The following is a 71,215-nucleotide window of genomic DNA, read 5'->3' on the forward strand; positions in this document are numbered from 1 at the left end:
CTCTCCTGTCACTTCTGTCTCCTCACCTTCTTGCTGGCTGGGGGATTACTTGGTGCAACAAGGAAAGTAATTAGTACATCTAACACCTGAGAATGTAAGGCACAACAGGGAAGATAATTAGTATGTCTAAGTCAGGCAGAGAAAGACAAATATTGTATGATCACGCTTACATATGGAATCTAAAACAAACAAACAAGCAAACAAAATTTACAGAAAAAGGGACTTGTAACAAGAGACTTGTTACCAGAGGTGGAGGGTAGGGGGGAGAAGGAATTAGAGGAAAGTGGTCAAAAGGTACAAACTTCCAGTCATGATGTACAACATGATGAATGGCTAGTACTATTGTGGAAAGTTAAGAGAGTAAATAAATCCTAAGAATTCTCATCACAAGGAGAACTTTTTTCCTTTTTTCATTTTTTTTATTGTATCGTTTTGAGAAGTTGGATGTTAGCTAAACCTATTGTGGCAAGGTAATCATTTCACAATATATTTATATGTAAATCAAGCCATGTTGTATGCCTTACACTTATACAGTACTGGATGTCAATTATTTCTCAATAAATCTGGAAAAACAATCCAGGTGAGTCCAGAGTGATACATGAAGAACTGTTTGTTAAGACTAAATCACTGGGGGGGGGGCCTGGGTGGCTTGGTCGGTTAAGCGTCCGACTTCGGCTCAGGTCATGATCTCACGGTCCGTGGGTTCGAGCCCCGCATCGGGCTCTGTGCTGACAGCTCAGAGCCTGGAGCCTGTTTCAGATTCTGTGTCTCCCTCTCTCTGTGACCCTCCCCCGTTCACGCTCTGTCTCTCTCTGTCTCAAAAATAAACGTTAAAAAAAAAAAAATTAAAAAAAAAAAAAAAGACTAAATCACTGGGGTCTTTTGCCTCATGGTTGACTGAGTTTAGATCCCTGCCATAATTAGAAGAGAGTCACTTGAGAAGTAAAAATGCTTAAGGAAATTTCAAGCAAGAGGGGGTGTAATAGTGTTGTATTATGGTTATAATTCACATTTTCTGGATGACTATCGAAGTCAAGCACCTTTTCATAAAAGACTTCTGGTTTTGGCAATATTATAACCTATAATATTTGGCAATATTATAATCGGAAAAATGCTCCAGCTCAAAAACCTTTTCAAAGATGGATAATATAATATAGTAACTTTCTGCTAAGAGAGTAGATCTTAAAAGTTCTTATCACAGGGCACCTGGATGGTTCAGTCGGTTAAGTGGCTGACTTCGGCTTAGGTCGTGATCTCACAGTTTTTGAGTTTGAGCCCCATGTTGGACTCTGTGCTGACAGCTCAGAGCCTGGAGCCTCTTTCAGATTCTGTGTCTCCCTCTCTCTGCCTCTTCCCTTACTCACTCTGTCTCTCTCTCTCTTTCAAAAATAAATAAACTAAACAAAATTTTTTTTAAAGTTCTTAACACAAGGAAAACATTTTAACTATGTGTGGTGATGAATGTTAATTAAACTTATTGTGGAAATCATTTGCAAGACAGTTGACCCTTGAACAACGTGGGTTTGGACCGTGTGGTCACTTATATGAAGATTTTTTTATAGTACAGTAATGTATTTTCTCTTCCTTATGATTTTCTCAATAACATTTTCTTTTCTCTAGCTTACTTTATTTTTTTTATTTTAAGTTCAGTATAGTTAACATATAGTGTTATATTAGTTTCAGGTATACAATATAGTGATTCAACAATTCTGTACTTTACTCTCATGTACAATGAGAGTACATTGTACTCTCTGTACAATGCTCATCATAAGTGTACTCTTAATTCCCTTCACCTATTTCACTCATCCCCCTACCCACCTTTCCTCTGGTAGCCATCCATTTGTTCTTTATAGTTATAGCTGTTTACTTTAAGAATACGGTATATAATGCATGTAATATACAAAATATTTATCAATCAACTGTTTATGTTATTGGTAAGGCTTCTGTCAACAGTAGGCTATAAGTAGTTAAGTTTTGGGGGAACCAAAAGTCATATGTGGATTTTCGACTGTGTGGAGGTCAGCATCCCTAACCACCACATTGTTCAAGGGTCAACTGTGCATACATATATCAAATCACTATGTTGTACAACTAAAACTAGTATAATGTTTTATGACCCGTATATCTCAATTTAAAAAAACAGAGCAACTTTCTCTTAAATATATGGCTAAATTTTAAGAAAGTAAGAAAAATCCTCAAAGATGAAAAATGTAGGAAGAACTAAAGACAAAGTTGTAAATTTAAGTTGATGCTAGGACTACCTGGGTGTAAAGAATCTATCTTATTAAGCCAGGGGCTTGAATTTTGTTTTTTTCTTTTTGATTGTTTATGGAGTGTCTTTTTTAAATAACCTTTTTTTTTAAGTAGACTTTTTAGAAGTATGACATGCACAAATTATAATTGTATGCTTTAATTAATTTTAACAGCGTGAACACATTCAAGCAGTACTCACACCAAGAAACAGACTTTTTTGCCAGCAGTCCAGTAGCCTCAGTTGAGTCCCATTTAGTCACTACTCACCTCTCCAAGGGAAATCCTAACTTCTAACAGCATCAAATTAGTTTTGCCTGGTTGGTCTTTATATAATGAAAACACACAGTAGGTACTCATCTAAGTCTGGCTTTTTTCCCTTAACATTATGTTCGTAAGGTTTATTTATGCTTTTGCATTAAGTTGTAGTTCACTCATTCTCATTGGTGTGTAATAGTCCAGTGTATGAATATACTCTAATTTGTTATCCTTTCTACTGCAGATGGACATTTGGGTTGTTTTCACTTTTGAGTTATAATGAATAGTGCTACTGTTAACATACCATACCTGCCTTTTTGTTAGCATATGCACATATTTTTCTGTATATACCTAAGAGGGGAATTGTTTGTCCATACAGTACATTCCTACATTCCTAGTAAACATAATTGTAGGATGCTGACAGTTCAGTAGATACCACCAAATCATTTTCCAAAGTGGATGTACCAATCTATATTTCAACCAGCTGTGTATGGAAGTTCCACCAACGCTCAGTATTTTTTGTCTTTTTCATTTTGGCCATTCTGATTGGAGTACAGTAGTATTGCATTATGGTCATAATTTGCATTTTCCTGATCACTATTGAAATTGAATGCTTTTTCATGTTTCTTGGAAATTAGGATATCCTCTTTTGCAAAGAGCCTGTACAAGTTCTTTGCCCATTTATCTTTTGAGTTATTTGTCTTTTTCTTGTTGATTCATAGGAGTTCTTAAAATGTGCTGAACTTAAGTCCACATATATACAAAAAATGTCTTTTTTTTTTCTATTTTGTACTTGGCTTTTCATTGTCTTAGCGATGTCTTTTGATAAACATAAGTTTTTAATTCAATACGGACCAGTCTATCAGTTTCTTTCATTATGGTTAGTGTTTTTTGTGTCTTTAAGAAATCTTTGCTTAGCCCAAGGTCATAGAGACATTCTTCTATGTTTTCTTTTAAATATTTTATTGTATTTCACATTTAGATCACAATACATCTGGAATTTATTGTTTCTGTATGGTGAGTCAGGGGTCAAACTTCATTTTGTTTCAAATTGGTATCCAATTGACACAGAACCATCCTTTTCTACTATAGTATAATGTTTTTCATAATTCAGGTACCATATATGTGTGGGTGTGTTTCTGGACTCTATGTGCTGTTCCACTGGTCTGTTGTCTATCTTTGCACCAGGACCATGCTGGTACAACTGGTAAGATAAAGAATGGTGTAGAATGAATTCTTACAAAATTACAAAACGATAGAAAAAAATCCTGTTGTGAAACATCAGTAGACCCAGTAAATGGCATATCAGATGCTTCCTTCCAAGAACCTCAGAGAACAGAATTACCATCTAGAGATTATTTTAAAACATGGCTAAGATAGATAAAAAAACAGATCACACAGAGTAAAAAGCAATATTTTTTTTAAAAGACTAAATTGACTGAAAAAGGAATCAAATAGAATTTCAAGGAATGTAACGTACTTCTTAAAATTGAGAGTATTCATTGATTCCATGCAAGTGTGTCAAACCTTGACAAATAAGTGATAGGTTTTAACTGTAGTAGCATAAACATGACTCCTGACTGGGGTGCCTGGGTGGCTCAGTTGGTTGAGCATCCAACTTTGGCTCAGGTCATAATCTCACGGTTCATGGATTCAAGCCCTGCGTCAGGCTCTGTGCTAACAGCTTGGAACCTGGAGCCTGCCTCTGGTTCTGTGACTCTCTCCCTCTCTCTCTCTCTCTTCCCCTTCCCCACTCACTCTCTCTCTTTCTCTCAAAAATAAACATTAAAAAAAATTTTTTTTAAGCCATGACCCCCTGATTATTGTCCTTTCCAACTGCAGACATCAAGCAACCTTCTCTCTAAAAAAAAAAAAAAAAACCTTTATTTTTGAGAAAGCACAAGCAGGGGAAGGGCAGAGAGAGGGGGACAGAGGATCTGAAGCTGCCTCTCCACCGACAGCAGTGAGCCCAATGTGGGGCTCGAACTCACGAACTTCGAGATCATGATTGGAGCCAAAGTCGCATGTTCAACTGGCTGAGCCACCCAGATACCTTCCATTTTTTGTTGTGACATGCTTAATGCAACAGCAGACATGAAATAAGCGGGAAATATTCTGAACGGACTGGGCATCCCTACCAATTCATCTCCAGGGTATTTGTCTGTCTTAAATGTTAAATGTCTTAAATGTTAGTGAAACACCACCAAGAAGGTAATGTTAAAAAAAAAAAAAAAAAAAAAAGACCCAGCAAAATAGAAATCCAAAGGGAGTTTTCCAGGTGGTTAAGCAGTGAGCATTGGAGGGGTTTTTAGTGCCACCTAAGCAAAATAAGCCCCATCTGGCTGATTCAGCCTTAGGTTGTGCTACAGGAGAATTATGGAGATATAATTCTCCATATTTACTTTACCTAACCTGGACAGTGGAACCAGCTTTTGGAGTCAGATCTGGATTTAAATTCTGGTTACACCAGTTATTGCTATATCTGGCTCAGAGTGGACATTCAGTCCCTGAGGCCTCCCTTCTCCCACTCCAGAAGCCTTAACAAAGCCCGAGTACACACAATGAGTGTGCTTTTGCCCATCTGAGTCCTAAGGATCCTCATGAAATAGTAATGGTAGCTATTTACAATCACCGGGTCGGTCACTGCACTAGATGTTTTACACACATTACTTCTTTCCAAGCCTCCTAATAACCCTGAGATAGATACAGATACAGATAAAGATAATTTTTCCCATTTTATTTGCCCCAAATCACATGCTAACTTGCACCAGAAATGAGATTTGAACCTATGTCTGTTCTAGGTTCTTTCCATAACACTACGTTGCCTGACTTGTGGCTTATTTCGATGTTTTTTACATTCAGCTTCCTTCTGAAAAACATATTTTCATAAAATTTTACACACTGACAAGTAAAGGACTCTGCTGATTTTCTTCTAGGCGATTTTGTGGAGCTTCACGACAGTCATGTTTCTGTTGCAGGCCTGGCTGCTCCCCTCAGCTGTACATGCTGCACACTCTTATGCAAACCCCTCATCCAGGATCAGGCTTTATTGATCTTTATTGATGCTGCCTTCAAAGCCAGGGCAGCCATCTGAGAGGATGGAAGAAACCAGTAAAAGATTGGATTCTGGGGAGCCATCCCAGGTAGAGTTGTGCTTTTACGCACCAGCACATTTGTGGAGCAAATTTGGTGTGTACTCAGAACGGCAGCTAATGAGCACAAGTGAAGTTCAGTTCTTTGTGTAAACAAGGGAGAAAGCATGTGTCTGAATGTAATTCCGACTGCATCAAGGTCATTTTAGAGCTGGTGGAGCTCTATTTGTCTTAGGAAATCTCGAAAACTTTTATAGGGAATTCGGAAAATATTTTCAGCCAGCAGGAAAGATAAAATCCCTGCACACAAAGTACAGGCATGGGCCCAGAGACTGAACAGACAGACTGCTGTAAAACCCCCGTTTAATAAGGCATTAAAATGCCATCGACCTGGACACATTAAAAAAAAAAAAAAAAAAAAAAAGAGCAATGAAAACAAATACCATTCAAATAATTAGGATCTTATGCCTGGGGCCAGCCTTGATGCCAAGCAGGGACTCCCCTGCAGGAATCAGCATTGAGCCCGATCCCCGGAAGGAGGGGAAGGAGGGGAAGGAGGGATCGGCTAAGACAAAGGCAGCTCTGGACCGGAATTTTTGCCAGCACCCCCCGCCCCTCCCGCCGCTACCGCCGGCCCCTTGATGCTGAAGGCAGCGCGTTTGAAGTAGTCTTCCTCGCCGACATCTTGGGCGACTTTACAGCCCAGTAGCTCGTGTGGGGCTTCGGTGCTCGGAGGATTACCGAGCTGCCCCAGGGAAGGGTCGAGAGCGCGCTCCCTACCGTGGCGGCGAAGCCAGCGGCGCCGCGCTCTTCAGTTCCATGAAGGACAAGGAGGCATTTGAAGGCCTACTTTATTGGGTAAATAGGCTCCAAATTGGGGTGAGGGTTGGAGAGTGAACATTTGTTTACGAACGTAGCTGTGAGGGGAAAAAAGATGTCTTTTCACTAGCTCCTGCAAATACGGAAGCTGCCCCTGAGGTATTTCCTGCCGCCCAAGCTCCTGAATAGCTGAAGGCCAGGTGCACAGCGGCACATTTCATTCCCACCCTCCCCCAAGGTAGTTCCCGAGGGCTCAGACCCAGAAATTTAAAAAATAAAGGACTTGTCTTCTCCTTATTGCTGGAGTGATCATTTGTTTGCTTGTGGCACCAGTATTTTGCAAAGTTGCTGTTACAAAAGGATGCCTCCCAGGTCTAACTGGAGGAGCTTTGATACAGTTGAATTTTAAATCCCATTATATCTCTGGTACAAATGGAGAGGGTCTGGTATTTTTCTCCTCTTCATTCACTTTTAAAAGTTTCTCATGTGAATCTGTGTCTCTGATCAGGAACTCTTGTTAAAGACTCCTGTAGACAAACTTGTGACTACCTGAATATGTTTCTAAGATTTTCATTTCTTCCTCCTCTTGTACATTTCCTTTTCTTCCAACAGATTGTAATCTCCAGCAAAATTTGTAGATGAGAGACTGGAGAAAAGGAGAGAAGAAGAAAGAGAGAATGGAAAAAGAATGAAAGAAATTATAATTAAAGTCTAAGCATTTTCTGGGGTTAATTTGAATTGGACCAGTTGGTTTTGTTTTGCAATACAAAAGAAAAATTCAGGCCTTGGGGCCTAAAACTTTCATTAAATTCAGCTTTGGTGAGTTCTAATAATACAGCGGTTTATTACAAGCGTGAAAAATGTCATTGTGGAGGCCTTCCTAAGCAGCAGCCTCACCTCTTGGGTATGACTCATACTTCCTCCATGGCCGCCTGAGCTGTAAAGTTGTGGGCAGGATATTTAAGGTCCAGTGAACCAGCTCCTTGAATCCTTCTTGCCATTTTACTGGGATCATGTCCCAATTAGCAATCTTGCCATCCAGAGCAGTAGCTGGACAGCAAAAGTGAGAGAGGGGCAGGGTGCTCAGGGCTGTTGCAAATGATTAGTCCAAAAGAGTAGCGTAAAACTTAGAACTCAGTCCCCGGCAGGAGTCTGCTGGAGGAAATGAAGGGATCAACAACATGAGAGGAGTACTGTGGCCGATTGTTCCGACCACAGCCACAGGCTTTTCTGTGTGTGCCGGAAATTGACCTCGTCAAAAGCTGAGGATGCAGGCTGGGCAAGGATAATGATAAGGTAGGTGATGATACTAAATCATCCACCTCTCAGAGCTGATGAGATTGTTCAATACCTTGCCAACCGTTCCCCCTCCTTAGTCTATGAAAAGCAGTGATTTTTTTTTTTTTCATGAATAGGCAGAAATTAGTGTGGGCTGGTGCTAATTGGACCAACGGGAAGCTTAATAATTGCAATCCCTTTCATTTCTTACTGAGTATTTTCATGCAGAGCGTCTCATTTGGCCCATGAGCCATGCCAAGCCTAGGCCGTTGGCAGCACAGATAGTGCTCATCCTTCCTTGCAAAGAGAAAATTGAAGCCGAAAAAGACTGAGGGATTGTCTAAGGCCTCCAACAAAATAGTGGCAGAGTTGGGACTTTCTTTTAAGAATAGATTCATTTCCAGTGTCACTGAATATGGCAATGAGCTTTGAATGAAGGAGCAAAAAACTCAAGCTGTCTCTTCCTAGGTGAAGACAGCTGGCTTCTCCGCTGGAGGGATACCCTTTCCTAAATGTCCTTGAATGGTGTCCTGAATCCTGGATGAGCCCCAAACCCCTAGGAGTGTGAGGTGCTCAGAGCGCTGGAAAGACCAAGCAGGATTCTTCCCAGCATGGCCCTCCAGCTCCCTTTGGCACTCCATACCTAACTGCGCATAGGCTTTGGCGGCTGTTAAAGAAGGCTTAACTGTGAGACAGGAGAAGCAATAAAGTACCGAAAGGCAATAAAAGGAATTTCCCAGAAAAGAAAATGTCTACATTTTTTCAGCATCTAAAATGAAACCTATGCAGACGGGCATCCCATGGTAGGGAAGAGGGACAACATTAATTGGGCACAGTTTTATCTGTGTTATCTCATTTAATCTGTTATTTAAGCTTGGAAGGTAGGTAGCGCTTTATTACCCCTAATTAAATGTAGGGAGATATTGAGGCTCACAGAGATGAGGCATACAGCTAATAAGTGGTAGGGCTCCAGGCCCATTCTCTCTTCACTACCTCACTGTGCCTCTCCATCCAAAGCTCTGGTAAACCATCTCTGGGAGGTTGTGCAGAGCGCAGAGCCTCACAGTGACTGCTCTAGCACCCTTTAGTCTCCATCCATCCTTTTTTTTTTTTTTAATGTTCATTTTTGAGTGGGGGGGCGTCACGCATGCGGGTGTGCACAAGGGGGAGGAGCGAAGAGAGAGGGAGACAGAGGATCTGATCTGGGCTCTGCGCTGACAGCTGACAGCCCACAAAGCCACAAACCCAAGATCATGGCCAGAGCTGAAGTTGATGTTAAACTGACTGAGCCACCCAGGTGCCCCTCATCCTTTTTTAAAAATCTCACCTTGGGGTGCCTGGGTGGCTCAGTCGGTTGAGCGTCCAACTCCGGTTCAGGTCAAGATTTCTCAGTTTGTGAGTTTGAGCCCCGCATCGGGCTCTGTGCTGACAGCTCAGAGCTGGAGCCTGCTTTGGATTCTGTGTCTCCCTCTCTCTCTGGCCCTTCCCCGCTCATGCTCTGTCTCTCTCTGTCTCTCAAAAATGAATAAACGTTAAAAAAAAAAAATCTTACCTCCCTTCAGCAAAAAGCTTTAAAGCACATATCCCAATATATTATTTATTATTTATAAAGTTATTTATCAATTATACATATTTACTACTATGCTACACTAGATATCTGAAAAGGATGAGATAAATATAATTAGAAAAAGAAGTTTCTGTATTTCCTTCCATTACTCTTTTTTGGAGCAAGTCCTGCTATAGATTCAAACAGAGTCCTGGTTATAACTAAGAAATTCATGAGTGCAGACGTTATTATTCACGGACTTACAGACCTTCAGTGCTGCAAGGGAAATGAGGAGCTACGCAGAAGAAGGAAAAGGAGGCTCAAAAAGAGGGCAAGCCACACAGCCAGCATTTGACGGAACTGGGACTGGAACCCACATCTCTCACACCCCATCCCAAGCTCTTTTCACTGCTATAAGAAAAAACCAAAAGCTCATTTTGTTGGGCTAGAAAATGCAGGTTTGCAGTGTGACAGGCCAGAGCTTAATGCCTGAACCTTCGGTGCCTTGTGTGGAGTAAATTCAGGTCCATCGACTGCCCTGAAGAGACAGCCGTTGGCTTTCAGTCTGGGCCAGAGAACATGTGGGCCGGGCCATCAGCACGTGGGGTTTAAGGGAAGGAGGACTGTGCTGTGCTGTGCTGTATTTGGTGTTATTAAAAGCAGCTCACATAGTTTCCATCATTCCTAATGGAACTACGTCATTTTACAGACCCAACCCTTGCTTCGGGCACCCTAGCTAGGAATTCTTGGTGTAAAGAATCGTGACTCCAGAACAAGTCTCTTCCAGGTCATCCCAAGGAAGAACTCTGTGGCCAGGAGTTGCAAAGGCAAGGGAAAGATACCCTGGCTCTGCCACCCAACCCGAGGGGGTCTTGAGGCCATTCCCCCAGACACTTTAAACAGTCGTTTTAGAGGTACTTGGATTATTTACTAACTCTGCTAGTTTGGACCAACCTGACCCAGCCTCATGGAGAGGATGGGACCTAATGCAGTGACAACCTACCTCCCTGTGAGGCGGAGGGCAGCAAGTTCATGGCCAGCATGTGGTGAGTGGAGGCAATTACAAATTGAGGTGCCACCAATTGTTCACTAAATTATATTTGGAGGAATCTCCCAATTCCTTAGACCTAAGGAACACCATCATTTCCTAAGCATGCACCCTGTTCTAGGTGCTTTATGTAGGGAGTCATGTTTGGGGACTTACTGTCTTTGTTTTTCTCTTCTTTTTTTTTTTAATTTTTATTTATTTATTCTGAGAGAGAGAGAAAATGTGCACAAGCGAGGGGCGGAGAGAGAGGGAGAAAGAGAATCCCAGGCTCTTCACTGTCAGTGCAGAGCCGGAAATGGGGCTCGCTCTCACAAACCTTGAGATCGTGACCTGAGCTGAAATCAAGGGTCAGACACTCAACTGACCAAGCCACCCAAGCGCCCCTGGTTTTTCTCTTCTTAAGGGAGAGACAAAGCTAGTCCTAAATTGGCATAGGTCTCCCAAGGAAGTACTTGGGAGAGGGGACAATTTGGAATCCCTGAAAGAGAAAGAGATATAGGTACGTGGAGGGCAGATGCTGGAAACAGCACCGATCTAGTACTCCTGGGGCTCATTTACCCCCTAGCAAGCAATTGGATACGTTCACAGAGAGTTGTCATTGGGAGCATACACTCTCAATGCCGGCCTACAGGGCAGGAGGGTGCTCAGATAGCTTGTGAGTCTGGGGGCTAGCCTGTGACCCTACAAAATGAGCTGCAGGAGGGCCCTGCTTTCTCACTACCTCCACAGTGGCAGCCAGAGCAGAAGAAGCAGACCACACCAAGCCTAAAGCAGAGTCACCAATGAAAGCAGCACTCCTACCTTTGAACAGCCTCTTGTCTTCTGCCTGGGCAATTCCCTGGTTCAACATGTCTGAACAGCCATCACCCCACGAGCAATGTTTTAGTGCCTTGGAGTGCTGCTCCTGCCAGCCCAAAGCCCTGCAGCCTCACACAGCTAACACTAGAGGGTAGGCAGCCCAGACCCAAGGATTTGCCACTCTGGGGGACACAGACTTAATGAAGGAGAGAAAAAAGTATACAGATGTAAGCAGTCTTTAGAACATAGAACCTGCATAAATTAGCAAGTGTTTGAGGGCTGGGCGGGTAGGGAACTGAAGCCCAGGTTTCTGATTTGAGCAATGAGACTTTGGCTGGCAGGGCCATTTACCAAAACATATAAGGCAAGGAGATGTTTGGAGGGCTCAGGTTTGAACAGGAGGAGTTGGAGATTCTGAATCTCTTAAACAGAAACATCCAGAAGACAATCTCAGGAGACGGAAAGATTAGACTGGAGATTTGTCAGTGTATGTTGGTGAAAGAGCCGTGGGAACAAATGGCCTCACCCAGGGAGAGTACCTTGTGAGAAGACAAGGCTAAAGCCCCAGTCCTTGAGCAACAGCAGCATTGAAGGACTGGGCAGACGAAAAGGTGTCTAAGAAGGACAGCCCAAGGATCAGGAGGAAAACAAGGGATGTGAGGGGGCCCAGAGGTCAATCTCTGTCCACCTGACTGGGAGCATTGGCCACTTCCCAGGGTGACTGCCATAGCATTGGACACAGTTTCTTCTCTTTTATTCCAGGCACTTCTATAATCACAAGTTATTTTTCTTTGTTCTTTAATTGAATCTTTTGGTTACAGAAGAAATACATGCTCATTGTAACAAGGAAAATAAAACAGAGATGTATGGGGGAACTATCAGAAAAAATTCCTCCTAAGTCTTCTCTTAGCCCCTACCACACACACCCACACCCACCCAACCACCTACCCTCCCCCACACACACCATGCACACACATATATGCACACTCACAGGTTTGTTTTTTGCTTTGTATTTCACACAAATGGGAAACCATATCTATTACTTAGAAAATTGTTTTCACATAATATATCATGGACCTATATATTTATATATTTCATTCTCTTGTCGATTGCTATTTAATGATCTGTAGTTTGGCTGCACTGATGTATTTTTTTCATTCCCAAATATTCTTGAGATCATACTCGGTGTTATGATCCTCTTTTTTCACTTAGTATTAAATCAATTCTCCGTGTCACTAAACACACTTTGTAAATATATTTTCAATGACTACATCATAGTACAGAGTATGAGTATATCATAATTTATTTAACCATTATTTACTTTCTTCCAATTTGGGCTATTAAAAATAATACCATAATGAACATTATAGAGCATTAAGCTATGTCCACATTTCTGGTTATTTTCTTTAGGATATGAACACTTTTAGACTCTTTGTCCAAGTTACCAAGTTGCTTTTTCCAGAGAGACTATAACAATCTGCGTTCCCACCAGCAATGATTGAGAGCTACTCCCCACATCTTTTCTTAAATGTTTATTAATTTATTAGATAGAAGTGATGTTTTCTCACTTTAATTTGCATTTCAGATTATTAGTGAGGTTAGCTTTGCTCAAGTTAATTATCATTTTGTGATTCTCTTACGGAGGGGTTGATCAGGGCCACCCGTGGCTCTTCATTTCTAAATCTGCCCTTCCTCTTTCATTGCCAGCCCTGCCTCAGATGCTTATTTCCCACCCGGGGCTCCAAGAGAGCCCTCTCCTTCCTGGTTCTGCATCTTCCTGGCCATCTGCTCACAAACCTCTCTCATTCCCACCTCAGTCCCATAGCTGGTCTCTCTCATGGCTTCTGTGCCTGTGGGGTGCTCTTTTTCTGCCTCCTCTGCACTGGAGAACCGAACACAAGCCTAGAATTTTCATGCAGGCTGACAGGATCCACCATCAGACTGGGGTCAGTGCTGAACTTGGGCAGACACAGCCAGGGCCCTTCCTGCCCTGCACTGGGCCCAGGTAAATGGGGGGCCACAGTGGGGGCCTAACCAGCTGGGACTCTGTACAACTCTGTCTCATCTTTTCCTTTCCCATTTGCCTCCTCTCCCCATTATTCCAACTCGGGCTTTCATTTTCGCAAATGATACAATTTGGTGGTTTGGGGTTTCTGCAGGAGAATTTCTGTGATCCTCAGAGCGCTGGGACCTGTTTGCACTCGTTAGGGAAGAGAGATTCTGGACGCTCTGCAGACCCCGTCAGGCTGTGGTAATAAGCAGGGGCTGTTTGAGCTGCAAAGTGTAAACCTGGTCCTTCTTAGTGAGACTCTGCAGAAATCCCACTGGAGATTTTTCTGCCCCTGCCCTGTCTACTTTCCTTCATAATGATAAATGGCTGAAAAGAAAACTATCTAATCTCCAAACTGCTTGCTTTTTTTCTACTCTTTCTTCAAGGAGAGAAGGAAGAACACAGTCACATAAAACAGAGTCCTTCATCGCCTGCTTCTCAGGAGACAGTTCTTTCCCTTTTCATCCCAGGCCTGTTTCTGATCTCTGATGGGCTCGCACTGAAAGCTCCAGCAGGCCCCTCTAATCAGCTGCGACAGACGCTGCAGTTGCTTGGGTCGCCCATCGAAATTGAATTGATTACCCGGCCCCTTTGCCATTTTGTTCTGCACACAATTGCTTAATAGCTGTCACCTTGGCTTTCAGTCCCAACCGGCTGCAGGCTGACTGGTTCCCATTACTCAGGATGGCCAGTGCAAGTTCATCACCTTTACAGGATGTCCCTGATTGATTCCGTATGCCTGGGAGACCTGTAATATATTTGCATAGGAGCAGGGCGTCGCTGGGGGACGTAATAGAAATCTCTGGGCTGCAGGGACTGCCAGATTTAGCTGCGGGCTCGCCATATTTGAATCATTACAGGGCTTCTTGTCGGGAGTCTGGCCTCTGCTGACATAGCTGCTAATGAATTTGTAAAATTTTCTAAAAATACAAAACAACCCAGCCTGTCCTAACCTTTGCTGTCGCCACCTGCTGCCTGGGTGGGGAAGGCAAACAGAACCAGGCTTTTCCTGCCTGAGTTTGTGCTGGTCTTTTGAAATGACAGTCTCCTCCTCCCCACTCCCGTGCCCTGCCTGCCAACTGGGGCTTGGAGGGGGACATCTTTCAAGTGAAATCCTTTGCACTGGGAACTACTTCAATTAGACAGCAGGGGGAATGTTAACATGCCCTCCGGCCTTTTAAGTGGGTTTTAATTTTATGTTGTAAGATAAGACCCTGCAAGGCTGGGGCTGCTACTTCTCCAGCAGAGGCTCCATTAGTGGGGCAAGCTGAGGCCTCTTGACCCCCTGAGGCCCAGCCAAGACTGGAAGTTGGTTTGGTTTTTTAACAATTTGTCAGTCTGCTCCAGCTTCTCTTTCATTCTCCATTTTGTTATTCCAGGCTCTTCTGTTGTTGGAGGGCAGTTGGGTAGCTGAGCTGCAGCTAAGAGCCTAGCCCAGCTTCACCAAGTGGCTGGCTCTGGGCTGGTGATCAGAGCCTTGGGGGCTGCCTGCCTATGGCCTCACAGCTGAATATTCATCTCCCCCCCCCCCCCTTCCCAGGCAGGGCACTGTAGAAGCAGACACTTTTCATGTGGCAGGTTTCTGGCCCGATGATGTATGACCTGTTGGCGCTACTGAATGGTGCCCTTTGTTCCAGGGTATCCCATGTGCCCCCTTTTTATTGACTTGTTGATTCAGAAGGGCAGGAAAGTTCCACAAATCCCACTTCAGGCCTTGCTCTCTAGCCATGCCCAGGTGGGAAAGCCCCAGGACCTCATGCTTCCCAGAAAGCTGGTAGGAAGATATGGGCCGCTTAGACTCAGAATATCCCATAAGAGACAGACAGCTTTCTTTACCTTGGATTCAGGCAACTGTGTATCTGGAGAGAGGCTGGGAACCCATGTCTAGCTCCCAGCCCTCTGCCTGGGGTTCTAGAAGGTGTGGAGTGTTCCAGAATGCAATCCACCCAGAAAGAAAAGAACAGAGCAGGTGTGAGTTAGGATGAACCCACCACTTCTCTGTGTCCTAAGCCAGGTTCAGTTAAGTTTTTCTCTGTGACCAAAAAGCCCAAGGTGGGAGCCAACAGCCAAGGAAAGAAGGAGCTTGGCTTCCTTCTGCAGGAGGAAGTCCACCCAGAGAGCAGCCCTAAAGCCACAGGAAAGGACTCTGGGGAAATAGGAGACAAGGTGGACTTTTTATCCAGCAGGAAATCTCATCTTCATCCTGATGAAGGTATGGATTTAAAGAACACCCTTACCCTTGTCTTCTTTTCTCCTGGCTTCCTAGACCAACCTGCAGTGGAGATGGTGGGTGACAATGAGGGGAGGGGGCAAGAGGCAAGGCGTTGTAAGGAGGGAGCCCCAACACACCTCCTGACACCAGCTTCTCTTCTAATCTAATAGGGTGGACTGGATGCATCTCCTTTCTTGCCACTCCATCTTGTGACCAAGCTTTAGGGATCTGGTTGAGGAGGAGGATGCAGAGGTCTCTTCCAGGCCTTGAATCCTTTCTCTAGGGTGCAGGTGGCTGATGAGCTCATACATCTGACTGCTCTGGAAAGCCTCATGTTCTCACTCCAACCTGCTCTTCAGTTCCTCACCTGAAGAAGCTGCACAGATCCCACCGAGAATTCCCTACGTGTAAGACCACCTCCTCCAAACCACCAGGTTGTGTGCTGACTACTGAAATGTGACAGATTCTTGTGTACTGCCTGCCTTGCCCTTCTGGGGTCTTTGGGGACCCTGAAATCCAGACCCATCATCTGCAGAGTAGCACGAGATCAAAGATACAGCTGTTCCGTTGGTCCTAAATTCCTTCACTCTAGGCTCAGAGGCTCCATAGTGTAAATGCTCAGAGGCACAGAAGAAATACCAGCAAAAGGGAGGGTGAGACCATTGCTGAGCCAAGAAATGACAAGTCAGTAGTAAAGAGCATCCACACACTTCACAGTTGTAAAATGGCTTTATGTTCTGATATGTAAAATAAAATGTCCATGCTATATAACAAAACACTTGAAGTTCCATACCCCCTGTTGGCTAATGTGTCTTTCTAATAAAGTTTAATCTGTGGTGTGTATGTTTATATATATATATATATATTTATTTATTTATATATTTATATATTTATATATTTATTATTTATTTATTTATATGTTTTATCTAAACCATTCTTAGTTTTTAACATCAAATGTGTAATAAAATTTTAAATAGATGTCTTTCCAAATACCCCCTCCAGCGTTCATTTTATTAGGTTTATTCATTTGTAAAAAGCAAAGCTGAATTTGACATGTGGCCTGCATTTGTGAGATATATATATATATATATATATATATTTATTTATTTATATATATAATATATAAATAGCTATTCAGCATGCAAAGAGTTTAGTGATTTCCCAAATTTGATTACAGAGTTCATACCAGCCCCGTGGATGGTCTGGTGACGTTCGATGCTAAAGAGCTGGGCTGGGGACTACACGATTCACCTCACTGGAGAATTATCCTTGCTCTCTGAGCTCACTGGCTGAATTTACTGGAAGAAATGAATGTTTTCTCAATTCTTGTTTTTATTCTGTTGGGCTTTCTTGCTCCAGAGGCGAGGATTTTCTGGGAGAACAGGCTCTGCCTGGCGGCAGCTCCGATGTAACCTCCTGGGGACGTTGCCAGGTGAAGTGTGTTTCATAATTGCCAGTCACAGGATGCAGATGGTGCCTGAGAGGCCGAGTCTTACGCACCGGAGAGTGAGAAACTATATGTCAGGGACGGAGGGGAAGGGCTTTGTACTGTATAAGAAAACCTGAATGATGACAGAGATGCTATTGGTTGCATTTTCCCTCCTCTTGAAGGAAAAAACCCTTTTTTAATACTCATCAGGTAGCACTTAGCACATGACCTTCTCTGAAAATCATCCCTCAGACCTCAGAACTCCAGGGATCAATTTCCAGGCCAGTAACTGGGCAGTCAGCTCTACTCTCAGAGCAGGCTTTTGTGGCTTAGCTGAGTGCACGTCTCAGGTAGTCTCACAGAATCTCCAGAAGCCAAAAGAGTGGGCCTCCTGTCCCCCAAACAAGATTTTCAGCTTCTTTGCTAACAGAAGGCCAGGAGCTCTAAGATGTGCACAGAGCCCTCCCACCCCAGCAATGAGAATCTTCCCCCAACTTTCCCTATGAGAGAGACTGCACCACCTGGCCCCTGAGTAAATCAAAGACTATATTATCCAAATCTCTAAATAACTCGCATGAACTCTCTACTCCCATCCCATCCATGCACATGTCAAGACATGTGAGATAACAGTGGACCCAGGTCCCGCAGCCAAAATCGCTTCTTAGATAATTGTTTTTTTTTCTTGTCATGGCCTCAATTGTATATCAGAAGATAGATGCTCTCCAAATGTACGCATGTACAAACACACACACACACACACACGCATACATCATACCCTCTGAAATACCTTCCTGTGTTTCTTGGTAGTGCAGGCCACCCACAGAGGTTAACACTGGATGAACATGGTCCTGGGGCTGTCGAGAGACATGGGAGTCATCCGTCAGTCCAGTTCTCTACAGTTCCCATTCCTGAATGGTATTGTAAGGAAGCCTCCCGGGACAAGGAGAAGCTTTGAGAGTAGAGAAACTCATTGGCAGCATTCAAGTGTGGAGAGGGTGGCTTCCTCTCGCACACTGCAGGGAGGCCTCGATCCCTGGGGAAGGAGGCGGCGGGCCCCCGCTCCCGGACCTGAGACTGTGAGAGCTGATTGTAGACGCTGAAGTGGGTGTTTCCTGGTGGCTGGGAGCTCTGAGCAGAGATAGTAGGCAGCCGAGGCATCATAGTGGTGGCGGTGAAGTGTGTGGGGAAGGATTGGTAAGGCACAGTCTCCATCGTCTGAACGCTGTAGCTTGTGTACGGTGAGACCGATGTCCACATGTTACAGCTCAGTGGGGGTGGGGGCAAGTCGTCCACACCAGACACCCCAGCAATCTCGGGCCCTGAACCTGAGTACATACAGGCTTCTCTTGGGGTCACCTCACTGCAGTAGGAGGGGCTCAGCATCTGTTGGTCATAGGGAGGGGGAGAGCGGAAGTAATGATCCTCCCCCACTGCAGGGGGAGCCTCCAGATAGGATCGCTTGCAGGGCAGGTCCAGGTGTCGGGCACTGTCTGCTGGAAGACAAAGAAACCTTCAGGAAGGGCCATTTCTACCAACCCAGGGCCCAGAACACCCCTTGTGGATGCCAAGACAGCCTACCCTTGCCATTCAGGGCTTGCCCTGCCCCATGTTGCCATGGTACTCCCAGAACCATTTTAATCAGCAACAGCTTTTATGAGGTGGTGGCAGCCAAGAAATGGTCAGATTATGGACACTGCTCAAAGGCCACAGGGGATACCACATCAGTGGACATTGAGTGATGTGGTTAGCCAGGCGGCATATAGCTTTCATCCTTTGCCACCCTGACTCTCGGGGATGGTAAGAGGCCTTAATGTGCATTAGCATTCTTAGGCTAGGCCCACCCTGGCCAAGGAAAGTGGAGGCAATTGCCAGGCCAAACCAGGCCCAGAGGCCACATCTGTCTGAATTAGCCAGAAAATTAAAGCCACAATGTTTCTGCCTTAATCCTCAGCTCCCAGGAAGGCCTTAGCAAGCCAAAGCTACTCGCAGGCACGTTCCTATTACTTTTAGAAGAAGAAGTAAACACTACATATGTTCAAAGAAATCCCGGCAGATTGTTTTTATACAGATTCCAACACAACAGTATTTACAAAATTAAGAAATGGAGTTGATAATAAGTAAAAGGTGACTTCTACTTTTAAGGCTAAACATACTCTCTTTGGGGAAAGATGACATCAGCTGCCCCAAACCATGTATGCATGTCTTTCAACCTCCTCAACCATGACAGCTTGACTCTCTGGAGTGTCACATCCTCCCGTGGGACCCAGGGATGACCCAGGCCTGAAGACTTGGGCAAAAGACCACTAAACAAATTTAAGAACACTTGTCCAAAGGATTAACTTGGCCTCCCTCCTTCTGTTTTCTCTAGGGATTCATTCTGGGAGCTGTGTGTATGCACAGGGCAGGGTGGCCTGGGGGATGAGTGGACTGAGTTTGAAGGCCTGAACTCATCTCTCCACTCTTCCCCTCTGGAAGCATCTTCCCTGAAAAGGAGAAACTTGCCTCTTTTTTCACCCAGCTCTCTCACCCTTACTCATCCTTCCTTTCTCTCGTCTCTCCAAATTCTTCCTTCCTCTCAAGAGTACTAAGCTCTTGGACCTGCGAAGTGGCCCAGTGACTCTAGGTCAGGAGTGAGCAAACTTTCTCTGTAAAGGGCCAGATAGTAGACATTTTAGGCTCTGTGGGCCGTAACAGAATCTTTTGCAGCTATTTGACCCTGCTGTTATCACACGAAGGTGGCCATGGACAGTAGTTGAGCAAATGCATATGTCTGTGTTCCCATAAAACTTTATTTATGGATATTAAAGTTTGAATTTCATATAATGTTCACATATCATGAAATAGTCATCCTTTGACTTCTTTCAACTACTAAAAAAATGTAAAACCATTTTTTATGGCTCACAGGTTGAACAAAAACAGACAATAGTCCGGATTTGGATCAAGGGCCACAGTTTGCTAACCCCTGCTCTAGGCCATTCATTCTAACAGGACTAGAGCAGCAGATACTCAGAACTCTACCAGCTGCTCCCTAGGAGCTAGAGAGAACATTCTGGATTTTAAGCAAAAGTCCCTAAAACCCATTCCCAAGAGAATCTCAGGGTCCCTGAGGGTTCTTCTGGTGTAAACACCAATCATCTGTATTTTATATATGGAGAAACTGAGAACTGCTACCAGAGCTCAGATGTGCCAGTTCCCAGCTCAGGGCTCTTCTTCTCCAAAAGAAGAAGAAAACATTTCTTTTGCTTGTCTTCCTGGCTCCCAATCTACATCCACAGTAGTTTATTTCCATTCTCAAGAAGCCTTTCCATTCTCATGACTCTGGGTCATCCGTGTTTTAGGATTGAAGTTGCTTTGATAAATGACAGCCTCAATCTCAAAATCTCTGGACTAGGATGCTTCAGCCTCCTCCCATGCTTAGAGATGGAGTCCAGCTGACTTTGTGTGATCTGCCCATCCCGTGGAGGCTCTGAAAGCAGTGGCTATAAAGCAACATCTGAAATGGGGGAGGGGTACCAGTGTCTGGGGACACCAAGACCACAAGCTGTCTCTGAGGATTCTGAAGTGTACATTAAGATCAAGAATTGGGACACGTGGGTGGCTCAGTCGGTTAAACGCCTGACTTCGGCTCAGGTCATGATTTCGCGGCTTGTTTGCTTTGGACTCTGTGCTGACAGCTCGGGACAGCTCGGAGCTTGGAGCCTGCTTCAGATTCTGTGTCTCCCTCTCTCTCTCTGCCCCACCCCAGCTCATGCTCTGTTTCTCTCTGCCTCAAAAATAAACATAAAAAAGATTTTAAATCAAGAATCAATATTCCTGCATGGGGCCTGACCATGGTCCCTAACCTTTCAGGCTTATTCTCCCAGGCCACACAATAACCAGGTGCGTGTGTGTGTACCCATGCATTCGTGGAAAGTGTTTGTAGGAAGAGCTTTATCCCTCCTCTGACCCTCTAGGGCTTCCAGACTTGGGGAGAACTACCTCGTCTTTTCAGGCAGTGATAGAAGAGACTGGAGTCCCTCTGGGCTGGGAAGGTGTTGAGGGGAAGGTCCTGTGGCTCGGCCGCAGCAAACTGCATGTGAGCACCATTCTCATACTGGTAGTGCTGGAGCGCCTGGTGGGCACCATGCAGGGGGCTGACGTCAGGCTTGGCTGAGAGCTGGGTGGAGACAAGCCTCTGTCTCATGATGCTTTTTGAGATCACAGGATATTCTTTGCTGGAGGTGTGGGAGGACAGTCAGAGGGAGACAGGAAGAGAGTAAAGATACTTTGAGGGTTACCAGGTCTGTGTGCCTGAACCCAGCCGGCCTGCCCTCCCTACCCCCCGGCCTGGCAGCCCCACCTCTGTAGTCGGGCCACACGCAGGTCGCTGTCGTCACTGCCCCGGAATCCCTTGGCAAAAGGGTTGTTCTCAATTTTCAGCTGTGTGATCTGTCAGGAGAGGACACACAGAGTCGCTGGGGTAGAGGGCTGGGCAGGCTTTGGGCCCTCCCCCACTGCCCCAGGCACATTCAGAGCCTGGGTAAGTTGCACACCCAAGCCCAAGACCAGCTGCAGTCTTGCTGGGTCCTCCTTGGCCTCACTGTTCACATATGGCTCCTTGCTAGCTTTCATCCATTCTACTAACTTCAGACCTTCTGATTCTGTCTCCTGTCCTCCTGTCCCACTGTGCCTGGAACAGCTTCCCATCTGTGTCACCCTTGTCCAGTGCAACTGCCACCTCAGCTTCCAAGTGACCGTACAAATCTGACTGTCAATGTTCTGCCTAAAATTTGCCACAGCCTATGGCCCTTCCCCAGTATCCCCAGCCCACCTCGCCAGTCCCAATATGCATGATGTGAAAAGAGCTCCAAGAAGGGTAGCACGGGCAAAGGCAGAGAGACAGGGGACAGCAGCCCATGCAGGGGTCTGGAGGCAGTTTGGGACGGTCAGGCTATGGAAGGGGGTGTAGGGTGGGAGGCGGACCTCTCTGACTGCAGCCTGGGAATGGCCTCCAGAAGGCTCAGTCCTGGCTCTTCTACAGCTGACAGTACCCTGGGCTCCTTTCCCCATTCTCTCCCCTTCCTTGACAGGCCAGAATCAACTTTTAAATCCCACCAGGGAGAAGAAGTTTGTAGAACAAAATGGCTAACTAACACTCAAGCCACAGGGCAAGATCCATGCTCTTGGCTTCTACAGTTGCCAACTTGGTCCATTCTCCATAATTACTTTGCACTGAAGATTTAGGGGTCTGGTCTACTTTCCTGTTCATCATCCAATTTTTCACTGCTCTGAGGGACAATATAGGTGTCTGGGACGTCTCAGCCGCACTGCGTGGGGACGTCACTTCCTGCCTTTCTGTAGTAGCACAGAAATGCCAGGCAGCATCAGCAGTGGGGGCTATGGGGGTGGCCGTACCTTGTGATTCTGGTAGGAGGTCACAGAGATGAAGGAAGTCTCTGGGAACACATGGGTGCAGAAGGCTGTGTTTTTGGAGCCAAAAGCATTGTTCTCATCAGCCTTCACGATGTGTAGCCGTGGCTGGTACTTGTGCATGGAATTCAGGATGATCTGGAAGAGAAGTGTCTCTTTCTGAGCTCCAGGTCTCCACCCTGGTCTCAGTCAGCTGGCCTTGGGCTGGCTTTCATTCTCCTAAAAGCCCAGGCTCCAGGGCCTGACTACAGCCAGAAAGGTGCTAATGCTCCCAAGTGAAGAACCAGGTCCCCGAGCACCAGTTCAGCCCCCATGGTCCCCACTCAGCCTCTCTGCTCTGGAACCAAAACCTGGCTTTCCTAATGGCACAGATTGTTTTACTGCAGTAATGGAGAACCAAACATTTAAAAGCTCAAGTGACCTCAGTATATTGTAGCAGGTGGAATTCCAAGCCATAGGCAAAGTCCCAGGGTGCCACTGACTTGCTGTGTGACCTCAGGCAAATCACTGGACTTCTCTGAGCCCCAGCTTTCATATTTGTAAAATGGAATCCTAATATATAACTTACCCCTCAGGTTTCCTGCTTCAATTGACTCTTTACCCAGATCCTCTCATTCTTCTCCCACCTCTCCTGCTCCTCCCCACTCCCCATCATGTGACTGGCCTTTCTTATAGATACCTGACTGGGTGTGCAGAATGGCCGAGGAGCGGAAGAAAGAGTTCCACTCTGACTCTTTTCCATCTGTCTCAACATTTGCAGAGGCCTGTGGAAGGGATGCCGGGGAAACCCAGCTGCATCCTGCCCTCAGACCTGCCCAAGACACCTCACAGCCTGGGGAGAAGCTCCATCGTGGGCTAGAATTCCAGGTGCCGAGGTAGGAGACAGCAAAGTTCCAGAAATAATGCCAGAGAAAGCCGGAGGCCCCAGGAACCTACTGGCCCTTGGGGATGCCTGGGACTGGGGAGGAGGGCCACCCCACCAGACACGAAGAGCCCAGGAGGCTTGGCCCCAGAGCCCCGGGAGTAACACACAGTAGTTGCTGCTCCAAACCTGCTTCGTTCAGCTGTGCCCCACGGTAGCGGCTGAATCATGTGCCATTAAAATGTATTTTTTATCGTTGACATTTGCCAGACGCCCTCCCCATTGGAGGCAGGACCAGGAATTTGGGGCATTTTATCAGCACGGCTGCTTTTGTTAACCCTTTGGCTCCTATCCTAGCTGGGCAAGGCCGGCTCTCTGGCCCCATTACTCTCTCACCTCCTTTCTTTCCTTCCTTTCCTTCCAAGAGTGCCCTTTCTTGGGTTAGCCCTGCTGGCTCCCACCTTTCCCCATTCCCAGTGACAGGCCTGATGCTGAAGCTTGTTGCAAGATTAAACCCCTGAGTGACCAGACTGCCAAAAGAAAGGCCAGAGCCAGGCTCTTCCATGGAAAACCAAGGCAGAAGTCTTAGTCTGGGAAGCACACGCTGGGGACAGAGAAAGCCCAGAGGGCAGGCTCAGCTGAGGAAGTAGGTGGGTCAGGAGCTGGGCTGTGGCCTCTGGATTTCCCTGGGCTCCTCAGTTTGGCCTGGTAGCTTCATCCAGTAGGAGCTTGCTTTTCTGCCTTCTGCACTGGTTGTGCCCCACTAAACCCCAGTGACAAACTTCTGGACTTTCTCAGGGCAGGTACAGAGCACTCCAAACCTCAAGCCAGGTCCTGCAGCTGGGGACCCACTGCTCAACTGGGAGCCAGCCAGATTAAAAAAAAAAAAAACAAACAAAAACAACTCAGGGTGGACACAAGTTCTCCCTTGGGAAACCTCAATGGACATCCATTTCTAGGAGGCTGGGGAGAGGGGCTGGAACTTGGGAAACACCTCCCAGTCCTTTTGGGTTACTCCGTCAACCTGCACTGCTCCCAGCTGCAGGAGTCCACAAAGGACCTAAGTTCCCAGAACTAAATACCTGGGAGGTGGCCTGGATGCATCCAGAAGTCCCCAGATTCCCACCTCTGGGCCTTTTCACATGAAGTTCCTTCTGCTCAATTTTCCTTTCCCATTCTCTCTCACCTTCTAGGGCAATCATCTCAAGGCCTAACTCTTCTGGGAAGCCTTCCCAGATTACTAGGTCCTGTTCTGAACTCCTGATGCTGACTGAAACTTCCTCCCTGTGCACTGTCTGCCTGGCTGTTGTGTTGCTTCCTAGTGGCTTCCTATTTCTTCTTGTCCCTTCAATTAAACTATAAACCCCTCAAGAGAAAGGGCCAGATCTTTTACTCCTTTTGTACCTCTAGGCTCCTTTACCCCAAAACAGGAACTAGTAAGTACAAGGCAGGGTTACAGGACTGGGGAGACTTGGGCCATGATCACAAGCTCCCTGTCCCTTCCTCTCCTGTCTTTCTTTGCTCACTAGAGACAAGGTAACCTCTGAGGCATTTTTTCAGGTGAAACACAGTGATTAAACATGTGTGCAGACAACCTCCCCATGAGCACTTGCACACTGCAGTTCCCTGGCCACGCTGGCTCTCCTAGGGCGGGGAGAGCACAGACACTGGACTAACAGACCCAAGGCAGATGCAGGCATCTGCATGGTGAGGCTGGGCTCTCCCTTCGGGACACCTTCAGACCAATGACAGCATCCACCCTGCTCCTCTGCCAACTGGGCAGTCACAGGCTGTGTTAGTCCAGCCAGAGTCCTAGGTATTATCGACTCCCCTGCTCCTCACTGTCACTCACCTCCAGGTCCAGTCAATGACCAAGTCCTGTGACTCCATCTGCAGGATAAAAACCTCTCCATTACCCCACACACCCTTGATCCAGGCCCACCATCTCTCTCCAGGTTTGGGACCACCTCTTCCCTGTCTATATCTATTTCCTCTCCATCTTCACGTGCCATGCATCAGATCAGGTCACTCCCCTGATTAGAACCTTCCAGTTCACCCAGGAACACTGCACACTGCTTGAGAGGCACCTTTTGTAGTTTCTCCTCTTGCCTCCCCTGTTCCCCTCCCCCACTTCCTGCCAGCATTTAGAGCTCAATAAATGTCATATCTATAATGGGGTTCCCTCTTGCCCCTTGGGGTTCCCTCTTTGATGGTTCCCTCTTGCCCCTTGGGTTAAAAGCCAAACTCCTTAGCCTATCAGACAAGGTCCTCTATTGACTGACGTGGAGAGATTGCCAAACACACCTTTTAGGGGAGGGAACCAGACTGGCTGGCAGGGAAAACTGGGAAGAGAGAAACTGCCTGCAGGGGCAGGAAGGAGCCACTAGGGGAGTGCAATCCCAGACACAGAGAAGTCAAGAAGGGTCCAGAAGCTTCTATGGATTTCTGTTCACCAGTGATAAGTCTTGAGCAAGCTCTTCCCCTCCAGTCCCTATCTATAAAGTGAGGCCTTCAACTAAGAAGTGGTCCCAAACACCCCTTCTAACTTGGACAGTCTGGAACCTGGACAGGTGTCTGGAAGAAAGTCCCCTCATTGAACCAGTGCAAATATAAAGTGGAGCCTCAGCCCCAACAGCCCAGGAGAATGTGAAACCAACTCCGTGACTCACACCTGGCTTTACTCGGAAGTTCCCCAGGCGCCACATTAATCTCTTTTGCCAGAGTCTCACATTTATATTTGTGGCAGAGGATGCTGGGCCAAATGGACCAGCCACATCAACAAACCCCACTACATGACTGGTCCCGTTATTGTTTTACAGAAATGGGATTCATTATGTTCTGGCTACAATTCAGAAGCCTGTTCTATTTTAACAACTGTGATAGTGCCAAACATCCATCTCCTCGAGAGATCTCCATAGCGTGCTTGGCCAATGAGGTCCAGATTTATCTGCATTAGAATCACAGAACATTAGGGCATGGAGAGGCAGACCTTAGAAATCATTCTAGTCCAACCTCCTAATTTACAGATGAGGAACAGGAGGCTTATAGTGGGAACGTGACTCGCCCAAGAACACATAGCTGGTTGGAGACAGAATCCTGAGAAGATTCCAGACAACCTTCGAGAGAGCACACACTGCTCTCAACAACATATTCAGTAACGAATAACAAAGTGTCAACCAAACACCGCATGAGATGAGGACTCACCAGGCCCTATTGTCCATCACAGAAAGCAGTGTATCTGAATGCTAGCCATACAAGTGTGGCTAATGTCCATTTTGTCATCTATTAAAACCAGATTTTCCCCTGCATCATAGTTTTACTTTCTAAGACTACCTTCTCCATCCTCCTTCTTACCCTCTCCAGTCCTGCAAACAGGGAAGGACAGAGACAGGATCTACAGCTTACATAAAAAGAAGAGGAGCACCTGGGTGGCTCAGTAAGTTAAGCGTCCAACTTCGGCTCAGGTCGTGATCTCACAGTTTGTAGGTTTGAGCTCCACATCGGTCTCTATGTTGACAGCTCAGAGCCTGGAGCCTGCTTCGGATTGTGTCTCCCTCTCTCTCTGAGAGAGTTCTGTCTCTCAAAACTGAATACATGTTAAAAAACATCTTTTTTAAAGAAGAAAAAAAGCGGAGACCCAGAAAGGTAAGTGATTGGCTGAAAGAATATCTAAACTAGAACTGAGTTAGCCAACTGATATGCCTTAGGTCTCACTCCCAGGGCAGCAACCCAGGATTCCAGAAACCCTCTGCCTTCTCCCACAGTCTCTGCACTAGCAGCCAGTGTTTATGGAGCATAGCCTAGGTGCCAGGCCCTGTGCCGAGGAACCTACACACATCATGTAATTACTCTTTACATCTCTGTAAAGTAGACATTATTATTAGACCCACTGACTGTGGCTCAGGGAGGTGAAGGAATTTTCCCAACCTCAGACAGCCAGTGGGAGGCAGAGCTAGAATTGATACTAATTTCTGAGCCTGAGCTCATATGTGTACCTGGCCAGGGGCACCAGGCCTGATCTGGAGTGTATGGGGCATCCGTATCTCCCAACACATCCAGCAAGGGCTCGGCACATTGTCAGGGCTCAGCAAATGTGGGAGAAAAAGAGGAAAAGAGGGAGATCAGTAGCTCTGAGTCCCTACTGACAAGTTGACAGCATAAGCTTTGGAGGGATGTCAGCCCCTGGTGGAGGACATGCCTTCTCTCTCTAAACACCAAATACCACCCCCTTCAGCCGGTTCACTCATTCGCTTACTGCTTACCAGCATCCACTGTTCCAGACACAGTAACAAGGCAGTAGGATACAATGGTGATTTAACCTTATGGTTTCTGGGGTGCCTAGGTGGCTCAGTCAGTTAAGCATCTGACTTCGGCTCCAATCATGATCTCATGGTTTGTGGGTTCCAGGCCCCTGTTGGGCTCTGTGCTGACAGCTCAGAGCCTGGAGCCTGCTTCGGATTCTGTCTCCCTCTCTCTCTGCCTCTCCCCTGCTCTGTCTCACTCTTTCAAAAATAAACAAACACTAAAAAAAAATTTTTTTTAATAAATAAATAAATAAACCAAAAGCAAGCAAGCAAGCAAACAAAAACCTTATGGTTTCCTATCTGGTGGGGAAGTCACACAGTAATCCAAAAACCAAGCAAAAGTAAGTAGTGAGAAAATGTACTGGAAGGAAGACTGCATTTATAATAGTAATGAACAAGATGAAATACCTAACAGAAAACGTGTGGGACCTTATGAAGAAAACTTGAATATACTTTGGAAAGACAAAAAAGAAGACTTCAACCAAGAGAAGGGTATTCCTATTAACCCTCCCTAAGTAAAATTATAATATCAAGCAATTCTAATAAAAATACAAATAAGTTTCTCAACAATATAAGCTGATTCTAAAGTTCATATGAAAAAAATAGATAAGACTAGCCAAGAAAACGCTGAAAAAAAAACAAAAAACAAAACAAAACAGCAACGGGGGACCAGCTCTGCCAGACACTAAAACCTATCATGAAGTCTCAACAGTTAAGGCACTGGCACATGAACAGACACAAATTCATATGGGGATTTAGTGCACAGAAATAAGGCATCCTAAGCCAAGTAGGAAAGAGAAACAGTCAATTGCTGGTGTCGGGACAACTGGATGGCTCTTTAGAAAAAAAGAAAAGTTGGATTCACACCTCATATCGAATGCCAGAAAAAATTCCAAAAGGATCAATGGTTTAAATGTAAAAATAAATCCATAAAATACTAGAAGAAAACACAAGAAATTTTCCTTACAAGTACGGAGTGGATAAGGGCTTTAAACTAGTCAAAATGCAGAATCCATAAGGATAGAGCAATACATTCAGTCAAAAACTTCCGTGTGGGAACACCACTATAGGTAAAATCGAAAGGCAAATGACAAACTAGGGAAACATCCGAGCAACTCCTAACACGTATAAAAGCTAAATTCTCCTAATTTATAAAACCTTCTAGAATTAATAAATGTTCAAAAATCTGAGAGAAAAAATGAGCAAAGGATAGAGACAGACGTTCACAGAAAGGGAAAAAAGATGCCTGACCTTAGTCATAATAAAGGAAATACAAATTGAAACTACAACCAGTATCTATATTTTACCCATCAGACTGGCAAAACTCTAAAACTTTGCTCTCCCACCCTGTTGGTGAGGCTACAGCAATGGTGGGAATTATACATCAGTTAAAACCCTGATGGAGGGTGAAACTATAAATTACAAATCCAAATACCTTCTGACCAAGCAGCTTATCACACAGATATACTTGACACACGTATAAAATGATATATGTAGAAATTTAATTAAAAGTGCAAAAATAGGGGCACCTGGGTGGTTCAGTTAGTTGAGCATCTCACTTCGGCTCAGGTCATGATCTCGACATTTGTGGGTTCGAGCCCTGTGTAGGGCTCTATGCTGACAGCTCAGAGCCTGGAATCTGCTTCAGATTCTGTGTCTCCCTCTCTCTCTCTCTGCCACTTCCCCGTTTGCACTCTGTCTCTCTACCTCTCTAAAATAAATAATAAACATAAGAAAATTTAAAGATACGTAGATAAAAGAGCAAAAATAGGCATCTTAATTTCTTCAGTAAGGACTGGCTACATAATTTATGAAAGAAATGTGAAAAAGAAATGCAGCTGTAAAAAAAGGAAAAAGGAAGCTCTATACGAACGGAATGATCTCCATTTTATACTGTTTACAACGCAAGGTGCAAAAAGTGTTTATAGTATGCTACCTTTTGTGTACAAAAGAAAGGATTTGAGATTCTGTATTTTGCTTGTATATGCAAAAAGAAATGCCAAAAAGAAATTAGGAACAACGGTTATGGGTGGCAGGGATTGAAAGAAACTGGGCGGATAGGGAACCAAGAGGAGAAAAATGGTTCATTACAGACATTTTTATTCATTCATTGATTGATTTTTAAGCCATGTGACTGTATTTCCTATGCAGAAATAAACTTGATAAATAAGTATAAAACTCTTAGTGTGGTAAGTACTAGGACAGAAAGGTGCGTGGCACTCTGAGAGCCAGAGTGGGGACCCTGAACCATCTCTCTGAAGAGGTGGCATTTGAGCTTGGATCCCAAGGCTCAGGAGTAACTAACTAGGTGAAGAGCCATGTGGCCAGAGGAGAAAGTAGCATACAGAGGGGACAAGTGCGTGCGCCACTTTGTGACCAAGAAGCTGCAGCCCACACCCCAGCCTGGAGCTAACTCGGCCTCTGGAACCATTAGACTTTCTGCGTCAGAAATCATTTGCTGGTCTTCCTCCTCAGCAATCTGGGAGTCCTGGGACATAAGAGGTGGTGAAGGCCATTCCTTCTCTCTCTCTCTCTCTCTCTCTCTCTCTCTCTCTCTCTCTGTCACACACACACACACACACACACACACACACACACCACTGCAGCCATCGGCTCCCGGCTTCCAGATCAGGAGAAAAGTAAGTCCCAGCCATCTCCATGTGCTGCTGCAGGATGCAGGCCCTGTCTCAGTGAAGCCCGCCTCAACTTTCTGAAGCAGCTCCTCTTTCCATTTCATGGTTACCTGGCCCAGGACCCTGCTGTGGATGGAAGGGGATGGCAGGTAGGCAGCAAGGGACAGGCAGTCTCTACAGCCAGCAGAACAGAAGTGGAACTGAATCGAGCCTTAAGGCAGCAGCTCAGTCCTAGCCCCCAGCCCCCAGGATCCTTTCTGTCCCTGCTTGCGCTTACTCCCAGAAACCGGTCATCATCCCTGAACCTGCCCCAGGAAGGAACAGAGGCCTTCCTTGACTACAGCAAAAGCCCACAAAGAGTTTTCTAGTCAGAACCCTGTGCCAAAACATGTGGCCATGTGGTCTGAGGGGTCCCTGTTCCCTGTATGTAGGACAGGCTGCCAAGCCCAAGCTCTCCCCGGGACCCTAGGCTGCAAAATCTCAGTTAAAATCCCTGAGATACTATGAGACCTGAGGGAAAAGTCCAAAGCTCATTTGGCTGAGAAAGGTCCTCAACGCCTAGGAGATTTTAGGGAAAACTGAAACTGGAGGAGAGCAGCACAGAATGAAGGGCTTGTTTGGGGCAAATTCATAGCATATGAGATGGCTCCTTCCCAGGCGCCTGCACTGAGAAACCAAACAGGGTGATGAAGGGCTCAGCACTCCCACTGGTGCAGACCAATGAGCAGAAAGCCATGGTCCACGTGGCTTATCTAGGAATATTTAGCTCATCTCCACAGCCCTTGCCTGCACGATCAGAAGCTGTTCCCTCTCCAGTGATGCTCCAAATAACTGAAGATATGCCAGCTCAAGCCTTGGGTGCAGAAAGACAGGTGGACAAGCCAAAAGAATGCTGGACTGGGAAGAGAAGTGTGGGTTCAAGCACAGCTCCTTTACTCCCAGCCCCTGAAACAATCACATCATCCCTGAGTCCTGCCACTGCACGCAGGGTGCTGTGACCAATAAGCTGCCTCTGCTGGGTAGGTGCGGGAATGGGGAGAAGGAAGATGCTCTGCATCCCAACCCTCTGGAGAAAGCTGCATTTGTGTCAGGAGTATCCCTATTGCCAAGGAGACATGAGTTCTTGGCAGGCATGGCAAGTATAGCCAGGGGCAACCCCCATGTCACCAGCCCATCAAGCAGCCCAACTTGCTCAGACTCAAGACCATATGCAGGATTATTGCAAACCCTTCATGGACTCCAGTAGAGCCACCAAGGAGGCAAGCCAGGCTGGGAAAATCTACTGCTGGGCTATGAAAGCCTCTCTCCCACTTTAAAAAGCCCAGATTTTCAACCACTTGAGTCCCACCCCTACCACTTTCTGCTGGGGTGGCAGGGGTGGGGTAAAGGTAGAAGAGTCATCTGAGGCACCCCTGCAGTTGGGAACCATGATAGCAAGCTGTGCATCTGAAATTCTCACCAGAACTTTGATGCCTGGGGTACTTTTGGCCACTCACCGAAACATCTAGCTCTTGCCAAGCTCTGTGCTCCCCACAGTGGTCTGTCCCATGGGGTCCACATGCACATTTGGGGGCAGAGACCTGCCCGCCAGCTAAGCTCCCCAACTCCGGGCACAGAGGCTTTCACTAACCTTTCCAGGTTAGTGTCATGGCCTGGGCAAGCAGAGGAGGCCAGGTAGGGGTCAACTGGGAGCAAAGTCTTGGTCAGGATAGTGCCCAGTAAGACCCAGAAGGCCCTTCTGCCCCTCGATTAAAAGGCCTTGTGCTCTAGGCAGTGGGTGCTTGGCCAACCCTTCCCATTAGATCAGTGGCTTATCTCTGCCCCCATGAGAGGTTGGGGCTGCAGATTTCTGCCACCCCTCGCCCACAGCATCAGCCTGCCTTGCATGGGAAAGCCTGTGCTGCTCGCAAGATGGAAAACTCAGGGGCTAATTACATTAATTAAGTATTCTCCTACTTGCTTGTTTATAGATCACCAACTGAGAAAAAAACTAAACAGACTCTGAGAAAATTAGAACTAAGAGCTGCCTGTCAGTTATATACCAATCAATCAGAAATGACCCATTGCTGGCATTTTCCATGAGGAACTATGATTCACAGAATTCTGATTTGCATACAACTCCCCAGAAATAGAATTTAGATATAAAAAAGGCACATACCTGCACACCCCTCACCCCTGCTTCCCCTACCACCATCCACACTCTGAATGTTACATGTATGGCCTGGGCAACTGCATCTAGCAGCCTCTACCGCACCCATGCTCCACCCCACCCCATCCTGTACTTCCAGGGTACCGATGGGAAATGGAGAAGGCCAGGGCCTGTGCCCTGGCAGATAATACCAGCTCCCCAGGCTTCAGTTTACCACACACTTGAGCTAAAAATTTCCACATAAAACGCTTTTTGTGGGCCTGCCAGAATCAGATGGGGAAAGAATGAGCCTCAGCAGCCTGGATGGGGCGTCAGCAGCAGCATCCCTGGGGCTTCAGAGTCTCTCTGGCAAGAACCAGGTCCGAGGCAAGGCCAGGAAGGAGCTGCCATCCGAGCCAGAGTGAGGCCTTCCCTTCCAGAGGGCAGGGGCTGCCAGGCCAGGCAGACGGCATACTCCAGAGAGAGGCTTTGGAACTCATAGTGACTCTTTCCCAAGAAAGTTAACTTGCCTTATGCTCCAGCAAGGCCAAATTTGGGGAACCTGACGCTGAAAGATTTGATCCAGCATCACTGTCCTTGTCATAGCTGCCATATTTAGAGCCTCCCATGTGCAAGGTGCCTCATGCATATTCTCTCAGTTGATTCTCGCAACCACGAAAGGTTTCTAGATAAGGAAACTAAGGCTCAAAAACTTGCCCAAAGTTACCCAGTTAGCAAGTGGGAGGGGAAGGATGTACATCAGAGGGACTCAGACTCTGGGCTCCTTCCTCCAACTGGCCCGGCAAGTGCCAAAGCCTGGAGCTGGATCCCCAGAGGGGATTCTCTAGAACTCCATCCCTACCTACCAGCCCACCCCCAGCACTGCTCAAGGACTGGCTCTCAAGGCCAGGCAGTCTCTTTCTTACATGACCGAAGGGGTCCAGGTGGTTGTTTGTGAGTTTCAGCTTCTGGAAAGAGACTAGCTGCCGCATCCAGTGGGCCCCAGTGGCAGGAGAATCGGGGTGGACATAGAGCCTTCCTGGCATGGCGGGCTCAGCCTTCCCGGCCACCATCCTGCCAACAGAACAGATGATTACAGCAGTTGATTACTCTGGGGTCTGGAAAAGCCCAGATTCCCTGTCCCCTGTTAGAGCAAATCCCCATAGACTTGAGGGGGAAAGAAATCACTGCTAGTCCTATACTCTCAATTTCGGACTTTGTGAGTAGGAGTGAGGGTCAAAGGAGAGAGTGCTGAGGAGGAGGAGCAATTATGAACCTCTTTTATTTTACTGCAGTAGAAAGAGAAAGGGAGGGTACAGACAAATGTGATTATTTACTTCAAAGAATGGGGCTAATCACAAATATATTGTGGGGCGATTTAGGCACCTCTGTGTATGTATTACAGTTACAACTTTAAAACGTTATAAATTATATTATTTGGAGGGAGCTTCTCAGAAGACCTAGACAACTTTCAAACTGCTTGTCCCCAAAAGAGTGCTCACCCCCAAGGAAATTAATTGGTAAACCTCCCCTCAGCCAGAGCCTGCTCTGAATGGTAATCCAACCCAAAGAGAGAAGAAATAGAAACATGGCCCTTGGCAAGACCTGGTCACCAAATCCAGCCTCCTCAGCCAGGTCTCTGCTGGCCCCACTACCAGCCTACTGTGAAGCCCACATCCTGGCTAGCTACTGATTCAGTCAATTCCTCTTTCTCCTTGAGCGCTGTCTTGGGCTCTGGGGGCAGACAGGGTACTAAGAAGGTGACCTTAGGAAAAGTAGCCTAGTGTTTACTTACCCAGCCCCTGTTTTGCCTTACAGCCCACTTGTTCCCCCCAGCCTCTTGCCAGAGGGTCCCATCATCCAACCATCAGGCAGCTGCCACTCACTCTGGATCGACAGCTTAAAGGGAGGGCTCATAGCCAGACAATGAGGAACTAAGCGGAAGAGCAGCAGAGAGATGTCATTGGATGTCTAACCATCCAATATCAAAGTCCCTCAAGCAAACAGCTCCCATCCTCCTCCCCAGTGCAGCACTACCAGAGCCTAAATTCATCCAGTGTTCGTGTTCATCTGTCATCCCACAGCGTAGTCACCAATCTTGTTTGCCCATGGCTGTAGGGAGAGAACAGACTCGAAATCCACTGAACACTCAAACCCTGCAGCTCACTTTAGCGGGTGTGCAGACATTGGCCGACCCTGAGGCCTCTGCAGGCTCAGCTCCCAAGACTGCGGATCTGGGCAATCATATGAACTAACTGGTGAGTCCCTGGACCAAACATCAGGTGCAGATGGGTGTGGTGAGTGGACAGAGCAGTTCAGAGAAGGCAGGTGATGTGAGGGTCCCAGGTTCTTACCATTTGTTGTCACAGAACTTGTAGCGGTGGTCATCCGCAGGGACGATGTCAATCAGCAGGATGTACTTGGTCTTAGGGTTCATGCCTGTGACTTTTACCTTGTAGCTGGGAAACATCCTCCTAGGGGAAGCCAAGGTGTGAGGTAGAGGCATAGACAGAGCATCAAGAGAGATGACACCCAGGGGTGAGGGAACAGAAGGCCTTAAGAGACACCGGCCCTGATCAGAACTGTGTGACCTTGCCTCAGCCTCCCCCTACACAAGGGAAAGGTTGCACTAGCCGTTCTCTCTGGGTCCAGGTAGCTTCATCTGGTCTGCATGCCTAGAAAGAGGGTTTACATGGCTTCCCCAATGCAATTCCCTCTCCCCAACAATCCCCTAATATTTAGGGCAACTGGTTGTAAGCAGCTAAAGCATAGAAAGTTTCAGGATCATGAGAGAGGATGTCAACACCAACCTGGCTGCTTAATTTCCCTCCTGCCCTTTGCCAGTCCCTACACAGCTGAAGTTCTGGGCTGCCATTACAGGGGGTCAGAGCAAAAGACTTCAAAGCCCTGTCAGTTGCTTCTGTAATCAGTGGGGTATCTCCTCTGGGCCTTGTCTCTGTGGAAACCCTCAGGCCTGGAACCAACTCACAGAAAAACAAGAGAGTGTTGCTAGGTCTTTGGATTCTTTTGGTGTGTTTAGCAGAGGTGTTTAGCCATGTGAAGACCTTGCCTGGGCTTGTGTATACTAACTGGGTACCAGGTGAAGTCAGTTCAGGAGCCTCATGGAGAAAAGCATGGATTCTAGAACTACTCTGCCATGGTCCACCAGCCTGGCCCACCCCTGACAAGTTTTGAGGCATTGGGCAACTTGCTTGGATCTCATTCTCTGTGCCTTGGTTTCCTTATCTCTAAAATGGGGATATTACTACCTATCTCATAGGTTGGTCTGTGGATTAACTGAGTCCATTTGTGACTATTACCACTGACTCCCACTGCATTCCTCCCTCCTCAAACCAGTGGATGACTTACCTCTGTGAAAAAGGACTCACCAAAAAACCAGGAAGTTTTCCAGTTTCTACAGCTCATGCTAAGACTATCCAGGACCCTGAGGCTCAGTGAATATTCTAGAGACGGGCTTCCCCAGACCCCTCAACACACACACAGGTACAATAGCATATACACATACCTGCAGGGGCAGAGTTCTGCCCCTTAGTCATCGAGTCCCTGACACTGGACTTCTCCAGAGGGAGCAGACGGAACTTTACCACAATCCTCCTCAGACACCCCCACCCCCTCCTAGCTGATCTCCCACAAAGGTGTTTCCCCAAGAGAGAAGCAGGATCCAAACCTAACTGAAGACACTAAGGACATCAGGAACCAAATCCCCTGAGTTGGGAAAGTGCCCAACCAGTCCACTGAAGGAAAGCCTCACTAAGAGACCATAAAGGGAACCTCAAGAGAAGCTGTCCTAGACACCTCAGACCCCCGTTTTGTCAACATGGGTACCAGTTTACCAGGGTTTCCAGAAGGGATCAAGGCCTTTACAAGCAGGCGGACCCTACAGCAAGCCCAGGCCAGGACCCTGAGGTGGAAGGTTCAGTTCAACCCCTGGCCCAGCCCCAGCCTGTTCACCCTCTCTCTTGCAGGAGGCAAGGCCCGGGAGAGCACTGCAATGGGCCAGGGATGTGGGAGGTATGTGGCCATGTGTACGCTCAAGGGCACGTACTTGAGTACACGGTGGAGTGCGCATGTGTGCATGTGTGCATGTGTGCGTGCCTGGAGGGAGGAGGGAAGTTCTAGCTGTAAGTCTAGGGACTTATAAACCGTGTGGAAGAATTTGTCTCAGATGTCAATTGAAAGCATTTTCAAATGTCCACCCCACCCCCTCTCCAGGAATGGGGGAAGTGAGAGGGCTCAGGACCCAATCCTGCCTGCTGCTTACCAGCGCCTGCCCAGCCTGGGGGCCCAGCTGGAGCCTGCACCACCTTCTTTCCTGGCCCAGCCTCTCCCCTGATAGGCCTAAAGCTGAAGCAGGGAAGGCATCAGCTGCCTCACTTCCCCTGCTCCCCGGGGAAAGGCCAAGAATCCTGTCCCCTCCAGGTCACCATTTTGTAACTGCTACAGGAACTGCCACAAAATGGGGCAGCCCTGGTTGCCCTTGGGGCTGACCTGGCACCAGTGCCCTGCGCTTAGTCTGTTTCTCCTGTAATCACTCCAGGTGGCAACAGCAGAAGGCAGACATGGCTTCCCCCCCAGGCCAGTATCCACAAAGGGGTCCAGGAAAAAATGTCCCGCTGCCACTTTGACAGTCTTCATAACCTAGGCTGAGAGGGGGATGAAGACCCTGTCCTTCCCCTTCTCCTACTCCTTACTACACTTCATCTCAGCAGCTCAGGAAGCCAGGCTAAGATCCACTAAATGGTTTTTAGAAGGCCTGTAAGTAGCCTGTGCTCAGCTCCCCAAGGCACGGAGCTGGTGTCCTAGGATTTGGCTTCACCCAGAAGCTGACTAAAGACTGGATTCCTGACCGAAAACACCCTCAGGGAGGTTTTGCCAAGAGTTGGGGCAGGGAAGGAAGGTATCTCCTAGCTTCTGCCTCCCCTGCCTACCAATCCCCCCCTTCCTAGGGCAGCTGCCCTTAGAAGCAGGGGCGGGGGATGGGATATCTGGTCTGAAAGGGGACGCTGCTCCAGGCTGAACTACTCAGGCTCAGTGAACTCCACTGCTTTCATGAGAACCTGTATCGGCTTTTCTGTCAGGGTCCAGTTTGGTGACTGCTTCTGAGAACATGGGCCCTGGGGACCCTAGGCACTATCACTGCCCCACCTAGGGGGCTCCAGTGGGATGAAGGGCACACCCTGTGGGGAAAAGGCTGAGTGCCAAGGGGAAGTGTATGTTCCACCCACCCCGGAAGCCTCCTGCCACAGCTGAAGGCATCTGCCCTTGCCCTAAAGTTGAAGCCCCAGGCGCAGCATGGGACCATTCACCAGGTGGGCATGACTCCTGCCACAGAGGCCAGGCTGGGTCTGGGAGCTGTGCCATCCTCTCTGGTGACTCCACACTATAAAGACCCTCTCTACTGAAACAGATGAAAAGGATGGGGTGAGATCAAGTTGTTTCTGTGGCTTAGGACGTAAAATGTACCTGAAAACCAACATCAATGCGGGAAATGAACACCTGGGGGAGCGGGCAGGAAAGGAGGGAAGGACTCTGAGCCGCCAGTGTCCCACTCTGCCCCGCCGCCAGCGCTGGCCTGGCCGGAATCCCTGGCTCGCCCGCCCCGGACACCTCGCGGCCTCCAAGCCCCGCGCGGTCGAGCCTTCGCCCCACCCTCTCCCTGCGCCCCGCGAGCCTCCGGTCCGCGCGCCTGACGCCCCCTCGGGGCTCCTGGACCCCCAGACAGAGGGGCGCTCCCGGCACACGCGGAAACGGCTCCGCCGGGGAATAAACAAGCCGCCCGCCCCGCCGGCCCGGGAGGAGATGAAAGCCGGGGGTTTCTCCTCTGATCACGAAACAGGCTCTGAAAGGATGCGGGCTGGAGCCTTTATCTACTTCATACTCGGAAATGGTTTTAGAATGAACTGCTAAGATAAGCTTCCTTGGACGTTTCTTCGTGTGGGAGGCCTGCGGGGCACGGGGCAAGGATTCGGGACCTTGTGATTTTGGCAACAACCCCTCAAATGCTCGCTGGTTGCTGAGTGGAGACTCGCAAGTTCAGCTGGTCTCAGAGAGCGGCGGGGGCTCCCGGCTCTCCGGCCAAAGCGATCGCCAAATTCCTGGCCCGACCTACTAGTCTCCCACGAATCCAGAATGGGGGTGCAGGGAGTCAGCAGGACGTAGGAAACCAGCCAGATTCTCTCCACTTGGCCGGACCCCCAAGTCCCCAACCCGGTTGCAGCCTGACTTTCTGTGAGGGCCTGGAAACCCTAGGAGCAGCTAGATGTGCCTTCCCTTAAACTAGACACAAAACCAAATAGAAGGGGTGAGAAGTCTGGAGAGGGGCTTCGAGGGGGGAGAGGAGTGGTGGGGAGTGGGAGGGCACACAAGAGAATTCTGCTGTGTTTCTTTATCTGGGTGGTGATTTGTACCAGTGTATTATTCATTTTGTGAAAGTGTATAGAGCTGTACAATTAAGATTTGATCACTTATGCAGGCAAGTTCCACTTCAATAAAACTGACATTGAAAATTATACACGTATATATCATATGTGTGTGTCTATACACACATGTAAATACATACACCAGCCGTGGATCCCAGAGTCGGAAAGAAACCGGCTGCAGGCAAAGGACAGGGGTCCCCAGAAAACCCCACCATTCTTTCTATCTCTAGTGTCTGGGACTTTTGAGAGGGATTTCTGGGTATGTTGGGAAGAGGCTAAGGCCCGTCCACCAAGGCTGAGTTTGCTGGAGGAGGTGGGGGCTGCGTTGCTGGTGCTGCCTGTACGGAGACTAAACCTTCTAGAGCCAAATGATTTCTGAGAGCAATGGCAAAGCTTTGTAATTTAGTCCCAATTTTCTCTCTCTCTCTAACACGCACACAATTTTCTAATTCACTCAAAGCATTTTTAAGAAATATTTTCCCTGAGGTCGGGGGAGGGGGGGTGGCAAGAGTGAGGGTATATGGAATGGATGCTGTTTTGGAAGATCAGTTGCTTCTCAGATTTTTTTAAAGACACTTCCTTCTGATAGACTTTTGCTTTCAGAAAATACTTTAGAAAGAGATCAAAGGACTCTCTCCCCAACCCACTTTCCCAGTGTCTTCAACCCTTACTTGTCTTATCACCCACGCCACTGGGCTCTGACGCTCTGTATACAGAGCAAGGGCAATTGGCTTTGAAGCCCCGGATTAAGCCGGGCCAAATCCTTGCCTCAGAATAACAAACAATACAGGTTCAACAGGAGTTCTCATCGGTAGCTCATTTTTCAAACGCAAATTCACTGTCACTAACACAAGCAACATTGAACTCAACAGGCTATGAAGGCTGATAGTGGAGATTTATCTGGTGGCAAAACCATGACCTAGGAGTAGAGCAGTCAAACGGTTAGGAAATTTTCATTTTTGGGAGGTTTATATTTAAATTTTTGTGGAGCTCACTTTTATCTATGTTTGGGAGAAAATGCACTTTCTCACATCTTTCAAGCTTGGCAGGGATGTGAAGGAGGTAGACAGAGGAGGGGTCTGGTCTCTGCAGTAAACAGCCTTCTGGGTGCAGAGGCCCCTGAAAGGGACAGAAACTGGCTGGGAGGATTCTGGCCTCGTTTTACACCTGACATCAGGGGTTACTGAGCATTCAGAAATTGATGTCTCCCAATGTGATTGGCATTTTAATTCCCAGATCAAATGGTTTGAGAATCTGAAGTCACTATCCAATGAGGGGGACTATCCTCTACTTTGGCCTTCAGACCTTCATACCTTCAAGAGCTTATAGGCAAGAGGCTTGTGACTCAAAGACTCAAACTAGCTTGAGAAACATTGTTCCCCTTGTTTGGGACCTGCCTCTCCCTCAGCCAGATAGCAAGTATCATGCCTCTAACCAGCCAGGGGGGTCTCTAGGGCAGAGCAACAACCCCATATTGGAGGGCCCTATATCTAAGGGGAATTTCTCAAAGTTGGGTTTTTTTTCTGGGGGTAGAGTATCATCTGCTTGGCTTGTGTGGACCTGGCAGCTGCTTAATTTTGCTTCTATCTATAAGAGCCAAGTGCCTTCCCTTCTCTGGGGTCAGGCTTATGTTCCCTCAGTTTACCAGCAGTCTAGGAATCTGCGATTCCAGGTTCAGGACAAGGTTTCAGGCCGTCTGCTGAGAAATGGAGGTGTTCCAGGAAGGGTGCCGGTAGAGACACAAAGAAGAGAACTGGGACTCCACAGGATGTTGAAGAACCACAAACCCAAGCAAAGCAAGCTGCCTCCTGTGGAAGGGAGGCAGTGAAGGGGGAGGGGGCCACAGGGATCAGAACTGAGAATGTGGTCTCCAAAGTCAGTGAGCAGCAACGCAGGAGGAAAGAGGGTCTGTGAGAACCATGGGGAGGGGCGACGAGGCTAGTGACTTTCTTAAGGACTAGGCCTGGTGCAAGAATAACTTTCTGCCAGAGAAATGAAAGGCCAAGACCGTGATGAAACCATAAGTGGTCAACCTCATCACAGCCATTTAAAAATTATTGTCATCATTCCCTGAGGCGCATCTCTAAGTCTCCACTAGGATCAGGCACAGACATCCCCCTGAAGCTGGTCACCTCTGAAGGTGTGTGTGTGTGTGTGTGTGTGTGTGTGTGTGTGTTGGGGGAGGGAGGGAGGGAGGAGGACCCATACTGATGCAGGAAACCCCACTGAGGAGAATCACAAATGTCTTTTGTTTAAAACGGCAGAGGCCAGGCAAACCCGAAGAACATGCAGACCATTTATTTTTGAAAGACAAGAATATTTCTGCTGCCTAAAAAGGGAAATTCTGGATCTTTCTCTTTCTTCTTTCCATCCCTCCACCCCAGTAGTTCCAATAAATAAATTCCCTCTCTTCATACTTATAATCCAGTCAACAATTTACCATACGCAGCTCACGTGACCCCCATTTGAGTCTCACAGTAACTAAGAAAAGAAGAATGGCAGGTAAGTCTACAGTCACCAGCTCTGTTTACCCCAGCACCATTGAGCCACGGGAAGTGTAGAAACCTGCCCAAGGGCACTCAGCTAGGAAGAGGCAAGGCTTGAGAGCCACTGTCTTCAGGACTATTCCAAGTGGCACCCTCTACCAGGTTTCCCTAATGCATCCTCCTTCCCCAGCCCCCAAATGCAGCAAATTCAGGCCCTGACATCCCCGTGCTCCTTCCCCTGATAGAGGCTCCAGGTGGCCTTGCCACCTACCAGGGAGCCTGACCAAGTGCCCAGAACTTACCCCCAGCAAAACAAAGGAAACCTCGCAAGGTCTGCCAGTGAGCAGACAAGAAGGACCACAGCACCCTTTCACTACACACTGCAAAAACTACTAGCTTTTTGCTTCTTTTCAACAGCTCACCGTTCTCTCTAAGCAGTTCAGCAGAGTTCTCTAAGAAGAAAAAAACTGCTGACTGGGTGTCAGACATTTCTCTAATTACAATTAATTTTGGCTCACATGTATGGCATGCTCATATGTGCCAGGAGCTAGGCTAAGTGTTTTACATACTGTATTATTTTGCAGAGGGGGATGTGGAGAGGGCAGATACCCTGAAGCACCCTGCCTGAGGGTTGCACAGATGGAAGCAGCTGAGTGGAACTGGAAGCCACTGTGGTCTGACTCCCCATCCCTGGCTCTTGAGGCTTCGCCACCTTATTTCTTCGAAAACCCAATTATGGGCCCACAGACATTTTTACACCTACCCTGTCCCCCAGGGACTAGAATCAAATGTGAGTAAGTGGGGAGAGGGCAGTTCCTACACCTGAACTTTCCAGCTTCTCTGTCTGCAGCAATTCCCCTACACTGATAACCGCTGGCCTTGCCATTGGCGCCCCACCTGAGACTCCTGGCCCCGCTGGCCCCAACGAATCTCTCATCTTGCCTGGTCTGCATCTCCCTCCTCTCCCCTTCTCCCCGAGACTCTCTCCCACAGACACCAGCACATTTTAAAGATGTTTCCACTTTATAAATCATCATCTCTGGCAACCACCCGAGAGTTGCTCCCCAAACAACACACACGCAGGGCCCAACGGTGCCTTCCCCTTGGCTGAGGTGGGGGGGCCGGCAATAGACGAGCAGCACCCCGAGGGATGAGAGGTTTCCTGGTTGCCACTGCCAGGAAAAGTTATGGAAGTAGGAAAACATGGTCCAGTCCCCTTCCTCCATCTGTTGAGGGTCATCTCCGGGTCCCCAATCAATGCAATCCTGAGAAACCAGGCAGGTCCCCAAAAGGAAGAGGACAAAGCAGCCCCCCTGGGGGCCAATAGTGCAGGACTGGGACCTCCGGAGTCGCGATCCTTATTTGCATTTTATTTGCATAGCGCTACCCCTCCCATCCGTCCAAGCCTGGAGGCTCCCTGGAGGAGATGGATCCTCCGGTGAAGTTCTGCGGCCCAGTCAAAAGCCGTGGTGGGACAAGGGGCTAAGACCCAAGTGGCGAAAGGAACTCCTGGCGCTCCTTTGGCAGGAGCCCGAGAGGACTGTCAAGGGAGCTCCTGGGGGATTCCCATCCCTCCCACCAGTCATCCCCATCCCCCAGATAAATGTCCCAGCGCTGACCTGCCCGCCTTGGTGATGATCATTTCGGTGCCCGCCTCGTGGAACTTCTTCCAGAGCTCCTTCTCATGCAGGCCCACCTTGATGTTCTCGATGGTCTAGGGATGAGACGGAAGGGGTCGGCCTGAGCCACGGCTCCATGCAGAGCCCACAGAACGGAGAACACAGGCCCAAGGAACTGTGCAGAGTCCTGCCAGCCCCTGAAGCCCATGACTCAAGATTTCGTTTCATAAAATTATCCTGTACCACTGGTGAATTTTTCAAAATTTAATCAGTAGCTGAAACCCACTCCTTCGGAGCCGTGCCTATAGATGGTCCGCAAAGGACACATGCTGACCATGCCAGGGTAGATGACACACTACACAAACATAAACACTCCACGTGGCGGGACACAGCCACAGGCTTGCGGACACACACAGACACAGGAGGGACAAACGCCCCTGCGGCCAGACTCGCGCACCCCCAGACTCTACGCAGACCCACGCAGGCTGAGGGTGCACACAGACGGATTCCTTTCATTGTGATCATCAGATTGTCAGTGTGACCCTCTCAGCGACGTCCCCGCGGTGGCTCCCGCTCGCACACGACCGGGATCTGTTCCTCCCTCCCGATGCCAGGCTTTCTTTCGCCCACGCCCTCTCATCCTCGTCGGAGCCGGACACTTGGCCCGGGCTCGCCCTGCTGCCACAAGGGTCCCCTCCCCAGCCTGTCCCCTAGTAGCCCCAAGGGAGCGAAGCAGAAGAGGGACGAAAGGCAAAGAGCGGGAGCCCTGCCCAGCGGAGCAGAACGCGCAGTCCAGGACGCAGCCAGGTCCCCCGGGAAGCGAGTCTTGTCCTCAGTGGGGCGGATTGGCAGACGCAGGCTGCCCTGCAGACAGACCGACGCCCGACCTCTGCCCGACGGCCAGCGCGGCCCTACCTGCTCGGCGGCGGCAGCGGCGGCGGCGGCGTCGGCGCCTGGGCCCGAGGGGCTGCCGAGCGCGGCTCCGCTGAGGCCCGGCGCGGCCAGCGCGGGCTCGGGGTTGTTGGCGGCGTTGGAAGCGCTGGCCTCGCCGAGCGCCGAGCCCGGGGCCCGGAAGGCCTCCTCGCTCTCCGACAGGCCCTTATCCTGCAGCATCTCCTGCGGGCACAGCACACACCGAGTCACATGCCCAGGTCCACACTCGCCAGAGGCCCAGCAGCTCGCTCCAGCCCAGCCGGGGGACTTCGGGGCCGGGAGGGAAGGTCGCCCTGGCGCACGTGGACACCGCCCCCTTCTGAGCTGGGGGAGGGAGAAAATGCGGAGGGCAGGACCGTCGCCTCCACCGTCTGGGGTCTGGACTTGGGAGGGTCTGTGTGAGGTTCAAGGTCTGCCTGCCTCTGGGTGTGGGGCTGTGTGATGAGCAGGTCTGGGGGAAGGACCGCCCTCTCGGCATTGCCCCAGCTGCACCCCCAGTCCCTCCCTCCTGCTGGGCGCCAGGGGAGCCTGAGGCCTGGGTCTCTCTTCGAAGTTTCCTAATAATTGGGGTCCAGGCTCACTCTTGGCCCAGGGCAGCCAGGACAGTGAAACCAGGAGGCAGGGCCCAGGCTCCTGGGGCTCCACACCTGCAGAAAGGGCCTAGGGTTGGGCAGTTCCTCAGGCCCCTGCTCACCCATCTGCCCTCACCCACTCCCTTAGACAGCAGTCAGGTAGAGCCTCTCTGAGCCAAAGGCTTTCACTCCTGCACATTCCCACTCCCACAGACACCCTGTGTGTCATTCACACAGGTACACACTTCACACCCAGACACAAGCACCCACACAGAGTCTTCTAGTCACTCAAGCAGCCACACTGTCCCAGGGCAGCTCTGATTTAGGCCCTGAATTCAGCCAGGGGCCCCCCAGCCTTGCCCATATATTCACATTCGTTGGCTCCCTCAGTCCAAAGGGCTCTGCTTTGGAGTAAAGGATCCAGACCCTTCCCAGCTAAGGACCAGGCCAGTTGGGTGGGTCCAGTTCACAGACACAACCTAGTCCTGCCCACCCCCCCACCCCCCCAGCACAGCTATCTTTCCCCAAGAGTCTAGAACTATCCACCAGGCTGTCCAAGGCTGCAGAACCTGCTTTTCCTGCCTCCATCATGGATGCAACCCTGCATTATATCTGCTTCTTTCCATCTCCCTGCTCTTCTCCCTTCTTTTGGATCTGGTGCGGCTTTCTATGTGCCTGGCTGCCTCTCTTGTGTAAGAGTGTTCCCCCTTCCTCCTGTCTTCTTTCTGTTCTCTCCTGGATCTCCCTGAGCATCCCAAGGCCCAGGCCTCTGGCCATCCTGCCTACCGGTTTCCCCATCCCAGGTCGTAGACATCGGCTCCCAGGGCCTCACAAAGTAAACAAGCCAAGTGCAACAGAGGGAGATAAAAAAGGGGCCTGGGCCAGTAGGGCTGGGAAAAGCCCATAAAGATAAAGCTGACAGCCCTCCCAGTCCTTGGTCCACAGGCAGCAGGAAACAAGTCTTGCCCGGCATGGCCAGCCCCAGTACCGGCCTTGGGCCACATGCTGGTTCCCAGCGGAGCCTAGGAAACCCAGAGCCCCCAGGCAAGGGGACATTGCGTGAGGAGGGTAGTTGCACGCCCTGGCCCAAGACGCTGGTCCGGACTGTATCTGGGGTCAGAGGGATGGGCGCGGGCCATCGGCTGGTCACAAGCGCGGCAGACCACGGGGGCAGGAAGACGCGCCGCCTGGCGCGATGCTGTTTTGGCCACCGGGTCCTCTACGGAGCACTTGTCGCACCCGGAGCCCTGCAGGGCCGCCTTCTGGCTCATGCCTGGCACTCTCAGTCCTGGGCACTAAGCACGTCCGCGGCCGGCATCCACTGACGCAGGTCCCACCGCTCCCACCTGGGACGAGGGCAGCGTGGTGCTCTCCTTCCACTCCGCGGGCTTCACCTCTTCCTTTTCTCTCAGCCGCGGAGACACATCTCGACATCGCGACAGCTGGCCCTCGCCCTCGATGGGGCTCCCCGCTAATTTCCTTTCCTTCCCTCTGGGCTGGCCCAGACTGGCTGTCCCCTTGGTTCCCCTCGGACCCCGAGCCCCGGCGCACTGTACAGCCGCGTTCCACATCAGCCGAGCCCGAGGGCCGCAGCCCATCGCGCTCGCCCCTCTCGCGGACCCCTTCGCGGACGCGCCTGCCGGCTCGGCGCGCTTTCGCTCCGTCCGTCGCTTTCAACCAACTCGCTTTCTAAGGAGAACAGCATTTTTCTCTTTACTCTAAATTACTGGTGATATTTTTCTTGCACTGGGGAAATTAACATTTTGTATTATTTTAAATATTTTAATTATCTCTATTATGAGAGCAGTATTCGGGTCAGCTCGATAGCATTAAAAATATCACATAAATTATTAGAACCTTTTATTTTTAACACTGTATATTTAAAGTACTGGTTTGATTTATTAATTCATCATTATTAAACATGTTGTTGCTCTCTGGTCCCTGCTCCATCATTCTAGGGCTTCCTGGTGACACTGTTACTAATATCTAGGTAATTACTAAATATACTATTCCAGCAGGTCATGTTAATCTATTGTTACTTTAATTTTTATTCCGTACCCCTAAAATGCTTCTGTTGCTGGCTCCTCAGTCTCTGTACTTTGTCACAGTTTCAATAACTTATTATTTACCATAACTTGTAATATCATTGTTCTCAATATAGATGTTAGTTTTCTTCACATCCTTCTAATACTTCTTGTTATTTTATCATTATTTGTTTTGTTAGAATTGTTCACAATACTCCAGGTATTCTTCATCACATCATTACAATATCTTGTTACTTTGTCATTATTTGTAACGTTACAATCTTAATTCGCTGGTTATTTTTCATCACATCATTACTCCTTGTTACTTTGTCATAATTTGTGATATTGCTGTAGTTCTTAATACTCTGATTATTTTTCATCACATTGGTACGATGCTTCTTATTACTCTACCATTATTTATAATGTTGCTGGGACTATTAATATGTTGGTCATAAATTGTCATATTATTTCAGCAATTCTTGTTGCTGTCTTTGTTTATATTAGTATTGCTCTAAAGATTTTGGTTAATATTTATTATAATAATTCATAATAGTATAAATAATAAATTATATATAATACTCCATCAATACTAATATTAGTATTTCCCTTAATAGTGTTTTTAATTGTTTACCCTTTTCCTACAGTTTTATCATTTGTTACTATTTCCTATAGTATCACTATTGATTTTATTTTATTTTATTTTTACTATTGATTTTAATACAATGGTTCTTATCACATTGTTCCTATATTTGGAGTTACTTTGTCTATGATCCTTTTAAAGTTTGTGATTACAATTTTCGCTTGGTTCTGAAAGTGACTATTATTTTACTGTTGTTTTAAAGTGTGAGTGCTATATTAGTTTTCCACTTAGCCCTGTTTCTTTGGCAATTGCTCACATTCTGATACTTCCTGATCATTGATAATTATTTATATACAATGCTCCTTGCTTTAATTTTGACGAGCCCATTGCATCAAAGGCTCTGAAGTCCAGGGTTCCGATCGCACATTTCTTCATCGATATCGCCTCAAGCACCCGGGCCCTCTTCCTTGGCCTTTCTTATTCTGCAAACACCAGTTTCAAGACCAATGTTCCGCTAGTCGCAGCTTAACCATGTTCTTTTGGCTCTGGCGCTGTTGTTTCTTTGCCCTTGGGTCCCTAGACCCAATTCATCCTGTTACTCAGTGGAGATGAGGGCTCGCGCCCCAAACCGCTGGAAGTAGGGCCGAGGCGGCAGCCTGATCTGAAGCACATCGCGGCACCATCCTGCAGTCTTGCCTTTCCCTGAGGTTCTTACCCCCGTCCCGTTACTCGCCTCTTTTCCAGTTCACCCTCCTCAACCCTGCAGCCTAACGCTGGGCTCGGGGTGGCCCCTGTCCCGCACGCCCGGCTCACCCCCATCCCCGCCGGAACCCACACTCACCCTAACTGCGCTGCAGCATGCGGAGGCGCCTGCGGCCCGAGGTTCACTGCAGGCTCGGGTCCGAGTGGCACAGGACGGCCTGGGCACCGACTCGGGGCCGCTGGGTCAGTGTCCCGTTGCCCGCCGCGCCCTCGGGGCCCGACACATCCTGACTCTGGAGCGGGCCCTTGATCTCCGAGGCTGCACTTTGGGGCCTCAGCTCCCTCCTCCTTCCTCCCTCCCTCCGGGGCCGCCACCCCCCTGCGCTGACGTCGCCGCTGTCAATCAGTCTGCGCCCGCCGCCCCCCGGGGAGGGGGGCTCTAGGGTCCCTTGGCTCCGCGGCCCCAGGACCCCGAGCCCCGAGCTGGCCGCGCGCTCCCCCACCGCGTGGCTCGGTGCCCTCCCTGCGGCCCTCGGCCCGGCAGGCCTGGCTGGGACAGGGAGCCCCGCATGGTTTAGATTAGAGGGGCGGGAAGAGGCAGAGCGGCCTGGCGGTGCCGCACGGCTCGCACGGAGACTCGACAACCAGGACCGAACGCCCGGAGCCGCAGCGCGGCCCGCACACTGGGGCGCGGCCCGGCCCGGCCTGGTCGGGCCGGGGGCCCACTTGCAGACAGCCGCCCTCCGCCGAGCCCCAGGCCGCGGGCTCCGCGCCCGCACACCCCGCGGTCCGAGACCCGCTCCCAGCGGTGCACGCAGCGGCTCGGTAAGCCCACGTCCCGGGAGGCAGGCGCACAGCGCCCCACAGCCCCGCACTCGTCCACAGACCATGCCCCTCACACATTCTCACACCTACGCGCTCCGGCCCGCGCGCTCCTGCTCCCGGGCTCTGGGCGCGGGCGCGACGGCCAGGGCGCGGCCCCTCTGCTCACCGGCCCCTGCTCGTCCCGGCCTGGCGGACAGCGGCCGCCGGACCCGGCCTGGCGCGCCTCGGAGTCGGCCCGCGGAGGTCACGGGTGAGGGCAGGCCCTTCGCTCAGGCGGGGAGGAGGCCGGGCCGCCAGGCCTGAGCGGCGGCAGCGGGGAAGTGCCGGGCCGGCTTCTGAATCCGAGCCGAGGCCCAGGCTTCAAGGTGCCAGGGCTTGGCAGAGTCTCTGGGCGAAACTGCAGCGAGGAGGGCCAAGACTCCGCCAGCAGCCTCAAGATCCCAGAAAGCTGACGAGGAAGCCCAATCCCTGCCCCAGTCTAGGAAGCTGAGACCACTGCACTGGGAGCTACCCGGCCTCTGTGCCTCAGAAAGTCAGAAAGTGAGGCCCCCTCACTGCCTAGACCTCCCTGACCAACCTCTGACTCTCCACTCCCTCTGTCTCCACTTACCTCTATTTCTTTATGTCTGTCTGTACCTCTCCACAGGACCCTTGAGCTCCACAGGCAGACAGAGCCATGGGGACCCCAGTCCATGCCTAAGCCTCACAGCCTGCTACATGCCCAGAATACTGAGGCAAGGCTAGGTCTGCCCACCTATCCCAAAGGCCCCGGAGTCCCCTGTCAACAGAATTCCCAAATTAGCTCCTTGCTCCTCAGCATGGGCTGCATCGTTTCCTCCACTGGTGCCCCCAACAGTTCCAATCAGCTTCTGTTCCTATCCAGATTTTTACCTCAAAATCAGATGGAAGGAAACAGGACAGGGAAATTCCTTCCTTGGATGGATCTGTCCCTTTTCTAATGCTAGGAAATGGAAAGCCAACATCAATGCCTCTCCCACTACCCTGCACTCAAAGGAGGAGGCAAAATGCCAACTCAGAAAAGCCAGCTGCTGCTGTCAGGAGCCTGGGAACCCATCTCCACAATGGGCTCACTGCTCAAGAATCCCTATCACCCTTAGCAATACCAGATTCCACTACCCCATCTTCCCTGCACTATTTGTCTGATGGAATCCCAAACCAGGAAGGGGAAGTAAGGTCTAAGGGATGGAGAAGCTTAATCTTCCTCCAATCCTGCCTTCTTCTGGAGTGGAGAAAGGAAAGGCCCTGGTGTTTCAGAGATGCCTGGGGAGTCATGTTTCCTGTGTTAGGGAGGACTGGATGACATGTCTCAGCTTCTGCTCCCAAGCCCCCTCCCATGCCCTCTCCAACAACCTGTAGGGAAATCCCTTGCAAATAAATAGTGTACGGACTAACCAACCAACTACTGTATGGAATGGTGAACAGGGAGGGCAGTGAATCACCAGATACTATGGGAAGACTACATTTAGGCCAGACTCTGGAAAGAATTTGTTGACAATCATTGGAGGAAGTTCATAATGAGACCATCTAGTGTTGCTCTTTAAAGAAACTAGAATGGAGACTTTCTGTAAGTGCAAGTCTTTCTGGAGACTCACAGGAGATACTCCAAATCAGTATCAACTAGTTCATGATGACATGGAAAAATGAGATATGCAAGGGACAGGCAAGGTTTTGGCAATGAAAAGGAAGGGGCAAACCAACCAGCAAGTAAGAGAGAAAGGGAGGTTTTGTATACACATTCCCCGTTAGTAGAATGGAATTCTTTCTTTCACTGATTAACACATACATTTCTTTTTAACGTTTTGACATCTTTGAAATTTTGACATCTTAGAATCAAAGGTAATTTAATTCCTTGTAGTGTTGTAGTTTAATTGGTATTTTTTTTCCTTCTTAGTAGTACATAAAATAATAGGAAATGGGCTGATAAATGGCCTGTGGGAGGAAAGAAAAAGACCAGTGTTTTTGTTTTTGTTCTTCCAAAATGGATTTGAGGAGTTCAAAGTATAAAAATTCTCCTCAACTAGCTAAGCAAATAGTTGACCATAACCAAGCATCTATCACACAGGCTTGGGTTGGCTGAGGGGAAAGCCGTCAGGTTTGGTGTCAGGCTCACTGTGGTTTTGAAACCTGGCTCATCATTTAGCAACTGTGTGACCTTGGGCATGTCCCTTAACACTTAAATAAAATGGAGATAATCACATGGACCCACTAGCTTATTGTGAACTTTGGCTAAGTTAATGCATATAAATTCCTGACATGTGGTAGGATAGCTAATATGTTAGTTCCCAAGTATTTCTAAAATTTCTTTTATCCCACTTCTTTTCCAAAAAGGCTTGAGGTGGTTTATAACCAAAATAAGCTAATAAAAATACAAGTATAAAGGTGAACTAGGATCAAGGAGAAAGAATACATGCTATCACTAAGCGTTGACAAAGTTGCTATAATTGAGAACAAAATCTGGCTTATCAGCAGCAGGGCAAAAGGTAGTTCTCCATTTCAGAAATGTGGAAACAGTATGTTTTTGGTAAAGGGTGGGGAATAAACTTTCTCCTGGCCCTAAATTTTAAAGTAGTTTCTTTTGTCAACTTTTATTCTTATGTCTGTATAGTGTCTTGCTATTTACGAAGTGGTTTCACAACTACTATCTCATCAGATGCTGTATTAATTCCATTTTATCTCCATTTTATGGATTCATTCATCCAAAGTCCTTACTATGCTTACCATGTAAGTAAGTGCTCACTATGTGTCAGACACATAGAAAGGAAAGGCCAACTAATTGGTAAGTTTATTAGTTCTATTAGTTAGCCAACTGATTGGCTAACCAATTACTAACTGCAAATTCACTAATGAATAACCTGCAAACTTACTAATTAATCAATCCCAAAGGGAGCAGGGGCTGCAGGATAAACCTGAGAATCCCAGTCAGTGCAGTAACATGGCTTATCCAGAGGGGAGGGGAGGCTTGTTGAGGATGACTGCTTCAGCTGGCTCCACAGTGTGGTGAAAAGCAAATTACAATTAAAAATTTTTAAAAAAAAGAAAAGAAAAGCTTTTGGAGTATTTAGTAAATACCAATGTCAAGACCCACCCCAGACCCACTGAGTCAGAATCTTTGAGGATAGGATCAGAGCTGAAAAATCACTGCTGTATGTCAATCATGGAAATCCTGTTCCCTGCTTTCCTAGTCTCTCTTGTAGCTAGCAGTGGGCACATGATCCAATGTTGGCCAATGAGGCCTGGGCAGAAGACTGGCAAGAGGAAGGTTGGGAAGGAATTTTTTGCTTTCTGGATGAAGGGGAAAACATAATCTTTTCTCCTGTAGATGAGATCCTTGGAATTCTCACTCTCTAGAGACCCTGATGCAAGGATGAAGGCCAATACGCTAAGGACAACAGAACAAAAAGAAAGAGCCTGTGTTCCTGATGGCATCACTGAGCCAGTAGACCAGTGTCAAACTGCTTCTTATAACGTGAGAAAAATAAACCCTATTTCTTTGCATCGTTGTTAGTCTGGGTCTCTGTTACTTACAGTCAAATACACTCCAGAGACATGTGTAAAGGTCCCAGCTCAGTGTTGAGTGAGTCCTTAGGTACTCCATAATGACAGATACATATCTGAACGTGTGTCCTTGTGCATTTGCACATACCTTCCCATTCAACTCCAGGACACAAAATTCCTCCACATCCCCTTCCCAGCCATGTTATTTAGTGTGTGCTATGATCTAAGTCCTGGGGGTCCTTAGTAAGTCCCCAAAAGGGAAAAGATGGGTGAGGAAGCAGGGAATTCACTTGTCCCCTATGACTTTATTGTTACCGAGTAGCCCCAAATCTTGGTTCTAGATTTTCCAGCCCACATCCCATTGGGTTTATCAAGCTAAGGCAACTGGGGTAGTGGAAGCAGGAGCTTGAGCTCCTTCTGGAAATTGGAGGATGGAGCAAGGGGAATGGGTAGTAGGTGGCAGCTGCTTCAGGGGCTTTCCCTCCTACCACAGGTGCAGTTCTGCTCACCTGATCTCTCACCCTGGCCTCCCGGGCCTTCTCCCACAAAGAGAATTAGGAAGCTTCCAGTGAGAAGAAACTGAGAACTGTGCTGCTCTGATCCCTGCTGGTCTGAGCCCCCTCAGGACTGAGGACAGAGGTAGTGATTTACCAATAGCACAGGTGAGTCCCTCTTATAACTCTCAGTTGAGGCACTACAGAGATAAGGAATGAATGATCAAATTTGCATTTTGTATAGTCAGGGCTAGCAATCTAGGCCTTCTGTTCCAGAGTCCTTATCCATAGGTGGATTCTCTGCAGATCAGACTTTCTCCCCCATTACACTACATGCTCCGGCACTGCTACTTCTTCCCATTTCCTCCAGTAAGACTTCTCTGAAATACACACTTATTTTACTACCTGTCCGAGGAAGTTATATCTGCTAGGGTCATATTGGGTAAAAAATATTCCTAAGTCAGAGAATCTATTTCATTATCCAACCTCCCTTCTCTTTCCTCCTCTTTCTGCCCTCTATTCTTCCCAAGCACACACTATCCAAAACTGGGTCCTCAAGGTTTTTTTAATTTGGGTCCTCAAGTGTTGTTTTTTTTTTTTTTTATTTTCCAAATGTTTATTTATTTTTGAGAGAGAGAAAGAGAGAGGAGAGAGAGCACAAGCAAGCACACAAAAGGTGAGAAGGGGCAGAGAGAGGAGGACAGAGGAGCTGAAGCAGGCTCCATGCTAACAGCAGAAGGCCCTATGCGGGGCTCAAACTCACAAACCATGAGTGAGATCATGACCAGAGCTGAAGTCAGACACTTAACTGATGGAGCCACCCAGCCACACTGAGTTTTTTTGTTTGTTTGTTTGTTTGTTTGTTTTTAATTAATTTATTGACTTAGAGACAGAGAGTGAGGTGGGGAGGAGCAGAGAGAGGGGGAGAGAGAGAATCCCAAGCAGGTTCAGTGCTGTCAGCTTGGAGCCTGATTTGGGGCTCAGTCCCACAAACCATGAGACCATGACCTGAGCCAAAATCATGAGTCAGACACTTAACCGACTGAGCCCTTTGAATGAGGGGCTGAAACAAATTAGGATTCAAGAATGAAAGAGCACACGAGCTACCACAGCATCCTTGGAATTTGAGTTAAAAAACCTAAATTCAGGTCATCAGCAGGCTGTTAACAGAGGGACCTACAATATGATCTGCTTTAAGCCTGTTTCCTCACCTGTAAAATGAATTTAATAATAACAGCCACCTGAAAGGACAGTAGAAAGTATCTATTTATCATATAGATAATCGTGCTTGAAGGGCTCACAAAAATAGCTAATGTTTATTGAGCACCTACAATGTGTCTGACAGGAATCTAAGAGCTTTATGTGCTTAACCTCATTTCAACCTTACCACCTCACCAGGTGAGTACTATCATAGTCCTCATTTCAACAGATGAAGAAATTGGGTAATATACCCAAGGTCATACAACCAGGAAATAAAGTCAGGATTTGAATCCAATTAGTCTGGATCTTCAGTGACCATGTTTTTAAATATGCTGCTCTATGGTCATTGAACCTAAGTTCATTTCACTTGTTAAGCAAGGATAATAATACCTCCCCCACTGGGTTGTTGTAAGAGTGTAAAATACTGCCTGACACATAATAACACTATTCTCATTTTTGTAAACAGGACTCTCCCAAGGTCTCACAGTAAGAAAAGAGGTCATTGGACACCCAAGGCTCAAGAGCCCAAGAGCTTAGCTATCATTATTGTTTATTTTCTAAAAAATAAAATACCTACCTAGTTTCTCTTAGTTTCTCTTTAAAAAACTAAAGACTTAGTTTCTCTTTAGACTCCCCAAAGAAAGACAATACATCCTTCATGGTCCCAGAAACGCCATGCTCTGCCTCCCACTGACCCCACCAACCTGGCCACTGGAAGAGTCAGCAGGACTCAGGCAAAAGGCTGCTCATTCACCTGGACACTTGGTAGTGGAATGGAGAGCACTGTATACACAGACTGTACCACAAACTTTTCTTATGCAAAGACCATACTGATGGCCCTTTCTAGCTGGTAACACCATATTGGCCAAAAAAAGGCAGTGTTCACTAACCCAGGCACAAATGGGGATAAAGATAAGTGTGCTTTCATCTGAAATAAAATCCTCTATAACAGGCCTTCTTCCTTGCTTCCAAGATTCATAAACTCCCTCCACCCAGCTAATGTTTGGGAAGTGCCTCCTAACATCTAGCTTCAACCCCTATTGCTGCAGTTGGTCCTTTCTCTGTCTCTAAGGAATCAGAGGCATACTGGGGCTCTGTTAACTGGTCGGACCTCCACAGTCAGTTTCCATTCCCTCATTCAGCCACGGAAGCTGGGCGGATGGAGCTATTCAAAGAGCCCTGAGCTTAAGAGCTATGCCAGCACTGGCACTGAACAGGGCACAGACCCCGTGTGCATTTCTGGGAGGCAAGGCTGTGGCTCGCCTAGAATTCAACAGACCCTAGAAGGGGAGGGCAGGGAGGAGTCCCCATGCTAGACCCCCATGTCCCTGTATTTTCTGAAGTTCCTCCTTTGAACACGTCCCTTTATTTATTGGGTCTCATTTAACCTCAGCCTTGTCCTCCTGAGGTCATTATTTGGTAACTGTCACTCAGCCTACGGTGGCATTAATTTCATAATCCTATTGATTTCCTTCAAGTTATTTGGGGTTTTTCTCGACATCTTCCTGGGCCTGTAGGAGCTCATTCCCAGTTCTGGTCATTCCCGAGGAAGAGGCCCCAGGCCGTTAAGGATTTGCCCAGAGGCCCGTCCCGGGCAGGGTTCCTTGTTCCAACACTGGCCCTTCCCAAGATGCGAGATTTGGACTTGCGAGGCCGCCTTGGTTGCTTAACTGTGAAGTAAAGCGGCTGGGTGCCCACTACCACCTCCAGGAGCTTCCTGAGTGGCTACTGAGGCCGTCCTTCAGCTCAAAAGGCCTGGGCTTCACCAATCACAGCTTTGCTTGGCCTGGAACCCCGCCCCATACTCCATCTTGGATCCGGAGGGGTAAGGGGCCCAATCACCACCGGATGGGCGGGGGGGAAGCGGGTGAGGGTGGGGAGAGGTCGCCTCTAGTGCCCACGTGGCCGCCGACCGTGCCTTCCCGCCACCTGCGGCCGGGGGCCTGGCCCCTGTCGAGCTGCAGCTGCAGCTCCCAGACACCACCCCAGCCCGTCGCCAGGGGATTAGTGTCTGTCTGTGGGTTGGGACAGCCTCAGTGGGGGTTGTCCTGGCCCAGACGAAGGCTCCCTTCACCCTTCTCCAGGAGTGCCTTCCCAGAGTCCAGTTTGGGCAGAGAAAGATTGTGTTGGGGGTCTGACAGCCTGGGGTGCTGATCTCTCCCAGAACTGAGGTGTGGGGTGACAGGAGTCCCCCTCCCCGCCAAGCCTGAGCCACATGTGCTGGGAAGTTCATTTCCCCTTGTTTTGCAGAACGGGCTCAGGGATTGACCCCAGGAATGACCCCAGTGTCAGGAGGCATTAATGATCTCCATACGGGCAATAAACAGGCAGACCGGCTGGCTTGGTGTGGAGGTGCCCTGGAATGGGGCTGCCTTATTAGCCTCACATTCGCTCATGGGTAGAGGCTTAATTAGCAAGGGCTCCCTCATCTGTCTCCCCTCCCCCAAACATCCTTGAGCTCAATGGGAACAAGGTTGGAGACACTGGAGTTCTCCGGCTGGTTCCTCTGCTCCATATGGGCCTCCTCAAGAGGCCGACTCTTCAGACTCGGACATTTGTCTACTTCTAACAAGACTTGGAAATTGGTCCTCCTGATAAAGTCTCTCTTGTTTTTAAAAGCCCCCAGAGGTCAAGTCCATGCATTCCGAGTCAGCTCACTTTTTTTGTCTAGGAACAAGAAGGCCTTGCTCTTCTTTAACTTAAATCTCTCCTGACTATTTGAGTTTGAGCCCAATTTTCCCAAAGGGAAATTTCCCAAGGGAATAAATAGGCGACTACCAGCCTGTATATGGGTGGGAGGTGGGGGGCAAACAGTCCTTAGCAACTGCCTAGACTATAAAAAGCACCATCTGATGTATCACATCTCTCTCTCCAGATCCCTCCATCAGGTTGCTTACTTCTTCTAGGTGTGTGACTTAACCTCTTTGGGCTTCAGTTTTCTGTATAGTTCACTTAAGATTCACCGAACCCTACATTCTAGGCACAGTGCTAAGCGCTAGAAGAATGAAGCAGAGGAAAACTGAGGCTCTTCTTGAAGGGAGCTCCCAATCTAGTGGGGGAGACAGACTTGTAAACAAATGCAGTAATAAAACGTGCTCAGGGCTGTAATCTAAACCCATACCGGGTATGATGTGAGTACAAAAGAGGGAGTTACCAACTCATCCTGCCTTGTTAAGGAAGGTTCCATGAGCAGATAACATCTGAGCCCATCTTTGAAAGATGAATATGTATGGGATCCTGAGAGACAGAGAATGTGAAAAGGGCATTTCAGGAAAAGGGAATAACCTGTACAAAGGCACAGAGAACATGTTTGAGGAACAGCAGAGCTGCAGCAACAGAAAATGAAGTTTCGTGGGAAGGTAAAAGTTTAGAAGGGCCTTGTAAGTCATGTTAATAACTTTACCTAGACAGCCAGTGTAGTACATTGAGCTCCACAGAAATAGCCAGGGCACTTGAGAGTCAGACAGGCACTGGGTGACCTGAGCCTCACTGAGGAAAAATAGGGAAACAGGAGCAAAGGAGATCCTAAGAGGGATTCTGAGAGGCAGAACATCATCATATGCATTCTTTCTGCAAACTTGCCAGGAGGAGCACAAGACAAAGTGCAAAGATGTTTCAGTCAACTTTTCAAAGTTTTCTAAATAGTGCTCAGAAAGGTGGAAGACTTGTCTTCTAAAGAGAAAGGAAAATTTGAAGACAAGGTAAAGACCAACAAGGCTCAGTATGAGACATGAAAACCTGTATCCATCCCCCCTACAGGGGAAATAACAGGGAAGTTCAAGGATCCTAGTGTATCCAAGATTGGCCTTTGGCCTTTGGCCTTCATCTTGTTTTGTTCTGAGTATCATCCAAAAATCAAAGGAGAACATCTGGGCTTGTCCATTGGTGATGTTGCAAAGGACCTGGGAGGGACTTGGAATAGCACTGCTGCAGATAACAGGCATCTTCATGAGAAGAAGGCTGCTAAGCTGAAGGAAAAGATAGGAAAAAAGGATATTGCTGCATACTGAGCTACAGGAAAGCTGATGCGGCAAAAACGGGAGTGATCCTGGCCAAAAACAAGAAAAAGAAGTTAGGTAAGGAAGATGGTGATGATGAAAAAGTTGGTTCTAGGGCAGTTTTTTCCCATGTCCATAAAGCATCTAACCCCCAGAACTCACTACTTTTAAAGAAAAAAATTTACAGCTGTTTGTTTTGTGTTTTTTTTTTTTTTTTTTTAAATAGAGTTTACACACTACTGAACGCGTCTTTAGCTAGCCTTATCCCCATGGTATTTTCAGTAGCTACTAAGCTTGGTAGGTGCAGTATGGAGGCTGTAAACTGGCATGGGAATTTAAAGCAGGCTCTTGCTGGTGCACACCCCAAATTAGATATCCATGGGGATGGTAGTTTTTTCATCTTTAGTTGTTTTTGATGCAGCTTCTGTGAAATGTTTTTCTGTTCATTCTGCAGTTGGGGAAAAAAAAAAGTTGCAGCTGTTTTGTTGACATTCTGAATGCTTGTAAGTAAATACAATTTTTTAAAACTAGCATTGTCCTTTTCATAGATCTGAATTTTTTCTTCTTAAGGGGAAAACTCTAGTCCTCTGCTTTTGCCCTTATTGGATCACATGAATTACGTACAATATATATCTTTTCATGTAGTTAGCTGATAAAAAGCTTTTGTCTACACACCTGTGTATAATGAGGGTAATAAAAGTTGAATTGAGACAAAAAAAAAAAAAAACCACACCTTTATCTAAGGTCAATGGGGAAGCCATAACAGGTTTTTAGGAGGGAACAGAGCTGGGCTAATCAGATTTGTATTTTAGAAGATGACTAGTGGTGGGGTGGGAAGATTTTGGGGTGAAGAGTGGCAGCAAGGAGATCACTTATGCAAGCAGGGAATTTATTAGAATAGTATTTAGGAGAAGTGGAGCAGGAAAGAGGCAGGAGTTAAGGACGTTTCTGGGCAGGAATATGTTAGACATTTGTCATTTTGCATCCCCTGAGTCCACTCCCCCTTTTCATGTGCAGAACCCCAGTATAGGGGTGCCTGGGTGGCTCCATAGGTTAAGCGTCTGACTTCGGCTCAAGTCATGATCTCACGGTTCATGGGTTCGAGCCCCACATCGGTCTCTGTGCTGACAGCTCAGAGTCTGGAGCCTGCTTCAGATTCTGTGTGTGTCTCTCTCTCTGCCCCTCCCCTGCTCACACTCTGTCTCCCAAAAATGAATAAACCTTAAAAAAATAAATAAATAAAAAGAACCCTAGTACAGTTTTAGGGGAAAGAATCATTTCCACTGAGGATTTTGGTGGGATTGTCAGTGAAGGGGATCTGTCTGCCCCAGCCAAGATCATATTAGATGGTGTCTTCCCAGAATTCTCATCTTGAGCATAATGGCAGGAAGAATGAAAGGAATGGGAATTTAATCATGTTAGGGGGCCTCAACTTGCTTATCTGTACCGATCACTTAAGATTCAACAAACGCTACATGGTAGGTAACATTCTTATCCTACATTCTTCAGTCTTCGTACCCTGAAGGAGTTATTCACCTGCACCAACTGCTTGGCTCCCAGAACTGCTCCAGCCTCCATCATTTCTAAGCCTGGATCTTCAGCCTTTCCTTCAAGATGGTGAGTGGATCCATCCTTCTAATAAATCCCCTCTCTGCTTAAGCCAGCCAGAGGTTCCTTTCAGTCATGACAAGACTGAAGTTGGAAATACAGGGTATCTGGGCACCTGGGTGGCTCAGTCGATTAAACATCCAACTTTGGCTCAGGTCATGATCTCACTGTTTGTGAGTTTGAGCCCCACATTGGGCTATCTGGTGTCAGCACAGAGCCCGCTTTGGATCTTCTGTCTCCTTCTCTCTCTCTGCCCCTCCTCACCTCTCAAAAATAAAATAAAAAACATTTTCAAAAAAGTCGAAATACAGGGGCTAAAGATTTCGAACACATCAGTGCATGGTGGGGGGCTTATATTGGTAGTCGATAAGGCCACTAAGGGCGAATTCCTAGAAAGAGAAAAGAAGGAAGCCCAGAGAAGAGTCTGGAAGGTGTGGGAAAGGAGAAAGGAAAGCAGCGATGCAGCCCAAGAAGAGCCAGTTAGAGTTGTCTAAGACACAGTGCAGTCCTGGCAAAAAAAGAGCAAGGGAGAGGTCAGCAATGTAAAATACTGGCAAAGGTGTCAAGGAGGAGAGTGTAAATGATTAGGGGAGGGGGGCAATTAGAGGTCACCGGGGACCTCAGGAAGAGCAGATCGAGTGCAGGGGAGAGGAGTCTACCTGCTTCCCAGACTGTGGAAGGATCAAATGAGCTGGCTCTAGTAAATGGGAAGGGGCCACCGAATAAGAGAGCAGGCACTCTGGTTTCTCTAGGTTTCTGGAAAGAGCAGTAGTGCTACCTTCTATTTCATCCTTCCCTCTTATGGACAGTGCCTAAAATTTGCCAGCACGTCCCTACACACCACTGGAGGCCTCACCCACCCAGAGGGCCTGTACTGAGGGGCTCTGTCTCAAACCCACTTAGCCGCCCAGGAGCCCAGCTGAGAGGCTGAAGACAGCCTTGCCATCATCCTGGATTCTACTCCTGCTGCTTTAGAGTAAAATATCCTCCTTGTAGAGAATCTGGCAGTCAAGAGCCAGATGCAAAGGAAACAAAACAGATAACTAGTGTCAACATTTTGCTAGAGTATCTTCTTTACTTCTTTATCTTTCTTTACTTTTAGAAAATACTTTTTTAAAATTATGAAACAAAATAGATGTAGAAAAGTCAGTCATTGGCTTTTCAGATGAGGGTTGTTTTGATGAACCATTTAAGCATTAGTGCCCAGTTTTTATAATTTTTCAGGGTTTTCTTTTTTTCTCCCTAACTAATATTTAGCCCATTACTTATGTTCTTGAGTACTTGTAAGAGCAAAGAGTTGTAACAAAGCAACAAAAATTACTTAACTGAATTATGGCCACCATATATACCAAATATATACCAATGTATACCAAATTGTATATATGGTGTGATCGAAATTTTACAGTTAATCATATCTGAAGGGACCCACAGCAAGGTGTGATTGGTAGTTGTCTCAGACAGGGTAAGATTGTGGATATTCTTCCTTATTTTCTTTGGCTTATGTTTTTCTTTGTATGTAAAATTTTCTATTATGAGTATGTTTTGCTATTACATATATATATGTTTATTTATTTGTTTTGAGAGAGAGAGAGAGAGAGAGCACAAGTGGGGAAGGGGTGGGGAAAGAGAGAGGGAGAGAGAGAGAGAGAGAGAGAGAGAGAGAGAGAATCCCAAGCAGGCTCTGCTCTGTCAGTGCAGAGCCCAATGCAGGGCTCGAACTCACAAACTATGAGATCATGACCTGAGCTGAAATTAAGAGTCGGATGCTTAATTGACTGAGCCACCCAGGCATCCCTGTATTGCTATTTTTAATAAGAAAAATAGAAATAGGAACAATAATGATAAGTAATAACTAACTTTAAACACTTATCATATGCCAGTATGCTAAATGCTTGATATAAATTCCCTTACTGAAAGCAACAACATAACATAAACACTATTATCCACTTTTAATTTTTTTTTTAAGTTTTATTTATTTAAGTAATCTCTACACCCAACATGGGGCTTGAACTCACGACCCCAAGCTCAAGAGTCACATGCTCTTCTGACTGAGCCAGCCAGGTGCCCCTATTATCCACTTTTTAAAATAAACTTTTTATTTTAGAATAGATTTATGGAAAAGTTGCAAAGATAGTATGTAGAATTCCCATATTGCTCACACTAGTTTCCCTTATTGTTAGCATCTTACATTAATATGATATAATTGTCACAACGAATAGATAGATATTTTACATTATTATTAATTAAGGTCCACACATACTTCATTCAGATTTCCCCTAGTTTTAACTTAATATCCTTTTTCTGCTCCAGGATCCCGTCCAGGATATCACATTACACTTAGTCATGTCTCCTTAGGCCACTCTCTGCTGAGACAGTTTCTCCAACTTTCCTTGTTTTTGATGACCTTGACAGTTTTAAGGAGTGTCAGTCAGGTATTTTGTAGGACCCCCCTTGATTGGGGTTTGTCTGATGTTTCCCTCATGACTAGACCAGGCTTATGGATTTGGGGGAGGAAGGCCTCAGAGGTGAAGTGCCCTTCTCATCACATCCTATCAAAGGTTTGTATTATCAAGATGACTTATCACTAATGATGTTGACCTTGACCACCTGGCTGAGTGTTTGCTAGGTTTCTCCTATTAAGTTCCTCTGTTCTCCCCTCCCCTGCAGTAGTTGGGAGGAAGTCACCGTGCATAGCTGGAATGTCAGGAGTGGGGTTACACTGGCCTCCTTGAGGGAAGAGCATCTACAAACAGTCTTTGGAATTCTTCACAGTAGATTTATCTCTTCTTTTCCATTTCTTTATGTATCTAGTCGTTTATTTATATCAGTACAACCTCATGAATACTTATTTTATACTTTGGGTTAAAATCCAATTTTACGTTATTTATTGTGTCATTCAGATCGTTCCAGTTTTAGCCATTGGGAGCTCTTTCTCTGGCTGGCTTCAGTGTCCCTCTCACATACCATCGTTATTATCCATCTCTTACAGATGAAGAAACCAAAGTCAAGAGAAATTGAGTAACAGCCCCAGGGTTATACTGCTGGTAAATAGGGGTCTCTTTGTAATTTCTGGGCAGAAAGTACAACCACTATACTCCACTGCCACCTCTAAAAAAATTTATACACACACATGCTCATTTCTACTTACATCCTTAACAAGGATTTGAACTGTGCAGGTCCACTTATATATGGACTTTTTTCTTTAATAAATGCAGCATAGTACTGTAAATGTATTTTCTTGTCCTTACAATTTTCTTAGTAACATTTTCTTTTTTCTAGCTTACTATATTGTAAGATTACAGTAAATAGTATATGTAACAAACAAAATGTATATTAACCGACTGTTTATGTTACCATAAGCCTTCTGGTCAACAGTAGGTTATTAATAGTAAGTTTTGGGGGAGCCGAAAGTTATTGGCAGATTTTCGACTGTGCAGGGATGGGCGCCTCTAACCCCTGGGTAGTTCAAGGGTTCAGGCCACATGTGCTGTAGGTCAGCCTCGGGAAGGAGATGCTGGAGTGAGTGAGTGCTGTGTCGTTGGCCCAATGCAGGTTGATTAGCAGCATGGTTGTGAAGTGATGAACACTTACACCCACAGCTGACGTTCTGAACATATTCATGTTTTTAGTTCCTTGTGAAGTGGTTTTGCAACCTTTAGATGTCTTTAAGCATTTCTGTCCACCTTTTTAAGGTGTTTTAAATCTAGTTTTAAATTTCTAATTCTTTGGTAGGTATTTCTTCTCTATGTTGTATATATTGGCACAAATTTGGAATAACTGAAATGTCTATAATAAACATTAGTTGGAACAAAATTAAATATCTAACAACAGAAATTTATGGGAACAGACTAGATGTTCTCTCCCACACATGTGCATGAAAAGAAAACCATAGCCAAAGATTATGGGTTAAGAGAAATTAGGGGGCACCTGGGTGTCTCAGTCAGTTAAGCATCCGACTTTGGCTCAGGTCATGATCTCACAGTTCGTGGGTTCGAACCCTGCGTCAGGCTCTGTGCTGACAGCTCAGAGCCTGGAGCCTGTTTCAGATTCTGTGTCTCCCTCTTTCTCTGCCCCTCCCCTGTTCACGCTTTCTGTCTCAAAAATAAATAAACAGTAAAAAAAAATTTTTTTAAAAAGGGAGAAATTAGGAAAGTTTTGTAAGAAAATTTTTTCCAAATTCCTAAATTCCTAAAAACTTTGGGACTCCTGGACAGCTATACAGCACCTGCCCCCTCTGTGTGAGAGCTACAAAAGAAAACAGAATCCTCAAACGAAGGCTCCATCTGCTGCCCAGCACTGTGCTGCCAGCCACCCCCATCCCCTCCTTCCCTATCCCCTCCTTCTCCTTCCGTTAGTACCTGGTTGTTCGTAACCCCACAGGCTACTCATTCTGATCTCTCAGCCCAGAGTTATCCTCCCACCTCTTGCTGGCCACCTGGGAAACTCCTGTATCCACACACACAGGCTACTCGGTGGGTTGGTACTGCCTGACCTTTGAGTTTTCCAAAACCCAGTCACACCCTTCATCTCCCCCGACCCTCACAACAACCCTGTGAGGAAGGCAAGAACAGGCACCTGTGCCCAGAGGAGGAACTGAAGAAACTGAAGCACAGAGATTAAGTGACCAAGTCAGAATCAGAGTCAAACAGAACTAGAACCCTTCAAATCCAGTGCTCCTCCCTGCCCCTTGCTGCAGCTGGTCTCTGCTCTGGACGCTCTTCCAGGGGAGATACTCATGCAACACCTTGCCTGACTCTGATCATGCTGGGGTTGGTTCCTGGGCACCTCTTCAAAGGCAGTTATCTCCTTGTATTTGCTGACAAGAGAGGAAGCAGCAGAGAGCCAAGGGGTCCCAAGCCTCTCCCTTCTGACAACAACATCAAGGCCAGGACCAAAGTAAGTAGGACAGAAACCAATGCCACGGCCAACACCCTGGGGTCCACAGGTACAGCACCAGAGAGCCTAGACCAGGGTTTTTCGACCTGGGCACAGGCTGACATTTAGACTGGCTGATCCTTTGTTGTGGAGCTGTCCTGTTGTGGAATGTTTGGCAGCATTCCTGGTCTCATCCCTACCCTAGGTTGTAAAAACCAAAAATGTCTCCAAGCATTGCCAAATGTCCCTTGGGAGTCAAAATCGCCCCCATTTAGAATCACTGGCCTAGATTTTCAAGACAGTGTCTTGCCTTGATTGCATTCTTTCCCAGAAATATAATTTATTCTGTATGTAACTACAACATAATTTATATATGTTTAACTTTGATTGACTTTTTGTGTCAATCTACAAATTTTTTTTATCAAGCATGATGTTGTGATTTGAGATTTTATTTTATTTTATTTATTTTTATAGGTTTTTAAAAAAAGTTTATTTATTTTGACAGAGAGAGAGTATGTGTGCCAGCACATGAACAGGAGAGGGTCAGAGAGAGAGAATCCTAAGCAGGTTCTGCACTGTCAGTGAGGATCCCAACCCAGGCCTGAATTCACAAACTGTGAGATCATGACCTGAGCCGAAACCAAGGGTTGGACACTGAACTGACTGAGCCCCCCAGGCACACCTATTTTTTAATGTTTATTTATTTTTGAGAGAAAGAGAGAGAGAGCAGAGGAATGGCAGAGAGAGAGGGCGGGACCAGGATCTGAAGTAAGCTCCAGACTCTGAGCTGACAGGAGCAAATCCAGTTCAGGGATCGAACTCACAAACTGAGAGTATCATGACCTGACTGAGCCACCCAGGTGCCCACTGATTTGGGATTTTAAAATATGGTCACCATGGCATGTTTTCAAAGAGGGGACAGTTTTCCTCTTCTGGGAGAAGGATAGCAGCTAAGGCCTGAATGCTTGCCTTTTGCCCAAAGTCCTGGCATCCTAGGGAGGAACCTGGCCAACTTTGGGAAGGGTGTCTAGCTGCTGACCCTGAGGTACTGGGTGATCTCTAGCTGTGACATAGAACTTTTCTGAATGTTGTGTCCCCACTGCTACCACACATCGTCCTGATGTGTTGGGGTTTCGCTCATGAAAACACAATGTCTGCTTGCAGAGTAGAGAGTGCTCATTGACATGGTGACCACCTCTCCCTGTGGCCTGAATGCACAGAGGAAGGAATCCCCCCCCACCCCCTCCAACAGCTTCACACCCACCACTCTGACCATGGGGAATGTGTTCACTAGGTTAGGTTAGCATTGAATTCTCAGGCCAGAGGAGCAGAAACTGGTTAGTCAAAGGACCAACATGTTTGACCCAAGTTGCAGAACTGCTTAATAAAACATTTACCCTTCTGAAAGATAGTGGGATTTGGGGAGAGGGAACTTTTTTCTATTTTTCCCAAGATGGACCAAAAAGTCAGGAGCTTCTGAAGGGGGAGAGAGTTAACTAAACAGGGGAATTTCTGGTAGACAGGCTGAGACTCCAGGAGCAGAGAGGAAGAAGGAGTTGGCAGATTCCCATTGGCCAGAGGTAGGTAGGTAGGTGGGTGGGAAGGGTTACCCTTCACAGGCCCTTCTAGTTCAAAGTCCTCTAACTGGGGGGAGACAGTGATTCCCACCTCTGCCTGAAATAGAGACCCAGTTAAGCATTTTCTCTAAATTTATCCGATGTGAAGATTTCCCTGGGACACTTATTAAAAACAAAGATTCCTAGGCCTTTTCAGCATTTCTAAGTCAGGGATGGAGCCCAGGCATTTTTAATACTTGTAATAAGCATCTCAGTCAAGGTAGCACTGATGACACATTCTTTTCCCTTGGCACATTCTTTTCATCCTAGCTCATCTGTCTTTGAGAAATTGGCAAGCTCTGTTTCAGCCCTGGACTCCTGAGGGCACAGCCTACATTATGGACCTCCCAGCACCAACCAGATGCCCACACACTGGGCAGGTGTTCAATACATATCTGTTGTCTAAATAAATTCTCGAGGCACCTGGGTGACTCAGTTGGTTGAGCGTCCAACTTTGGCCTAGGTCATGAGCTCGCTGTTCCTGAGTTTGAGCCCTGTATCCATCTCTGCTGACAGCTCAGAGCCTGGAGCCTGTTTTGGATTCTGTGTCTCCCTCTCTCTTTCTACCCTTCCTCTACTCATGCTCTGTCTCTCTCTCTCTCAAAAATAAACATTAAAATTTTTTTTTTAAAAAGTAGACTTCTCCACATGCAAGATGCATATTCTATTTTTATTGAAGTAGAGGATGTAGTATTTAGGGCCCACAGCTTACAGAGTTTTCTTTTTAATCAACTTTATTGAGATATAATTTACATACAATAAACTGAACCCATTTAAAGTATTGATTTGATGAGTTCTGATAAATGTATACATCAGTGTAACCATAATCGTGATCAAGATGCAGAATATTTCCATCACCCTCAAGAGTCCCCTCATGCCCCTTTGCAGCCAGTCTTCCCTCTACCCCAGCCCCAGGCAGCTTCTAGTCTTCCTGTCATGATAGATTAATTTTCTGTTCTCTAGAATTACATGTAAATGGAATAGTATAGTATGTACTCTTTTGTGTCTGGCTTCTTCCATTCAGCATAATGACTTTGAGATTCACCTATACTGGTGGATAGATTAGTCCTTTTTATTGCTGAGTAGTATACCACTATAGGGATATACCACCATTTGTTTATTCAGTCACCCGTTGATGGCATTTGTATCGTTTCCAGATTTAGCTATTGTAAATTAAGCCTCTCTAAACATTTGTGTACAACTCTGGGTATGGACATGTTTTCACTTCTCATAGAATTTTCTAAGACTAGGGTAAAGGTGGGGACATCAGCAAAACCCATCCCTTATCTCTTAAGTCAATAAACATTTATTTGGACAATGATGTACCAAGCCTGCCCTACAGACCTAGCAGCACAAAGAGGTCTCTCATGACCTTTTGGTCTGGTCAGTGGGCAGAAGTGCCCTCTGCAGAGTGAGCCAGCCCAGCCAGGGAGACCAAGCAGGCCTTGAAAATCTTCAGACCCACATTCCACCAAGAAAGCTTCATTTGGAATGCAGGCGTGTGAGGGAAAGTTTTTAATGCTCAGAGGGAAAGACTTTTTTTAGCTAAATTATATTTTTTCCCACTTCACATCAAGGTAGATTTCCCCAAGAGGTGGGTGTTTTTGCTAGGAGGAGAGAGAAATGTGAACAGATCCTTGCAAGAGAGAGTGAGCCTGGGCAGGGCCTCTGGACAATCGGAAAGAAAGGTGTATTCATTTCCCAGGGCTGCCATGACAACTCACCACAGACCTGGTGCTTTAAATGATAGTCATTTTTTCTCTCACAGTTATGCAGACCAGAGTTGGGAATCAAGTTGCCTGTAGAGCCACACTCCCTCTGAAAATTCTAAAGAAGAATCTTTCCTTCCTCATTCCAGCTTCCGATGACTCCACTTCTTTGGCTTGTGGCAGGCATAAATCTGTTCTTCACATGGCCTTTTTGACTCCGTGCCTCTCTTTGTGTCCTCTCTCTTGTAAGGACACCACTCATTAGATTTAAGGCCCACTCTAAATCCAGGGTGATATCACCTTGAGATCCTTAACAGCCTACCCAAATAAGGTCATATTCACAGGTACCAGGGGATGGGACTTAGATATACCTTTGGGAGAGGGAGACACGGTTGAACCCACTACAGATGGGGAAATACCATTAGTTTTAAAAACTCTGGCCCAGAAACTAATAGTAATGAAATCAGTATTACTAAGAGTTTCCCATGTGTCAGGATCTGTCCTAAGCACTAGCCATAAAAAATCATTTAATCTTCTTGGCAATTCTGAGGCAGGTAAGATCATTAGCTTCAATTTGGCAAAAGAGGAAACTGCGTTGTATCAGGAGCTTTGTTAACATATCCACGGTTGCAGAGCCAACAAAGAAGCAGTCTAGCTTCTTTGTTGTATCTGCAGCAGGTACTGAGAAGCATGTTCTGGGGCAGGCTCTGCTCCTACAGTTCTTGGAGGTTTTGGACACTTTTCTCCTTTCAGAGCTTGGGAGATTTGGGAGGGGGCGGGGGGGGGGAGGTGGGAGGGGCCTCTCAGGCCTAGGCCTGTGGACTTGGGAGAGGGGAGTAGAGGTGGTGGATGAATCTGCTGCCTGGCTGGCTCTGTCCATCAGTCCTACTCAACCTCTGAGCCTGGGGACTGCCACTGAGACAGAAGCACCAGGCAGGAACAAACACAGAATATTGTGACATCTCAGTTTTGAAACATGCATCTCAAGAGTAAGGCAGGAAGCCCAGCATCTGAGGTGTGGCAGGAATGAGGATGCTCAGGGTGAGGCAGAGGTCTGCTTTGGGAGTCCCATCCATCTAGGGCAGAGGTTTGCCCTGCCTGGGAGCCAGGCTTGGCTGGGCACCCATCTTCTTGACTTGCTATCTATGAATGGGCTTTGGAAAGTAAGATTCTGACAGTATTATAAGTAACCAGCTAAGAGACAAAAGAGAAACAGAGGGTAGAGGAATCCTCCCCCAGCTCAGCCAGGACTCCTTCCTCCCACTTGAAGGGTTTATTCTCTTCTCTTCTTTCTTAGTTAATCAATCTACTTTCTTCAGGTAACCAATTTTGAAACCTACCCACTACCCAGATTAACCCAAGAAAAACTGAGGCCAGTAACTGACCAACCCCTGCTCCAGTGTGCAGATGGATGATCTAGCAATGGTGTGTGAGCAGCTCAGAAAAGCAGCCAGCCCAGATTCATTACATGACATATAGTAATATGTCAATGTTTATTGATCACTTATGTGCTAGGCACCAAGCTAAGTGTTTCTATGCATTCTCTTTTTAATCCACAGCTACCATATTAGGTGGGATTACTATCTTGATTTCAAAGAAACTGACATGCAAACAAGTTAAGGTCTACCTGACTCCAAAGCATTTCCTTTACCCCCATACATCAGTGGTTCTCAAAATGTGGTCTCTGGACCAGTAGCTTTATCATCACTGAGAACTTACCAGAAATACAAGTGCTGGGGCCCCACTCAGACCTTCTTAATCTGAATCTCTTTGGGCAGAGCCTAACAGTCACCCTCCAGGTTATTTTTAGCCATGCTCAAATTGGGAAACCATTTCCCTGCTTTATCCCATCCCATTAAAGATGCATGCAGGCCAAAAAAAATCTCATTTTCTTTTGTAATAGGATGTCCAGACTGGCAGATGAAGGAGATACCCTGTGTCTGGAGTTTGGTGAAGACTTTGATCTAGTTCTCAAGAAATCTTCGAGGACAATGTGGGAAAATGTGGAGAATACTAGCGAGGAAGGAGGCAGGACACAGCATGATGATATATGTATTATTCCAGAGGCACAAGTAGGATGAGTGGCAGTTAGACAGTCATACCCTAAGGGTGTTAGTCCAAGTCAGTAGAAGTCTGGCAGGAGGGCTCTACTGAGGAGCTACAGGGTTCTGCCCAGTTTGACTTTTCAATCAATGGTGTGGAAGATGGCATAGTATCAGCTCTGTAGGTATCACCAAACTGGGGGAGATGGCAAGTATATTGGATAACAGAATGAAGACCCAACATGATTTTCACCAACCAGAAACAGACAGAAATAGAAAATGTAGCACATGGTCACCATGTATGGTTGCATAGGCTGTTCACTCCCCAAATGCATCTTACAGGTTGAGAGACTAAATGGGAGCTAAAATGAAGGCACTCCACTCAATTTCACCCAGAGGAAGAGGACCCTTTTTCAAGTTCACATTGAAGGTGTTTTATGACCTTGCAGCAGTGCTGACCCATTACCTTTTTTTTTTTTAACTGAGGTAAAATATATACAACATAAAAATTGCCATTTTAATCATGTAAAAACATTTTTCTAAGTTTATTTCTTTATTGAGAGAGAGAGAGAGAGAGAGAGAGAGAGAGAAATTGGGGGAAGAGCAGAGAGAGAAAGAATCCCAAGTGGCTCAAACCCACAAACCCTGAGATCATGACCTGAACCAAAATCAAGAATCAGATGCTTAACTGACTGAGCCACTCAGGTGCCCCAATCATGTAAAAAAGTTTTAATTGTGGTAAAACATATATAATGTAAAATTTACCATTTTAATAATTTTTCATTGTACAGTTCAGTGGCATTAAGTACACTCAAATTTTGTGCATCAGCAGTATCTATTTCCAAAACATTTTCATCATCCTAAACAGAAACTGCACATGTTAAGCAATAATTCCTCATTCCCCCCTTCCCTCAGCCCCTGGTAACCTCTAGCCTACTTTCTGGATCTAAAAATTTTCCTATTCTAGACATTCTATGTGAGTGGAATCATACAATATTTGTCCCTTTGTATCTAGCTTATTTCACTTAGCACAATGCCTTCAGGTTTTACCCATGTTGTAATATATATCAGAACTTTGTTTCTTTTTGTGGCTGAATAATATTCTCTTGTACATATGAACCAAAGTTTGTTTATTCATTCATCTGCTGATGGACACTCAGGTTGTATCTACCATTTAACTATTGTGAATAATGCTGTAATCAACATAGGTTGCAAGTGTCTGTTTAAATCCTGTTTTCAATTCTTAGGGGTATATACCCAGGAGTAGAATTCCCGGATCATGAGGTAATTCTTTGTTTAGCCTTTTGAAGGCTATTTTAGATTTTAGATTCCCAACAGGATATGCAAGTGCTCCAATTTCCCCGCATCCTTGCCAACACTTGGTTTTGTTTTGTTTTAATTCTAGCCATCCTAGTGGGTATAAAGTAGTATCTAGTTATGATTTTGATTTGCATTTCCCTAATGGTTAATAATGTTGAGCATTTTTTCATGTGCTTTTTGGTTATTTGTATATCTTCTTTGGAGAACTATCTATTCATGATTCTTTGCCCATTAAAAAAAATTTTTTTTAACGTTTATTTTTGAGACAGAGACAGAGCATGAACGGGGGAGGTCACATCACAGAGAGAGGGAGACACAGAATCGGAAACGGGCTCCAGGCTCTGAGCTGTCAGCACAGAGCCCGATGCGGGGCTCGAACCCACGGACCGCGAGATCGTGACCTGAGCCGAAGTCGGACGCTTAACCGACCGAGCCACCCAGGCGCCCCACTTTGCCCATTTTTAAATTGGACATTTGTCTCTCTGTTGTTGAGTTGTAGTTCTTTATATGTTCTGGATGTTACACCCTTATCAGATATGT

General features: G+C 47.1%; 1 protein-coding gene and 1 long non-coding RNA gene across 3 annotated transcripts; both read right to left on the reverse strand.

Annotated features, from left to right (window-relative positions):
• Positions 1-6,433: 6,433 nt before the first annotated feature.
• On the reverse strand, positions 6,434-15,054 carry LOC125926770 (uncharacterized). The gene is made up of 2 exons (XR_007459164.1): positions 14,976-15,054; positions 6,434-7,065 (listed from the first exon to the last, which is right to left on the reverse strand). It is a non-coding gene; the product is annotated as an uncharacterized LOC125926770 (long non-coding RNA).
• A 1,500-nt stretch (positions 15,055-16,554) lies between these two features.
• Positions 16,555-44,101, reverse strand: TBX4 (T-box transcription factor 4). Of its 2 annotated transcripts, none has more exons than XM_049636535.1 (8): positions 43,577-44,101; positions 42,662-42,756; positions 34,471-34,590; positions 33,043-33,190; positions 22,175-22,327; positions 21,120-21,208; positions 20,759-20,994; positions 16,555-18,270 (listed from the first exon to the last, which is right to left on the reverse strand). In XM_049636535.1, exons 1-8 carry the CDS (start codon positions 43,772-43,774, stop codon positions 17,654-17,656), a joined length of 1,656 nt encoding a protein of 551 aa, XP_049492492.1. In that variant the 5' UTR covers positions 43,775-44,101; the 3' UTR covers positions 16,555-17,653. The 2 variants fall into 2 exon arrangements, with proteins under 2 accessions (XP_049492492.1, XP_049492491.1); XM_049636534.1 differs by having other exon boundaries at positions 16,555-18,273.
• Positions 44,102-71,215: the final 27,114 nt, after the last annotated feature.

Source organism: Panthera uncia, chromosome E1, assembly GCF_023721935.1.
Source record: "Panthera uncia isolate 11264 chromosome E1, Puncia_PCG_1.0, whole genome shotgun sequence".
NCBI lineage: Eukaryota > Metazoa > Chordata > Mammalia > Carnivora > Felidae > Panthera > Panthera uncia.

Excerpts from the sequence above, each read along its gene's own strand:
- TBX4 (XM_049636534.1), bottom strand. The coding sequence starts at position 43,774 with ATGCTGCAGGATAAGGGCCTGTCGGAGAGCGAGGAGGCCTTCCGGGCC. Across the intron at positions 42,757-43,576 it reads CCGCTGCCGCCGCCGAGCAG|ACCATCGAGAACATCAAGGT; the intron begins GTAGGGCCGCGC and ends TCTCATCCCTAG. Across the intron at positions 33,191-34,470 it reads AAGTTCTGTGACAACAAATG|GATGGTGGCCGGGAAGGCTG; the intron begins GTAAGAACCTGG and ends TTCTGTTGGCAG.